At 40.0% G+C, this 66858-nt stretch overlaps 1 protein-coding gene across 5 annotated transcripts; it reads left to right on the plus strand.

The window, feature by feature from the left end:
• The first annotated feature begins 31777 nt into the window (after window positions 1-31777).
• Window positions 31778-60656, plus strand: GCC2 (GRIP and coiled-coil domain containing 2). Of its 5 annotated transcripts, none has more exons than XM_065677808.1 (23): window positions 31778-31882; window positions 34971-35033; window positions 35663-35747; window positions 36813-36880; window positions 37903-38007; window positions 38780-41269; window positions 41955-42024; window positions 42694-42794; window positions 42875-42973; window positions 44399-44518; window positions 45582-45746; window positions 46130-46234; window positions 46857-47019; window positions 47571-47671; window positions 47789-47866; window positions 48559-48696; window positions 48860-48981; window positions 50688-50864; window positions 52329-52546; window positions 53898-54092; window positions 54882-55021; window positions 55989-56190; window positions 56752-60656. In XM_065677808.1, the coding sequence occupies exons 1-23, from the start codon at window positions 31778-31780 to the stop codon at window positions 56817-56819; spliced, it is 5178 nt and encodes a 1725-aa protein (XP_065533880.1). In that variant the 3' UTR covers window positions 56820-60656. The 5 variants fall into 5 exon arrangements, with proteins under 5 accessions (XP_065533880.1, XP_065533883.1, XP_065533885.1 ...); XM_065677811.1 differs by having other exon boundaries at window positions 31803-31882; window positions 53982-54092; XM_065677810.1 differs by lacking the exon at window positions 31778-31882 and adding an exon at window positions 31988-32005.
• The last annotated feature ends 6202 nt before the right edge of the window (window positions 60657-66858 follow it).

Consider the following 66858-nt stretch of genomic DNA (forward strand, 5'->3'; position numbering starts at 1 on the left):
GCATACACTCAGGTTTCCTTTTCAAATGAACATGACCAATGACTTCTGTGGGAAAGGCTTCACTGCAAAAAAACTCCCTTTTGGCTGCAAAAAAACCCTTCTTTTTGGCATCATTAGTACGAGTTATTTTTCTATATGTACTGTACAAACAACAAATATTGGCCTTGTACAGTTTTGCCATAAAGGACTAAAAACATGCAACAGTGAGAAAAAACAGCTTGTCTCTACCAAACTGAAAGGTGAAGGATGGATCTCTGATCTAAGGATGCAGCTAAACACCAAAGAAAAACGTCTTAAGCAGTCCATCCTGCTTGTGTTTCAAGGCTCACTAATGGCGTAATTGCATTTAGATTATTGCTGTCCTGTGTATGCAATAAATCCATACCTTTGCAATTACATCTGACATACTTACTCAGTTGTATAGGCAAAGACTAAAGAAGACAGACACAAGATGTGCTTATGATGTATCTGCACAACAGTAACAGCATCAAAGGGTAAGAAGACAGGAAAGGCAGGAAGACTTTGATCCTTCGTTGTTCCTGTGTGCACGTCCTATATGCAAGTCCCAATCTACTGATTAAAAACTATGAGAAGAATTGACATTTAAGGATGAAAAATTATTCTATGCAAATTTTTATATTCACCACTCAGGATGTATCTAGGACAAAAATAAATTGTGCCTAATTACTACCTGCAGAGCCATGGCTGTGCCTCTTATCTAAGTTAATAGCAGCCACAGATGGATGGACAATCAAGAATAAAACCTGGCCAGCAGTCAGGATGAGAACCTGTGAGGAAGTTATGTTTACCACATCACAGCAACCTTCATCAATAATTTAACCACCAGGCAGATTTGATTCTGCATCAGAAAGCTCCAGCAGGAAAAATCAAATTTGTACCCATTATTCTGGCATTCAGCTATGTTTACTGCTTTATTACAAATGGCAATGAGAAAGTGTATTCCCTCTTTCATCTCACACTCATGAATATGTCTTTCATAAGGAATAAAGTGGAACAGCCATCAGCTAATGACAAATTTCTGGTCATTAGGCTGACTAGGGCTGAATTTCAAACCACAAATTTCCTTAGGTCCTTCAGTTCCAACATCATTTTGCAACAATCCCTGCACTGTATCCAAGAAGCTGGGAGTATGTATCTCTCTGGAGTTTAATGTTCAGGTTTTTCATTCATTTTCTAGAGCTGCTCTTCTATTGGCACCATGAATAGTCTGCTTCAGCAGGCTCTGCTAACGAAGTTGTGAAGTGCTGTGGTCTCTTGAGAAAAACCAAACTCCCTTGCCAGCACTTTTTAGAGTACCTCAGCCAAGTAAAGGAAACAACAGTCATATAGCCAGCAGCTGTTGGTGGATGGTCCAGCATGGGGATGCGCAGGGCTGGACATGATAGAATTTATGAAGGCCCTGTGAGCCTTGTTTTGGAGCACTATAGTCAGACAGGCACCATGCTGTAGTGCTGCCTCAAGTTGCCATGAGTCTGGATATGTTACAGAGTACAGAATAGAGATGCAAAGTTAGCTCACTGCAGTAACATTTCATTCATGTTCCAGCTCTTGCAATTGACCTTTTTTCCTTTCCTTTTATGCTGTTACATCTTGTGGCCTCTTGAGTAGTAAACCAGGAGCTACGGTTTTGTAGGGGATTCCAGTAAGGAGAAGCCAGTGAAGTAGTTAGACATCATTGGCATAATTTTTTGTTTAGAAGAAAGCTCAAACAGAGAGAAAAAGTTCATCTAGGTTTCTAGTTTCATCTTTCCTCCCTTACATGAGTAACATGGAGCTAACTATACTACACTCTACTCTTCCTCATAAAAATACAGCTATTTGCATCCTGTCCAGCTCACTCACTTTAACTTTCCCATTTCCAGATCCAAAGCAGATGGCACACAATGTCTCTGCTTTGGTGGCTGCAAGAACAAGGAAAATAGTAACTAATTCAGCTTCTTCCTTCTTCTGAGAATTGCATGCCAGCAGTATATGATTCAAGGGCTTTACCCTTGCAGGGACACAAAGTCAGGGGAAAAACTTCCCTTGTACTTATCAGCGTCCCTCTTGGGCTACTGAAAATTATTAACCAAATAGCTCCACAGTGAATAATATGTGACAGTCCGGCTGCTTATCAGCAGCTTCAGCGGAGCAGGCCATCACCAAGCAGCTTCTCCAATGCTGATCAGCCCTGATTAGGCAACTCCCTAAGCTTCAGCAGTTCATGGGTTCAGCCCCAGGATGGGATCTTCCTTTCTCCATCCCTGCACTTCAAGTTGCTGTTGCCAGGGAAACTTCTATTGAGGTTTTAGATTCAAATTCCAACATTTTCCTATTCAGTGTTCGTAAATCCTTGTTACAGAATCATAGAATCATAGAATAGTTAGGGTTGGAAAGGACCTCAAGATCATCTAGTTCCACCCCCCCTGCCATGGGCAGGGACACCTCACACTAAACCATCCCACACAAGGCCTCATACAACCTGGCCTTGAACGCCGCCAGGGATGGAGCACTCACAACCTCCCTGGGCAACCCATTCCAATGTCTCACCACCCTAACAGGAAAGAATTTCCTCCTTATATCCAATCTAAACTTCCTCTGTTTAAGTTTTAACCCGTTACCCCTTGTCCTGTCACTACAGTCCCTGACGAAGAGTCCCTCCCCAGCATCCCTATAGGCCCCCTTCAGGTACTGGAAGGCTGCTATGAGGTCTCTACGCTGCCTTCTCTTCTCCAGGCTGAACAGCCCCAACTTCCCCAGCCTGTCTTCATACAGGAGGTGCTCCAGTCCCCTGATCATCCTCGTGGCCCTCCTCTGGACTTGTTCCAGCAGTTCCATGTCCTTTTTATGTTGAGGACACCAGAACTGCACACAACACTCCAGGTGAGGTCTCACGAGAGCAGAGTAGAGGGGCAGGATCACCTCCTTCGACCTGCTGGTCATGCTCCTTTTGATGCAGCCCAGGATACGGTTGGCTTTCTGGGCTGTGAGCACACACTAAAGCCGGCTCATGTCAATTTTCTCATTGACCAGCACCCCCAAGTCCTTCTCTGCAGGGCCGCTCTGAATCTCTTCTTTGCCCAGTCTGTAGCTGTGCCTGGGATTGCTCCGACCCAGGTGTAGGACCTTGCACTTGTCGTGGTTGAACTTCATAAGGTTGGCATCAGCCCACCTCACAAGCGTGTCGAGGTCCCTCGGGAACTTCACCTGACTGCCATGATTTTTCAAATACGATGGCCAGTGGCTTAGCAACTTCATTCGCCAGCTCCTTCAGGACCCACGGATGGATTCCATCAGGTCCCATGGACTTGTGCGTGTTCAGATTTTGAAGATGGTCTCGAACCAGATCCTCTCCTACAGTGGGCCCAAGGTTTTCATTCTCACAGTCCCTGCGTCTACCTTCTAAGACCTGGGTGGTGCAGTCAGAGCCTTTGCCAGTGAAGACCGAGGCGAAGAAGTCATGCAGAACCTCAGCCTTCTCCAAATCCAGGGTAGCCAGTTCTCCCGAAAGCTTCCTCAGGGGGCCTATGTTGTCCCTAGTCTGTTGTTTGTTTGCTACGTACCTGTAGAATCCCTTCCTGTTATCCTTAACATCCCTGGCTAGGTTTAATTCTAACTGGGCTTTACCCTTCCTAACCTGGTCCCTAGCTTCCCAGACAACATCCCTGTACTCTACCCAGGCCGCCTGTCCTTGCTTCCATTTTTTATAAGCCTCTTTTTTCCTTTGAATTTTCCTCAGCAGCTCCTTATCCATCCAAGGAGGTCTCCTGGCCCTCCTGCTGCACTTCCTTCTAGTTGGGATGCAGCACTCCTGAGCTTGTAGCAGGTGATCCTTGAATATCAACCAACAGCCTTGGCCCCCCTGCCCTCCAGGGCGATATCCCATGGAACCTTACTAAGCAGGCTCCTGAAGAGGCCAAAGTCTGCTCTTCTGAAGTCCAGGGCAGTGAGCTTGCTACACGCTCTTCTCACTGTCCTGGGGATCTCAAATTCGACCATCTCGTGATCGCTGCATCCAAGGCTGCCCTGGAGTACCACATTCTCAACAAGCCCTTCCCTGTTGGTGAGCACGAGGTCAAGCATGGCACCTCTCCTTGTTGGCTCCTCTATTACTTGCAGAAGGAAGTTGTCTTCCACACAATTGAAGAACCTCCTGGATTGCTTGTGCCGTGCAGTGCCATCGTTCCAACAGATGTCAGGGTGGTTGAAGTCCCCCATGAGAACAAGGGCCTGCGAGCGTGAGGCTTTTCCTATCTGTCTGTAGAGTGCTTCATCCGCAGGTTCTCCTTGATCAGGCGGCCTGTAACAGATCCCCACAGTAATGTCTCCCACGGCTGTTTTCCCTTTAACCCTGACCCACAAACTCTCTGTAAACTGCTCACCTGTCCCCAGACAGAGTTCCATACTCTCCAGCCTATCCCTAACATAAAGGGCAACTCCCCCTCCCCGCCTGCCAGGCCTGTCCTTTCTAAAGAGCCTGTAACCTTCCATTCCAACACTCCAGTCATAGGAGCCATCCCACCATGTTTCTGTGATGCCTATTATATCATACCCCCGTAGTTGTGCACACATCTCTAATTCCTCTTGTTTGTTTCCCATGCTACGGGCGTTTGTATAGAGGCATCTGAGACGAGCTCCAATTGAAGCCGGCTCATTGGCTGCCTCCCCTCATTCCCCTTTCAGTAGGCTTCTCTTAGGAAACCCATGTGGTAGATATCTACTAAGCACTCAGGTGAAAGTGACATGACCATGGGTAAAAGACTGTTTTTCTAAAGCAGGGGAGAGCTGCAGAAAATCAGTCAGCCAGAAAGCTTCAGCCTGTTTATCTTGTGTCTGGTGCTCTGAACACTTGAACTCATTCACACCCTTAGAGCTGGTCCCAACTACACTAGCTTATTTTGTGCTTTTTGTGGCACCAGGGCAGCTTGGACACATGCTGGATACCAACACAAACCCAGACATTAGATGCATGTAAATCTGAACTACAAAAAGTATATAGGTTATGAAAAGGCACTTAAGCCCTGGAAAAAAAAAAAGACCAAGGCCAGAAGTATCTGTTGAACAGATGTAATGTTTACTTCACTTCAGTGACTGAGTCAGGGAACTTTGGGGCAATTTTGTCATTTTTTATGTTCAAAGTGATATACAACATCTTACTTTCCTGAAAGTCACATGGATGGAGCACCAAAGTGCTCCCACTCTTTCAATATGATACTGCAGCACTGTACACTCTTGTCATGACCACACACTGATGCTATGCAATATGTATTGTGATTTTTTTCCTTTATCATTTAGTGTTATTTTCTCATACCCATAACCTGTCTTGTCAAATTAGATTCAGATCATCCACACGTATCACTTACATTTCCAGGCTGCCATGCACTGCCTCTGCCTGGGGCAGAAATGTATGCCCCAGTATTTCATAAAGCTATCTTAAGTGAAGCATCTACTCATTTCAATGAAATTTAATCCAACCCATAATGAGATATCCTACTCTCTCAAGCAATTAACACATTTAAATGATCAAACTGCATCTGAAACCTGCTTATTCTAAAGGAGACTGGTTCCTGACCTTAACTAAATAATTCACACCTGCTAACACAACTATAATTGCAGCCTAGTAGCTCTGAAAGTGCTCATTCCAGAATGGATACTTGAGGCTTATTCTCAAACCCAGAGGCAATCACATTTCTTATGTTTTGCAACTGGCAATCACAGAAGCAAGAATTAAAATCTGCTTTGAAGAAAAACCTTTTCCAGCTTCACCTGTTTGTCTGGGAGATCAAATTTTTAAAGGAGAAGGAAGAGGAATGACAAAAGAAAGACGTCTGCACTGGATATGTTTCAGACTCAGGAGCCACAGTGAAGGAGCAGTTCAAAATGTGCCGTGCCGTTCAATTAAGGAGTGGAAGAAAAGAAAGTGCCCATAGGTTTTAAAATGTCATGACATTCCTGTACAGAAAAAAAAGGAAAACCAGGATGTCTAGAAAGATCTCTCTCTTTTCACTTTCAGGCAAAATTACAGCAGACCTTACAAATTTGGACAACTAAGTATTTAATTAAGTTGCTAAGCAAACTTTTTACTAAAAGCTGAGAAGGATGGGAAGGTTTTTTTTTTGTCTTATTCCTTTATGATGCATAAATTTCAGCCCTGAATTAAATTCATTTTTAAAAGAGCATTACATTGTGGACCTAGTCAAGGGAGGCTGTGTCGTGATTGGTAGAGTACTCTATTCCCCAGTGGCACTGGCTGCCTTTTTCATTGAATTTCTAAGACATCTTTTATTGCAGCATATATCTGTGAAAGCACTCAGTGATGCAGACAATAACAAAGCACAAAGGGTGTTTGTATTTTAAGCCATACATTGTAAATACAGAAAAGATGACCTTAAACAACTTACCACAGCAGGAAATGGCAATGAACAATATTCAGGTTCACTTGTCTGAAATATCGTGTTTAGGGAGTTGTTTGCCTGGAGAAAAACATGGGGGAGAATCCAGTGTTTCCTGGTCTCTGACTGGCCTTAGTTTGGGTCTTTTAAAGCACGACACAGCACAGTGAGGCAGCCACTCTATGCATTCGGCAAACACCAACACAAATTCCCACTGGAATCTGTAAAAATAGAACCATTGCAGGTGCTAAGACTGCTCAGTAAAGGCCATTTTCCTTGAACCTTTTGAAAGCTCTAACAAAACAAGTGCCTAAGTTATCATTTTCCTCTGCTAAAGTCCATGCTTTACCCAATTTAGGCCATGTAGTTGCCCTGGGAACAGCTGGTGAAGTCAATCCGCCACCCTCATCCATATCTGGCCAGCACCACCAAGATGGAGCACAATTCACAAATATCTAAGTGGGGTTGTATCAGAGAAATAACAGACATGATTACCAGGTTTCTCCTGTTATGGATATCATCCCCAGGACCTCACAGTCAGGGGATGAGTACTTCTAAGTGTATTTTTCCTTTAGGTTTTCATAAGAGAGGAACAATTTAATTTCATTTTGGTTTCCTTAAGCACCTAAACTGACCAGGTGAAGAAATGCTGTTTCCTTCCAGAGCCTGCCCACTTCCACAGCAGATTGCTGGCAATCTGTGCCTGGGGTTTGCTGACAGAAGAGGACAAAAGGTGAAAAACTGGGGAAACTGGGATTTCTGAAGACAGATGATCTCTCCTGACCTTCCACCTAAGAAGAGAAACAAAACTGAAAAGAAAGGAGAGGAGAGGGAGAGGGAGAAGGAGGGGGGAGGGGGAGAAAGAGGAGAGGGAGAGGAGACAGGCTGAGAGAGTTTGTTCAGCCTGGAGAAGAGAAGGCTCCAGGAGACCTTACAGCAGCATCAAGTGCCTAAAGGGGCTACAAGAAACCTGGAGAGGGACTTTTTACAAGGGCCTGTAGGGACAGGACAAGGGGGGATGGCTTTAAACTAGAAGAGGGTAGATTTAGATTAGACGTGGGGAAGAAATTCTTTACTGTGAGTGTGCTGAGGCACTGGCACAGGCTGCCCAGAGAAGCTGTGGCTGCCCCATCCCTGTCACTGTTCAAAGCCAGGTTGGACGAGGCTTGGAACAACCTGGTCTAGTGAAAGGTGTCCCTGCCCATGGCAGGGAGGCTTGGAACTAAATGAGCTTTAAGGTCCCTTCCAACCCAAACCATTCTGTTATTCTATGATTCTATAAACTACGAAAACCTGCATGCTAAGCAGGAAGCTGCCTGAACTGCACAACAGGGGCTCAAAGAAAGGTAGGGCTGAAGTCTACTCTGCTGCTTGTTTCTCAGCTGAGGAGGACTGGGTCCAAAGGGAGGGACTCACCCCAGATGATTGTGGCAATTTGAAGAAAAGTTGCAGGTTCTTCCAAGCATCAGAATATAGGAACTCTGTGGTTTACTATACACAGTGGAACAAGAAGGAAAGGATCTATTTTCAGAGTTCCCATCTGCTTGATAACAAGCATAAACTAAAAGACAGGTTCCCCAAATCCCAGAATCTTAGGAAAGAAGCCACGTACTCTCTTCAGTACTTCACATCAAAGCTGCTCCCCATGCTCATGTTTACTTTCCCTTCAGCTCAGAGGTAAGGAGGGCACTCACATATCTCCTCCCAGGAATCAAAGTAGGGCCAGATCAATACCTACAACCAAAAAGTGCTCCCAGTTTCAAAAAAATATCCCTGTCACCAGGAGAGTGGCATGATTTAAGCACCAAACTTCAGAGGAGAAGTCATAAATAAAAACAGCAAATAAAAACCAAAGAGGAGCTTTGTCTGCCCCAAATATGAACACAAAGTCCAGTTTGACACCAAACTCCTCCCATTCATGAAAGCTTGAGCTTCTAACTTAGGACAGAGAATTTTACAAGGCAATAGAGTACCTGAAAGTTAATTTTTCCAGCCCCCAAGTTCTTTTGTAAAAAGAGCATTTAGGTCTGTGCTTCCCTCCATGGAAGCAAATCAGCAGACACATACACATACAGGGTGAATTCACCCCTCAGCAGAGACACAGCCCCTCCGGAGCACCTCACTAGGTATCAAGAAAGGATATTTCTTCTTGCTGACACCTACAGTATATTCTTATAACTTGCAACTTCATAAAATAAACCCCGAATTTGCTGAAAACCAGAATGGGGAGGGAAGAGTTGTTATGAAGTGAAGAGGGGAGGCCAAGTTACTATGAAGTGAAGCAAGTACAAGCAGCAGAAAGAAAATCACAGCTCCAGCACCGGGGTACTGATTATTTTTCCTCTCTAGCAACAAACTCTTGATGACTTTAACAAAACACAATGAAAATGTTGAGACTAACTCATTTCTAACTTGGGAAGAATCTAAACACCTCCTCCCGCCGGCATGAGAGCGCATGAAGACTGGTACGATGCCGGTACCGTCCGTACCGCGGACCGGGGCCGGAGCATCCCTCGGACACGGCTGGCTCTGGCTCAAATGATTCAGAACACTGCCATCTGCCGGGGCCAGGGGCGGCAGGGAGCCTCCCCCAAAGGTCTACGGCCTGGAGGTTCGCTCCCTAAAACGTCGGTGTTTTGATAGACGAGGCAACCACTGATGAACGCTAAAGATTGTAGAAGTACCTTTTGCATTTCATTAAAATACCTGAGAAAATGTTTTCTAAAGGTCAAACTGCTCCGTATGCTCCTCACTTTATTTTTCTTTTTAATCATGAGGGAGACAAAGGGATTTTTTTGGTTGTTTTAATTGATACTCTCCAGTGCCATAAAAGCTCAATCAGTAAAGCACTTAAGCAAATGCTCACCTTTGAGTATCTAAGTGGCTTCTCAGATGATGGTGGATATAATTGCATTTCCTCGAAGTCCTGTAGAGTGAGATGTGAAATTAGGGTAAAAAGGAAAAATATCCTATTTATAAAAGTAACTGTCCCCTATCCACCAAGGAATCATGCAGACATATTCTAAATTCAGAATCATGCATGAAAAAAATAAAGCAATGAGGAGACTATGTGAAGCAAAAATTCAGTTTTAATGTGAAGAAAATATGTATTGTAAAATCACTGCTTGAATTTGAACTAATAGACAATGGACCACTTAAAGTCATTAGCAAGTTAATACTCAGCAGCTCAAAAATTCTTACATTATCTCTTTTAATCATTTATAGACTTTGCAGAAATGATGCTTATAACCTCAAACACTTCCTAGACTTTTTAATAAACTAAAAATCTCTCTGCTTGTGTGTCTAAGAGCATCAAGAGCAATAATAATGCTAATTTTGCAACCACTATACCAGTTCTAGTTTTACAGTTGAGAAACTTGGACACAGAGAGAGTCAAAAGCTAGAATTTAAGCTGTGCTTATTGATTTTGGGTGACCAACCTGAATTACCTATGGAGTCTGTCTCAGATATAAAAGCTGTTTGCCATATCACTTCATGGACTGTACAAAGAAGCTGAAAAGGGAATAAATTTCACAAGAAAAATAAAGGACTTTCATGAAATTATCTTGCTGAGGGGGTTTTGTTTTGTTTGAAGAAATATATTTTTAGAACAACCTGTAATTAAATTGTGGACTTCAGTGCTATATTTTATTAGGGATATCAAAAGTATAAAAATATGTTCCAAAAGGATTATCTAAATTCATAGATACCCCATCAAAGAGGTACAATACTATATCCTTGTTTTTCAGAACTGCCTTTTATAGTCTTATGTATATCCAAAGTACATTTTCAGTCAGCTCCTGCCTCAGTTGTGTGTGCTCAGCACCACCACAAATCTATCCCTAGGTCTTGCATCCTGTTCTCCAGGCAATGTGATACACATCATTAGTGGCCAACTGTGATCATTTTGTCTCAGCGCTCACTGCCACAGCTACAGAAAGGTTTTGGGCACCCATGTGCAGTATGATTGCTTCTGTAGGTAGCTGGGGAGTCTCGAAAGACCAAGTCAGCTCCTTCAGAGCAGTGGAAGTTGCTTAAATCCCTGGTATCCAATTTTTACCAGCACATTTGACTAAACCCCAATAGGACAGGATTTCCTTAAATGCTGGTGATCCCTCAAACATCTAGTCCAAAGGAGAGCATCAGAGCATGCTCCCAGGAGAAGCTTTTTGCTTCAGAAGGAACCTATTACTTTGGAATGAAAAAGACTTTCTAAAATTAGGTTGTTTGAGTTAGGATGCGATGAGTGGCTAGAGCTGTTACGGAAAGCTGTATAAAATGAGAAAGATAAGGAGGCTTTAATATCTGCCTTGACTGCTAGCAGGCCCCCAAACACCTATTTCCAACCACATAACAAGAGTCACCCAACAGCACTTGCCATCTGTACCAGATCCAGCAGGTTCCTACATCAGTTTTTTCAGCATACTATGTCAGTGATTTAAGATCTTGTTAAAGAGGAAAGCAGTGAGGGTGTAAACACAAAAGGCTAAGTTTAATAAAGAAATAATACACCACAAAAAGCAGTTGCATGGTTATGAAGGTATCTGTACTGACCTAAGAGCAGAGCAGGAGTGCAAGCACAAGCAAACTGTCAGGAATGCAGATAGAGACAGAGAAGCTTTGGAGAGCAGCCAGCCTTTCTTACTGGGGAAAAAAAAAATAAACCTCATTTTACCCTTGGAAGGTTCGAATCATTTAGTTGCTGAAGCACAGCGTCTTTTTCCCCAGGAGGGGAAAACCCAGTCCATCTGGGAAAATAGCAAAAAATCAGTTGAATTTAGAGTAAAAAGGGAGACTATGATTAATATTATTTTATTTTGTATTTTACAGGTTAAGTACATGATATTACTCTTTATCTCATTCTGAATTATATCACAGAACTGATAGGAACACCTTTTTCTGGGAAGTAAGCATGATGGAGAGTCCTGAGGCATGCATCAGTCTTAGACAACATACACATATACATGTACATATACATGTACATACACATACACATGTACACATATACATGTACATATACATGCCTATACACATACATGTATATGCCTATATTTTAAGCCCAATAAGTACATCTGACAGTACCTCTTAGCACCAATAGATGCATCAAGGGACAAGATTTTAATTTGTTTGTGGGATTACTTCTTGCAATGTGCAACACAGCTGCAACTGACCTTTTAACATGAAGAAAATCACACCACCGTACAGTTATACTCACCCTGCTAAATTTAATCCCATGTATTTTTATGCCTGTCACAAATAGATAGGATTATTACTGGGAGTCTCCCACACGTGGGAATCAAATGTATTATGTCTTTAAAGATGAGTGGATCTGTCATTGATGGCCTAAAGCTTTTTACAGAATGCAGTGCCTGGTTATCTCCCTACTAGCTCTCAGCTGCTCCACTCCCAAGGCAGAGGACTGTGTTGCTGATCATTTTTAGATTGCTGACTATGCCCCCAGCCGATGTTAAAGGATAGTCAGGCTGAACAAATCTTAGGGACCCTAGCCAAGGAGCAAGCATAAGCCTGATGTACTCCCCAGCTCGGCTTTGCTTTTCCACCTCTGGAATGGAGGCAGTATGCATGATGGCAGCAAGGGCATAGGGAGGTTCCCAGGATACTGCTGAGCTGGCTTTCCCCATGAGTGTAACCCGTGCCCTGAGTGCGGGCTTGTATTTGCAGAGTGAGGAATCGCTCTCTGGTTCTCTTTTACTTACAAATACATCACTCCTATATACCCTCTGCCTACAATCAAAATACAATATAAACATAGCAACAAAATCTGCTTTTACACATTTAGCATCACATATCCACTGTGATATATTACAGAGTCCTGGTCCTTTCAGCAGCCTACAGCTAAGTTTACTTCTTGCAGACACCAGGGTCAGAAGAAGGCAGCTGGTGGGTGCCCAGGTCACTGAGATGGGATCAGGTAAGACCTGCAGCCCTTCAGTTTGATGTAGCCAGAATGCTTCCTCCTAGAACAGCCCTCCTGATAGTGCTCCAACCCACTGCTACTTGTTTACTGATGTGTGGTAGAGACACACTGGCAATCTTCACAAGGCAGTGCAGGATGCTTTTACATGCTGGAGAAGGAAACAAGTAGTATACAGTACACAACCCTCCTGTATAGCAATTAATTCCAAGTATTCGTCCCTGTAAAAAAGCTGGTGGAAGCCCTGCCAACACCAGTCACTGAAATAGAGGAGATCATTTGCTTTGAATGTTGAGTGAGCTTTAACATAGAAAAAAAAAAATCTTCATTTCTGACCCACTTCTGCACTTACATCACGAAGTGCTCACACTTCTGACAAGTGTGAGAAGGCTCCTTATATGAGTGTTCTTACCTTACTTTCTGAATTAGATTTGCTAAGTGTTGGCTGCCAGCTGGTGAATGTGAAGTGAAATCAGCCATCAGTTCCTGCATACACTGTTCTGGGACAGCAGCTTTGGGTGCTAAGTCTTGAGATCAGTTCCCTGTAGTTCTGGAAGATGATGGAGGGATTTTAATATATATTTATACCTGTAACTGTCACATATAATTGCATCAAGATGTCAGAGCTATTTCCTGCATGCATTGGGATGTATCCACTGTCTTTGCACACTAAAGAGATGTCTGAGTTACACACATAGGGTCCTTCAAGCAAGTCACACGCTAATTTAGCGTATTTCCAGGATGTTTGCCCATGGCTGACAGATATGACCCACCAGGACATTTTTTGCCCATCTGGAGGGAAGCCAGATTGGGGTGTCCAAGATAATCAAGACTCCTACGTTCAGGCAACTAAATTCACATAACCCTTATGCTGTGCTGGCCCCAGATTAGCCCATCCCGACACCCCAGGAATAGCTGGGTGTTGTACAGCCCTTCCACAGCTTCACCACCAACCACAAACTCCGCGGAGCCAGCAGAATCTGTTGCCTTCAAACAGCCATGCCACTCCTAGTGAGTCACTGGAAATCTGTGTAAATTAGTCCCAGGATTTTCCAGTTTGTTATGAGGTTTACAGCAGAGCCAGGTCTAGCAGAGCACAATGAGCATGGCAAAAAATCATTCCAGTGATAACAAAGAAGTCACAGGATTACCTTGCAGTTATGTAGAGATATGTCTTTGTGGTTTAAAAATATGAATACTTTTTAATAGAAAGCTGTGTTTATTGTTCATGTTTATGGGCTACCCACAATGAAAGTGTAATTAAAACTCACAGGCTATGCAAGAAAGGGAAAAAATTAATAGCTTATTTTGAGAAAAAAAAAAAAAGATTAGTTTTATCCTCCAGATTTGGGCCCCCCAATAAAACACTACACAAATGCATGACTTCAATCATATACTGAAGTTTTAAAAATCAGGTAAATAAAATCACTAAATTTAATCCCATGTATTTTTATGCTTATCACAAATAGATAGGCTTATTACTGTGACTCTCCCACCAGTGGGAATCAAACATATTATTTTCCTTCAATTAACTTAGAAAATCTATGCAGTTAACTGTACAGAAATGATCATAGGTACATGCAAATACCAAGCAGATTGTATCGCTATTTTAATTTGCCAAATTTTAAAGCTGGCACATACACCAGTACTCACCTTGTAAGTACTAGGTGGTATTACAGCAGAAAGAATAAAATTAATGTTGAGCCTGAAGAAAATCACATCCAGCTTGTGGCCATTCAGCCATCAAAACCTGAGAATGGTCATGGCTCATTGGTTGAATGGCATGTCATTAAAGTACAACTCAAAAACGTTTAGAGGCATTCTTACATGTGAAAACACCAGGCCTGAAGAAACAGTACTGTCAGGTACGTCATCCAGCAGTTAAATGCTCAGAACCTGGAGATGTGGGCAAGAACTCCTATCTCAGAGCTCCACTATCACATTATAAAAATGACTGATACTCCATAGGTTGCACTCTGAACATCATGTGCAAGACAGACTGAAGAATTCAAAGCTTAGACAAGAGTCATTGCATGCTGATTGATGGCCCTGTGTCACTCTGGTTTATGGGTTATGACCACTGGAGACTTCAAAATGAACTAAGTCAAATATAACAGCATCCTTTGCTCAGTGAAGCAAGGATGCAGGACTCAGAAACCAAACTGTTCTGTCAAAAAATTGAATATTTAGCTCAAAAAATCTGTCAGACTTTCAACACTTTGACAGCTTCCATATTCCATGCATGCAAAAGTGAGTCTACTGAATGCAGACAAAGCATCCAGAATGTTTCTTTGACATTAAAAAACACTAATCTGGTATATTACCCTTAAATAATTCACATGTCTCTTTTATGTAGGTCTCCCTCTCTCGGATGTTCTATAGAAGAAATATCTTCATTAAAGCAAACAAAAATAAACTACTAAACTGTCCTTACATACAGTTTCAAAGTATGCCAATACTTTAATAACACTGATGAATGGCATATATTAACTGAAAAATAGCTATCTTTTATGCATACAAATATCTAGTGTGTTCATCCTATATGAGGACTCTCATTTATTGTGAAAGGAGGAATTTTTCTCAGCATGTAAAATGAAACATATTACATTAATGGTCATAACTACCCAATCCTTCAAATTCAGCCATACTTGCCATAAGGACATCACTTCATAAGATATTTACTTCTAATTTGCAATCTTCTGTTCTTTAATTTCATCAGGAATCCTTACATCTTACATTATTCTTGCTGAAAAAGTACAAAAATTTGGATTATTAAGATTCTGCTGAACATTTTGTCATTTGAACAGTGCAAACAGCATCATGTTTATCAACTCCTACCAAATTCAACAAAAGAGTTTTAGATCAGTTACAATCTGAGTAAGCAATCTAAGGAAAGACACCTATCCAAAATTATAAAAGAATAAGTGACCATAATTTTCTTAGTTTTGTGCTGAAGGGACATAGAAAAGATTTCAACTGAGGCCAGCAGTGGCCTCAGTGTGGAAAGCAGTGGCTTTCCAAGAGGCTTTTTTTCATGACAATTAAGGGAGTAAATAATGAACATTATTAAGAGGTAAAAAAATTCTAACAACTCACAAAACATGCTGTCACACTTTTGTCATTCATACGTTTTAGGTCAAGGCACAAACACCTGACTGGTCATTTTTTATTTCTATAGCTTTCTTGCTTTGCATCTGTTTTGACTTTAAACTCTACTTTTCTTGTTGGGAAAAACTGACAGTAAGATCCTGCCCTTCTGTCTTGCAGATGACATGTACAATTGCATACTTCAGCATCCCAAGGAACAAGGCTGGAGCTACGGGAACAGAAAGTATGACACAAAGTACACAGAGAACCAGAACCTCATGTGCCTCCTTTACAATCTGTGGACAAAAGGATTGTCCTTTATGAAATATGATATAGAGTGGGAAAAAGTATCTGCTTAGTGCAGAATTTTTAGATGCTTGTAAGATTTTTTACAGCTTTACACATTACAATAGTTTTGAATACTCCACCATCACAACCTAGCTCTTCTCCCATTAAATTAACAGATACATTATCCTACATTTTTAAGGAAGCAGGATTAGCCATGCACTTTAGAAATGAGCCTATTTATGCAGGGTTTTTTTTCAGACCTTTTATGCAAGATTTGGTTGGACAACAGAGATTTAGACTAAGGAATTTTCTTTGTTTCTACATTTACATACATTTCTTTACATACAGAGATTACTTAAAATGTACAGTTCTGAAACAATTTTATTGGTAGGCACACTACCATACTAGTCTGGATCTAGCTTGCCTAACTTCAGGAACTTGAAAAGCGTCTATGTTAGGAGTCTAGTTGCTTTAGCTACCCCAGTTGTTACTAGAGGTAGACATCCACCAAGGTAATTCACCTGCATCTAAGCCTACTGATACCATGCATGTGCAGTTTTACACATGCAGAGCGAGAATAATTGCTACTAAAATACGGAGGACGTCCTGCCAAACATGTCTCATTTACTACAAACTTAAACTGTGTGATAATCCTACTAGCTCCTGATAGATGTCTCACATCTGTAATACCCTGGTGTGAGAAGACAGCTTGTCAGACCTGACCAATACAAACTGGCTGTTCAGAAAAGGCTTTTTTAATAATTTTTCCACTACAGAAGAGTTGCACAAGAACAAGAAGAAGAAAAATGTACCCACTGGCTTTATAAATACAGCCTTTGACACCTCAATGTTTGTTTTTGCCTCTGTATCTTAACGGAAAGGTAACAGACGTTTTAAGCCTAAAAGTTATGTCTTAAAGCATGAGAGCTTCTTCCCCTTTAAAGCTGCCACAAGGAGTAGCATAGTCTCTGGCCTGCCATGTAACACTGAAACACTGGTCATTTATTTCAGAACAGTGTTAATTCTTCAGCAAATGGTAACACTCCTATTTGGTTTTATGCCAGTGGCCTGGAGGAAATAGGTTAACTGATTCATTGACTCATGGGAATTAAGAGACATGGCAACACCAACAGGCTTTATGAATCTTCGATCAACTCCTCTCCTCCTAGCTAAACACAGGTGCAATTCTGTTGATGTGAATAGCATAGTCCCCAGAAGAATTACCAAATGAGAGGGGAAACAAATCCACTAAAGTGTGAGTAGACTTTTATCAATAAGATGAAAAAAATCTAAATGAATATTTAAAAAGGGAGAAGGCAGGCAGATTTCCTACTTAACTACTGCCGCCTGCATCAGCTCCAGTAACATCACAAGGAAGCTCAGTAGGACAGTGAGGCATCTGGACACCAGCTGTTGCTAACACCAGGCAACCTCATCCTGGTACTCGTCCAGCTGTTAAACCTTTCTTTTGTTACAGGGCTAGGAAGGGGTGCAGATGTCAACCTGTTTCAACCGAAGATCATTTCAACCACTTAAAATGTCTTTTTGATTGAAAACGTGAACAACTTCTCAAAATAAATACACTATCTTAAAAATGTATACCATTAAGGCTCCATCATTGTAAATTAAAGTTGGCTTCCTGTATCAGAACACATATGCAAGTGAAACACGTATTTCTTTGCTTCTGAAGAGCATCAGATTTTACACTGTTAATGAATGTTCTTGATAAAATGTTGGTGGTAATAATTCAATTTTTATATTCACAAGAAGACCAACTAATAATTTTTAAAGCTTTGCTTTCTCTCACTGCACTGTGTTTATCTGAATAAGGTCTTTTTACAACCATGCATAAAGACAGTCACTGCCAAGAGAGAATTTTTTATAAGCCTTATTAGGAGGGGTTTCTTATTGCTCAGGTATGTCACTAAAATGTTCTTTCTGCTACCTAATAAGAATTGTGACACATGAACCTATTGTACTGAAGAAAAATGATAGCATACATGTTCAAATTTTGCTTTTTTGTAGCATCTGGTTTCCTTTCTTTAATTTGTGACACAGTCATACAAGGAGTTCCTAGAACCAAGCAGCACTTGACTCAGGAAGTAATATTGTTGGGCTTACAGAATTTCAGAGAGGAATTTGGCTAAAATGATCACAAGTTCAACACTGCATGAAAATTTCTGAAGCTTCACATCCAGAGAGATTTTCCTGCCTCCAAACAGATGTTTGTAAAAAGGAAACTGGAGTTATAATTTGGTTGGATAAGCAAATGTCTTCTGAACTGAGAATGGCAGTCTTCATGCAAGCAAGTCCCAGCTTGAATAGCAGATGTGCCACTTAAGCAAAACTCCATTTAATTGTTCCAGATGAAAGGTCAAGATGTTTTAGTGCCTGAAGTTGCACAGGGTAGCACTTGAGCATCCAGAAGTACAGCCAAGAATTCAATTTTCAAGGTGTAAAGAAGAAGTGCACGTTTCATTCCAGAAAATAATTGTAAAAATAATTGTGCAAGTCTGATTGCATTTTGCCCTGACCTAGCAAGTGGCCTGTTGAATAACTTCACTTAATGGAACTTTTGGAGCAAGTCCAGAGGAGGACCACGAAGATGATCAGGGGACTGGAGCACCTCCCGTATGAAGACAGGCTGAGGAAGTTGGGGCTGTTCAGCCTGGAGAAGAGAAGGCTGCGTGGGGACCTCGTAGCAGCCTTCCAGTACCTGAAGGGGGCCTATAGGGATGCTGGGGAGGGACTCTTCGTCAGGGACTGTAGTGACAGGACAAGGGGTAATGGGTTAAAACTTCAACAGGGGAAGTTTGGATTGGATATAAGGAGGAAATTCTTTCCTGTCAGGGTGGTGAGGCACTGGAATGGGTTGCCCAGGGAGGTTGTGAGTGCTCCATCCCTGGCGGTGTTCAAGGCCAGGCTGGATGAAACCTTGTGTGGGATGGTTTAGTGTGAGGTGTCCCTGCCCATGGCAGGGGGGTTGGAATTAGATGATCTTGAGGTCCTTTCCAACCCTAACTATTCTATGATTCTATGATTAATGCAAGTAGAGGTGCTCACAAATGCTGTGCTACAAAGCAGATGTTGTCTTCAAAAGAAATCTTTTCACATCAGTTTAAGACAGCTGCTAAAAAGAACCCCCCTATTACTGTGCCATGAAGCTTGTATTTGGATAAATATAAATGCAATACATTAACAACTTATTCTGTTTAGAAGAACTAGAATCCTGGATCCAGCTTTAAGAACAAGATTCATCTGTCGATACAAAGGAATGAACAGAAACCCATGGTCAACTTTTCTTTTTTTTTTTTTTTTTTTTTGAGTTCTTATTTAGAAAAGCATTTCTGTCCTACTTTAATTTCACAGCTGCAGGGCAGGTTGGCACGAAAGGATGGTGAAAACAAATTACTTTTCCACTTAGCACCACTCTGAGGAAAACAACCATAAATGTTCATTTAGCACTTGCTCATCAAGCCATGCATGCCTGCTGTCTGGAAGCTTGGACACATACCCGTCGCCTGTGATCCATAAGCTAGCTCTTTGGTTACATCTGCTCCTGGGTTGCATCTGTTTTCACTGCTGGTTGCTCATCACAGCACAAACTGGGGTCTTGGCACACCAGTCTCCTACAGCATCTGTCACAAATTCTGGGGCTTCCTTTGGGAAGAAACAAGGATACAGCTGTGCCAGGCACCTTAAACTAACCAGTGCTCCCAGGTTCTCTAATGTAGACTTCTGCTACACCCATGTGTAATTTTAGGCCTGCAAACATGAAGAGCTGCTATCCTGTCTGTATCAAGGAATGCTGCCTGCATTAACATTGTCTACACTGAGCTTGCTAGCAAAGTGGAGTCTGCAGCCAGCTGTGTATCATGTATTAACATCATAAGTAATGTATGTAAGTGAATTCCATCACTTGACATATATATATATATATATACACATATATATAAAGCACACCAAGCTCTGTAACTGTTTATAACAAGTTTCTGTTTTCCCCCTGTGGCTCTAAACCAAATCTCATTTACAAGTGGGAACGTGTTATTCTGCATAGTGAATACTTGACCTTTTATTTCTATAAAGTAATTTCCAGAAACAATGCCAAAAGCATTAGTGCCACTGACAGGGTGACACTGCAGCATTTCATATGCATATTTTCTTGGGAAAAGTGTCTGGGAAAAGCTGCAGGATTCCAATTAAACTTTATCACCTGACTATGCATGCACACAATAACAAGATTGTATATTAATATGACTGTGACCCCAACACATGCAGAGCTGGTCAGAGTTATGCACGCTGTGGGCTCCAACACTCCCTCTAGCAGAAAACTCTGCTGGAGAGAGGCTACTTAAAGCAAAGAAATATCTCTAGTGTGATGGTAATGGAATATTAAGTGATTTACTGATAGGGACCGCACTCAGGTATTGTGCTTAAATGTGTTGTTGGATTAAAGCTTTAGGACTTTTCATTCCATGTTTACACCTAACATTTCCCTTAGCATTTATTCTGCTATTACATAAATATATCTGTGATGATTATCTCAATTGTAGCTGGCTGCAACCCAAATATTCATTAAAAATTCATTAACTAACCATCATAGGATTGATAGTATTGTTCCTGTTTTACAGATACCTGCAGGATTGCTCCTGACAACATATGGGCTGTGACAGCCAGGAGTCTATGACAGGACATACTTGTGATTATCTCTAGATGCATCCCACAATACCAAAAGCTTACTTTGCCTAAGGCTGCTCACCAACTGATAGGTCAGTTTAATTCAGCCACCAAGAGATGAATCCAGACAACCAGCTTTAAAATTCAACAAGCCTGAAAGTGAAACCTTGGCCTGTCCAGACTGTTCTTTCGTTTCTCCAGAGTATATGTATTTTTCTAAACGAGGAATACAGGCTAGTATCTAAGGATTTGAACGGCTTTCGAGTGTATTTAACAGCTTTTGCAAGAAGGACTGTTTTGTCCAGCAGAGGGAGATGGGAGTTTTAGAGAAATGTCATACAAACACTAAGCATAAAAAGGAAGAAATTCTTTCACTGAAATGTATAGCTACAGATTTCAATATAGATTTTAATTTATAAGACATAACACCCTAGACAATATAGGCAGCTAAATATAGGCAAAACCAGATTTAAAATCATAATATAGTGCTTGACACTGATGTAGGATCTGTAGCCTTCATCCACTTCAAGTCTGATCCTGCACAAATAACAAACACACTTTTTCTAACGTGATTTGAAAGTCCTACTGTGATTCTTGATTAAATTTTAAATGCAACAATATTCAAATCCAACATAAAAAATAGAACAAAACAGCCTTCCCTGCCTTTAAATTATTTGTTAGTCATGTCCACTAGCCTGAGAGATTTCTTGTCCAAGACAAATTTCTGTCAGGTATTTTAAAAATCTGCTGCAATTCACTCAGTGAGTTTTGGAGTTACCCACTTCTTTCAAATGTTCTTTCGCTATATACAAATGACCCCTGGAACACTCATTGCTGGGAGAAAAAAAAAGAGATAATACACAAATATTAAGGCTTTCCATTAATATCCAAAACGATAGAAAATAGAACTTTTTGCTAGAAAACTCAACAAAGAATTATCTTCAATAAGGAATATTCTACTAATGATTTTTTTAAAGTGAAAGTGTCAAACAGTGAGCAGAAACATTTTATTTCTTAGATAATCCCTTTGCATTTTTTTTCAAGCTAGAAAACCTAAATGTGATTTAGTAAGAATGAAAGAAGCTATTTTAAAGGTGATCTCACTTGAAGAACAGCAAAAAAAAAACAACACAGACCCAGCTCCAGAGTCTGGAAGGCTAACAGAAGAAAACTGTGTCGTTATTTGTCTGCTTTCCTCAAGTTTTGACTCCACTGTAGTGCTGTTTATCTTTGCTTAACTCCTTTCAGATGTTCTAGTCAGTAACATTCGAGTATCTATGCTCATTCATACAAGTAGCCATATTAATGTCAAGACCAGCATGGTGTGGCCATGGATGGCCATGAAACATAGCAGCAAGATGCATTAATAAACAAAATACAATATAATACAATAAACACAGTGTGTTTTACATGAGAAAACACTTGCCAGCAGTTTGCACTCAGGAAAAGGTTAACGGAAACTTGGAGGAAGCTCTCTGCAGAGAATGCCGGTTCTTTTTTTGAGTGGCCCAGTAAACCATGATCTCAGACCAGAAACCCAGTCCCTGGGACAGCCAGTTCAACTCTCACCTCCCTGTTTCACAACAGGACAAATGCATCATCCCATTGCATACTTCAAAAGCAGTTTTAAAGCTACTGGCAATGGGTTTCAACCTCACTCCAGCTTATCTGGCACAGTGCACTCTTCATAAGCTACTCAGATTCACAACTACAACAAAAGAGAGCCAGTTGATAAGCAGCTCTTTGTTTTTCCTTTGTTCAGACACACCAGCTGATGTGCTCTGGGGATTACTGCATTATCAGGATGGTTGCATAATTGAAAGGGGAATGAATACCATTTCAAACTAGCAAATGAAATTCCAGGTGCAGGTATGAGAAGGGCAAACAGAATTGGCACAGGCTTAACACAAAGAGGAAAACAGCAAATCCTCCCATGACAGAACTTGGAAGCAATGGTCACATAAAAAAAACAAACCAACAAAAAAAAAAAAAACAAAAAACAATAACACAAGCAGAAGAAGAAATAATTATACCTTAACCATATATTTTCTGCTTATTCTGTGCTATTTGTTAGTTCTGTCATTGCCAGCCTTCGGAATTAAAACCTGATGTCAAAGCCAGAAAAAGATCAAATGACTGGCTTAAAGCCAGTCAAGCAGTCTTCTTGGTTTCTTTCCTGATTCTTTGGAAACCTTTCCTGAAATCATAAAGGGAATGCTGAACCAATTCACTGACTTGCTGAAACCAGAACAATCACCCAGCCCCTCGGCTGGGATCCCCTGTGTCTCTGATGCTAGTTGTGTCAGGAAAGTCATCGCTTGTATGTGGACCAAAGGGTGGAATTATGTGGCAATTTATTCAATGAAATTGAGATAAAGAAGTCTTTGTACCTAAATTCACCTGTGTAAAAATCAGGCATCTGAACAAAGCCAGTTATAGACCTAAAGGTTGGCAACCCCAAAAGCCAATTCTTCCCTTCTTAAAAGAGATGCACATATCCAAGAAAGAAAACCTGCTCAGGCAGATGGCAGTTTGCAATTTGGGTCAGGAAAGCTTCCATAGGTCTTTAATATTTTTTGCTACCATGTAGTCCTAGAAACTCCACTGTCTGGACCAGCACAAGATGGTCTAAATGATCTCATGTCTAAAGACCTTGTGTCTTCTGTTTGATCAGCTCATCTTGAGAGCCATCTCTCTGAGTGCAGACGTCTAGAACATAGCTACCTCTGCCCAAGCTAGTCATCTAGCTTGGAGAGAAGGAGCACTTCTGATTGTATACCAAATATTTAAACTAGTTAGAATCACTGCATAATGCAAGTTGGAAGGGATCTTTGGTTTCCATTCTGGTCCAAAACCCCAGCTCAAAGCAGGGCAAATTAAGACTGGTCTTGTCCAGCTGACCAGATGAACCACTCTGGAAATGTCTGTTTTTCCCAATCAGCTGTAAAGGTAGCCTGGATTTTTCATTCAGGGGTAAGCATCTGCATTTGCTTCCTTCTAAATTTACACACTAATCCTGCTCTGAGCATCCATACACCTGAGGGATTAATATATGAGTGCTCTGATAAGCACAGAGCACAGCAGTCACGGCCACAGCGATTCAGAACCAGCTGAGAGATTCCCAGGCACTGGTTATGAGGGAAACATGAGTGCCATAGACACCTAAAGTCACTTTGGGCATTTATACCTCTTGCTGTTCCTCATTTTCAGTGCTCTGAGATTCCTGGTATAACCATGTAAAAGGATGGTGGGAGGCAAAAGATAAGCATCATATTCTCTATCTTTTCCATGAAGACACAAAGGAGGTAAAAGGCTGAAGGTATGTTTAGAGCTCTGAAATCTGGAATTCCAGTAGATTCCACCTACAACCGACAGTTTTCTGTTATAATGCCAGCCGCATCAGTAATCTTCCAATAACCTGATCTTCTCACCCTGACAATTGCAAATTTAATGCTATGTTTGATGTCTTTGTTTTTCCTGTCTCTATATCTTAATCCCCCTTCATTCTCTCTGCAGAATCCAAAGAAAGAAATTCAGGAGATTCTGAAGTTCCTGGAGAAGAATGTGAATCAGGAAGTTCTAAACAAGATAGTCCGTAACACCTCATTTCCAATAATGAAAGAAAATCCTATGCCAAACTATACTACAGAGTTTCAAGGAATAATGGATCTCTTTGTTTCACTGTTGATGAGACAAGGTACTGAGGCTTGTTACTGTCATTGACTTGGTCTTCCTGGTTGTCATTCTGTTTTGAAATAAGTCTTGAAGCTTCAAGAAATACTGGTAAACTAGTATTTTCTCCTTTTTCGCTTTGCTGTTTCTAGGGGCTTCTAGGGGTTGTCAGATTATGTGTAAGAATTATTTCACGGTGCCATAGAATAAGAAATTTGATGAAGATTATAAGAAGAAAATGGCTGATAACTTTCTTAGTTTTCACATGTAATTGTGATTATTAGCATGGGAATTACCCGCTGCAATCTTCAGCCTGTTCCATTTCCTATGTTTTCTTTTCCTTCACAAAATTCCTGTGTCCCTAAGAATTTAACATCCCTCTTTCACACGCCACTGAATTTTCATGATCATGAAGTGCACAAATTATGAGGAAGTTTAGGTTTCCCTGAAGAAAATAATTCTCCTGGATATTTCTCATTCATCCCCCCCACAGTACCTTTCAGCGTGGACAAAAATATTTCAGACGTGCTTTGAGATTTTGTCTTCCTAAAACTGTAGATGATATTGCTGGCATTTTCAAATCAACTTCTAAGAGAAATTAGGATCCAATGGGAAAGAAGGTGTCAAAACCAGCGCAACAGGTGAGGTATTATTATTCGTGTCTTGTACGAATGTTGATCAATAAGTGACAATACACATTTAAAAGTGGTCAAGTATAAACAGGAGCACGTAAAGTAAACTCTTTTCTTCTTCTCTCATTTTAGGCCAGACATCATAAACTCCATTGAGATGAAAGCAACATTTCCAAAACCACCGAATGCCCATCACTTCCTTTGAGCTTGTGGGAAATTAACTGAAGTGATTTGTAGCCCATTTAATTACTCTGAATGTCAGAGGGAAAGTAACATAGACTACAGCAGCTGGAGGAAAATACTGTCCTAGTCTCATTTAGTCTAGTTCAGTCTAGTTTAACACAGAAAATGTTTGCTGGGAGTACTTTCTCTTTGGCCTGCGGCAAGTTCCAAGGATTTAGTAAGAGGAGCAGCTGTCAACATGCACAGTCCATTTCAGGCTACCTATTTAATAATGTCTAAAATTAACGCAGTTCTCTAAAGGCCAGCAGTATCTTGCATCAAGTTTGAAAACAAATGGAAGGCTTCCTATTAAACATAGAATCTACACTGTCAGTCCCTGGCCCACCAAGTTTCCCCCAAAATGCAGGAAACACTGAGGCCAGAAACACACATTTGTTACACTAGTGCAAAAGTAGGCATTCAAAGGGCTTTAGGTCAACAGAAACTCCCGCACACAAAAAAAAGGATGTCTCAGTAAATTGACTGTCTGAGAAAAAAAATTATCTGGCAGAAGCACTGCTATTCATCACAGGAAGGCTAAATATCAGCCTGGGGAGCTTTCTGCTGCTTGTTTGCTTTTTGTTTATGATTAACTTGATATGCTGTCTTACTATTGCCAGTATGAGGAAAAGGCGTTGCCTGCTCTTGGATTGCTCCATGAAACCATGAGTCACATCAGTGTGTCAATCCAACCCTCTTCACCCAGTGTCATAAAAGACATCAGTAAATGGAAAACATGCTTAACCCGCTAGCTTGGTGACATTTTATGAGTGGTGCTGTACAAAAGGTCGCACAGATAACCTATTTGCTCCTCCTTTGAAATTGCTGAATCTATCAGAACTGCAAAATGCTGATGGTGGCTGAAGCCTAGTCTGAAAGGGAGCTGCACAGCCACTGCAAGGCTAGAGGGGTCATACAGTAAGGGAATCACATTGGGGAAGTCACCTTTGCTCTCACTTCCTTAAGTAATGCTTCATACAGCTGCAGTTCAGCTGCTCTGAAAAAGATAAAAAGAGTAGCATAGGTCAGAGTGCAGTCCTATTAAAAATGGGGGGCAAAACCCACTGGATGTGTGACTACATAAAAAAAAAAAAAAAAGGTTTTTCTTATCCTGTTGAAATCCCAATATATATTCAAAGGTGGAAATGTTAACCTCTATGACAAAATATAGCTGGCAGGAGGATAGAAATGTAGGATGTTTCCACTTTTTATGCCTTCTCAAGCCACTGTATCTGAGAGAGATCAACCTGTGGATTCAGTCATAATTTGCAAGATTTTATTGATTTTACCAGAGTAAAAGAGGGAACACTGAATTGTTACCAGTGAAAACGATTGGATCTGTAGTTAGCAAGAAAGTCATCCTCTGATGGTTGTAGTTTATTATTGACAGCATGCTTCTGGGTACGACAGGAGCCTACATCTAGAGCACCCTCAACTTATATATTCTTTACATTTGCCAGCCATGTACAGAAGAGCTTTAGATGATGTGTTTGTATACAGAGATTGTTTACTAATACCAACGTACATTGGTAAGAGGTTTAGTTTATTTTACATAAGATACTGCAAACCGATGAGCATCTGCAGAAGGAGAGTATACTTGTTCAGGCAGATTCTAAACTACATTTTAAACTACTGACAAGCTTCTGGTGCAAATGACTCTCTTTATGGCAATAGAGCTCTGTATAGAACTGTAGTTGACATATATCCTGAATATACACCTATGTTTTATTTTCATCCAGTTACCTAGGTGCATGATTTTACTAACTTTCTTACACAGACGCAACTTCTATGTCTGATAAAAAAGGACTTGTGTCAGTTCAATGCAATCCCACAGCAACTTCTTTGGTGCTGCTTGTTTCTTCCACAAAAGTGTACCCACAGAGTTCTGATAGCACAGAAACTTTGTTACTCATCTCTAATAAATGTTTGAAAACCAGCCTTGCTTAACACATGTTAACCGTCCACATGGTTCTGTTTTGTAGCTGGGCATTAACAACTACCAAAACAAATCCTCCCAAGGAACAACTGAAGATTCCTGCCTCAACGTAGATTTAACAGGAACTGCTGCATCATTTCTAGGGTAGTCATGACCACTCTTTAGCTTGACTGTCAATAGCAACTAGGGGAGCCATTTTACTTCCATGTGGAATGCAAACATTTAAGCAACAGAATGGAAGAAGCATCAAGCTTCAAAAAATTAAAGAAGGAGACAAAGAAGGGAACTGTTCCATCTTCTTAGCTAGCATTCAAAGACAGAGAGACACTGCTTTCCTTTTCACTACTTTAACATAGACAATCTGTTTCTCTAGTTAGGAAACAGACTGTGGACAGGAAATAGTTTTTATTTAATTTGTCCTAAACATATATATCTATAGTTTTTAAGATTTATGTCAACTTGTTCACAAAGAGCCTTATCTTCACAAGGTTAATAATTCTGGCACTTTCCTGAGGTGCATTAACACTGTATCTTAAGCCTGGACTGAAGCTTTCATTTCCATCACATCCTCAATGAGTAATGGAAGCCCTGTCAGCATAGGCTGTAGGTGAGCCTAGAGGCACATTGAGCAAGTTAAGCCCTTCATACTCATAGGATGCAACCAAACTGTGCTACCAGACCTAAAGCCATGGGCTTAGACTGGATAACAAGGCTCTGCTGCCCTCCAGACCAAGCACAGTCTTAGGCACTGCGCAGGTGGATCAGGAATGCTGTCATGCAGCAGTGTCCCTGAAGAGGCAAATTACTCACAGACTATTTTGCAGAAGGGCTTTGGCACAGCCTGCTGCAAGGGCAGTTGGTACTTATCAGCACTGTGAGCTCAGACTGCCTTTAGGACTGTGTGAAGGCTCCCAGTTGAATTATAACCGTCTACCATTACCATGGAGACAGAGGGATCATGTTAACACTGGGTCCTGCTTTGCAAAAACAATATAAGTATAGGTAGAATCTTAGGCTACCCACCCAAAAATGAAGGTACCTAATTTTGTTTGTTTGTTAAAATTACGCCTCTTGATTCACAGTATCTTGTTATTGTACCATAACCTTCATTCATCTCTATTTGCTACTATCTCTGTCTGTGGTTAAAAGGGCTTTTATGTTCTGTTAACAATGGAACAGTCTTTTATAGCCAGACCCAACCTGAAGTGCTCAAACAAAACGTTAAGTTTCCTTGTTTTAGTTTTACACAATCTTTCAACAGGCTTGGTGGGCTTTGTAGATGAGTAATAGAACACCAAACCTCTTACCGGTGTTTCTTCTAGCATTTGAAGACCAGAATTAAGGACTAAATATACAATTTCTTTTTTTAATACCTAACCAAATCCTTAACACACAAAGTAGCATCAAGAAAAATACAAAGGACAGTATTGCCCTTGCATCCTATTTACTCGTATAAACCTTTGGATTAGCCTCCCCTTTTACACTTTCTTAACCTTTTCATTGTTCCTGTAGGCTCTACCATTCCACTCCAGTGGGAACCTACTGAACCGGAACCCAACCCAACAAAATGGGCACACTCAGCCAAATAATTTATGGTTCATTTGCATAAGGCATGGGGAACCCTTTAAGTTTACAAACTTAGAAGAATAGTTAATACTGTAAATTCATATCCTGTTTTTCTTTATACTAATTTGGCATGCAGAAAAGCCATAAAAGTAGCTCAAAGCAAGAATGCTGACTGGCCCAGCATGGCTCACAAGCAAGAGAGGTTGTGATCTTCAGAACCTGTTGTAAAGGCAGATTCTACAGTGGCAAGTATTTAAAACATCAGTACTTGTATGCTGGAAACACATTCCTCAGTTGCAAAATTACAGTAATTTTCTCATTCTGTGCTCTTCAGAATATTCTTGCAGGTCTAATAATTCCAATGACAGTGAACAAGCATTTGCACCCTGCCTTGATGTAAGGGCTAATTACAGTGCTGTAGGACTTGGCTTCTCAATGAAAGCAGGATTTAACGTTTGCTATGCTCTGCCTCAACTGATCTCATAAACATCTTGGCAATCTTGTTTTACATAAAAAATTATACTTAAAAAGATTAACTAATTATCTTTACAAAGATAATAAAATAATGGAGTATATGGAGCATATAAATTATTCTTGTTTTTCTCCCTCATCTTGTCTCAAATTAGCTGCATGGAGTACTTATATTAATTTACTGGCTGCTTCTGAATAGGTGAGACGTACAATTCTTGAACTGTTTAAGAGAATCATGCAAGACTATTGCTGGTATGAACTGGTATTTTTCCCCACAAAATATGGAGAAACTTGCACTATACAATGTAAAGAACTGAAACAATCAACTATCAAAATTCTCAATCTTTTTTCTTCTATTTATTCTAGAAACATTTTAATTCTTCTACCATTCCCTAGCCAGGATAATTTGCAATTGCTGTTGCAATTCAGGAGCAGAATGAAAGACTATCAAAACAACTTTTTACAACAATTGTAATTCTATTGCACAAAATGGAGGGGATGTGAAGGGAGAATTGGCCTGTCTCTGTCAAATACCTGTCTCACAGAAGTAGGGAGCTCTGGGGGCCGGGGCTTATTGCTCCCTAGCCAGGATCAGTTTTAGAAAGCCTGCAATGAGTGAGACAGTAGTTGATTGTCTCCAGTACAAACACATCTGAAGCCCCTTTATGTGTCTGCCTTGGACAATCTCCAAAATCAATTTCCTTGTAGGCTAAGTCAGGAGATGACTCAAGAGTTGGATCATAATACATTTTCTGAGGACTGACAGACGAGCAAGCTTACATGAAACCTTTTTTCTCTGGAGTTTTCCAAAAGAGAAGGTAAGCTTTCCTGCAGTGCTCTCCCCAGCACCCAGCTTCAACTGGGGCTGACCTGGAAGGACAGAGCTGTGCAGTATGGCAGAGTTCAGTGTCAAAAGCTTTTGCTACAGGGTGGTTTTGGAAGGTCTGTATCTAGAAAGGCTCTTGTGTAAAACCCCCATGGTTAGACCACAGCAGTGCAGGCGTAGGTACCCAGTTCAGTCTCCCAAAGCAGATGGGGAAAGAAAGAACAGTTTAGTGCCCTGTGGGGCTTCTAAAATGTACAATAATAGATAGAAGTAATGGGAAAACAGCTTCTTGTGGTTCATTTAGGGAGATCTGTTTCTTGTCAGCAACCTCTGTGACAGCATGGAACCATATGCTCCTGCTGCAGTTGTGTACCTGCGTAGATTACAGTATAAAAAACCACATATATAATATACACTGAATGCATCGGAAGAAAGAAAAAAAAAGACAAGGAAAAAATTTCTGAGGTGTGTGTGAAGAACTTTTCTGCCTTTTGTCACTATTTGTCATTTAAATTAAAAAAAAAACGAATGACAATAAGCGGACTTGGGAAAATGCAAATTATTTTTCCCCAAGAGCAGCATTTTGACTAACATGACTCTCCTTTTTTATTAAAATAATACTGTCTCATGACACCACACTTCGTTTCGTGTTATTCAGTATTTATCCAGTGAACTGTAAATAGAATAATAGACCTATATTGTTTTTCCCAGGCAACTTCTCATTAAAAGGCAATTACTTATCATGACATGTCAAAAACAACTCAGGCACTACCAAAGTGCATGCGTGACTACAATAAAAGATGTATGCCCTCTAAAATAGGTAATGAACACCTACCCAAATGGTCATAAAAGCGTCTTTTACAAAAAAATGAACTACAAGCCATTATACTTGGCTTATGCTGTTTACTCTGGTAGTCTTTCACAGCCAATGTCTGATAAATAGAATCACAGAATAGTTTGGTTTGGAAGGGAAATTGAAGTTCACGTAGTTCCAACCCCCTGCCATGAGCTGGGCCACCTTCCACTAGACCAGGTTGCTCAAAGCCCTGTTCAGCCTGGACCTGAACACTATCAGGGATGGAGCATTTACAACTTTAGGCAACCTGTTCCAGTGCCTCACCACCCTCACAGTAAAGAACTTCTTCCTTATACTTAAACTAAATCTCCCCTATTTAAGTTCGAGCCCACTGTCCCTTCTCCTATTGCTACAGTCCCTGATGAAAAGTCCCTCTCTGGCATCCTTGTAGGCCCCCTTCAGATACTAAATCATAGAATCATAGAACAGTTAGGGTTGGAAAGGACCTTAAGATCATCTAGTTCCACCCCCCCTGCTATGGGCAGGGACACCTCACACTAAACATGACTCAAGGCTCTGTCCAACCTGGCCTTGAACACCGCCAGGGATGGAGCATTCACAACCTCCCTGGGCAACCCATTCCAGTGCCTCACCACCCTCCCAGTAAAGAACTTCTTCCTTATACCTAACCTAAACTTCCCCTGTTTAAGTTTTAATCCTTTACCCCTTGTTCTACCACAATAATTTTATAAACTCAATAACTTAAATCACTCTGTGCTTCCATGAAGAAATTAAAAACAGGGTCTTCCATCCACCAGTGCCTGCCTGAGCACATAGCTGTTCACCTCCCCATCTCCTCACGGTGACAGTGAGACGCGTTCGCCTCCTAACACGCTCCCCGCACTCTCAGGTGCCCTCGCACCAGCTCGTACCCCCGGAGCCCATCAGCACGAGAAACGGCGGGGCACGCCCACGCTGCGGCCGTACCCCTTCCTTTGTGCCGCTATCACTAGACGGAGAGCGTGCGGCTACCAGCGCCGCCTGCAGCCCCTGGCTCGGGCCGGTCGGGTTAGCCCCCGAGGCAGCCCGCCTGCAGTACAACCCGCGCCAGGCAGTCTCGGCCCGATATGGCTGCCCCACATGACAGCCCCCTTCCACCCCTCCCCGTTAGACCGCCGCGCAGCACTGGGCGGGCCGCGGTGGGTAGGGGCGGGACTCAGGTGACGGACGTTGCTTGGCGGCCCGCCGGCTCGGCGCTGCGTTACGGGCGTGCGGGGATGACGGAGGCGGAAGTGGGTCGTGGAGGATGTAGCGGTGCTGACAGCGGCTGCTGTGCCGCCGCGCTCTCCCCGCCCCTGCAGCCAGCCGGCCCCGCCATGGAGGTAAAAGGGCGGCAGGCGAGGATGAGGAAGGAAGGGGGGGAGGCTCGCGCAGCCGCCGGGGAGGGGGAGTCGGCAGCTGAGGAAGGGGGCCGGGGGACGCACGACCTTGGGCTGCCGTACGCGGTAGGTGCGCGCCAGGCCTTCCGTTCTCCGCGCACCCCCTTTTGTGCGCAGCCCCCCAGCGGCTGCCGGTGGCGCGGGGCCAGCGCCTCCTCCGCGCCTGCCCGCGGCGCGGTGCGGTGCGGTGCGGTGCGGTGCGGTGCGGTGCGGTGCGGTGCGGTGCAGCCCCGTGGGGCGGCTGCGCTGAGGGAAGGCCGCCTGCGCGGGGGGTGTGGGTGGGAATGGGCCCTCTGGTCCCGGCCTGCGGCAGTGTAGGTGCTGGTGCGGGCTCCAGGGCTTGCTTAGTGCCTCTGGAGAGGAGGTGGGGATGTCGCTGTTGGCACGGCTGGGGGAGATCAGCCGGTGCCTAGTCACAGGAAGGAACACTCGGATGACAGTGTGTTGCGTGGTTGTTCTTTAAGGGTACCCACGGGTGAATAAGCGTTCCGTTTCTGCTGAGATGATCTCATGTGTTCACAGTATGTCAACTATGAAATGCCTCCCAACACAAGCAAGTAAAATTACCGAAGTATCTAGTAAACACCAGGGCAAATCCAAAGGCAGCTTTTAAGACGTTAAAACTCCTACATGAAAGTAACTCATCTGGGTGGTGAGGCACTGGCACAGGTTGCCCAGAGAAGCTGTGGATGCTCCATCTCTAGTAGCGTTCAAGGCCAGACTGGACGGGCCTTTGAGCAATCTGGTTTAGTGGAAGGTGTCCTTGCCCATGGCAGGGGGGTTGGAACTGGATGAGCTTTAAGGTCCCTTCCAACCCAAACCATTCTGTGATTCTATAATTCTATGGTAGTTTCTGAGCTGCATGCATTCTAATAGAGGTTTAATGCCTCCGCTGGCTGAAGTAATAACTCAAAAGGTGTTTTAATGTTACTTGGTATGAGTAGAGTTGGTGGTGTCTAAAAGTTGCATGCTGCTCAGAAAGTCACTGTTTGTAATGGTCATTACTGCCACAGTTTGCATCAAAGTCTAATATATTGCATTTCTGTATCTGTTAGGCTTTTCAGGAGTATGTTAAGCTATTGCAAAAGTAAAGGGTGGATAGCAATTAAAATACACAGAACATGATAAACTGGCTTAGAAACACCTTAGTGTAGATAAAGTAGGTTTTAAATTAAATATGTGTATGTATGTGTGTATATATATGTATGTATATATGCATTTGTAAAGCATGGGAGCATGCCTTCATTTCAAAATGGTTGAATGAAAACTTGCAGGATTCAGTGCTTAGAAGTGTGCCTACTATCTGCTGACTCACATCTCAGATGCACCTAATCAATGAAGGTATTAGGATTTTTGTATTAGCTCATCTTCCTCGTTGTTACTCAATTCAGATTGGTGAAATCCTCTACATTCTACAAGCTTCTTATGGTTTATGTTACCAGAACAGCAAAACTGGATGTGTTGTGTTACATGATACATAGTTCTGCCCTTCTGTGTATTAGCTTAAAGGAGAGTAAAAGTAATGTGTAGATCCATCTGACTGAACTGTAGCATGAGGAGACATATGCTATCATTTTCTAAACAGTACGTACAATTTGTTATACTTAATTACACTGTGGAAGTGTACGGGTTGTAGGGACTGTTTTACTAACTGCGGTGCTGAAATATTACGGATGTAAATGTTGACACAGCTTTGTATACCAAGGAAATCTGAAACTTATATAGTTTCTTTTTTTAATGCAGTATTTATGTTTAACAGGCACCTTATTTTCTAATAAGTTTATTTCTGCCATCTCAAAAAAAAAAGACCTCAAGCCAATGTGATACAGAGAGAAAACTGTAACTGCCTGGGTCTGTACCTGAACTCATATTTCTAATGACCTTTCTTATTATCTGTATCAGCTGTTCTCTCGAAGTTGTTAGTGATTCTCCATTCTATCAGTGTTTAGATCCAGCTTCTGTTATAAGGTGGGTTTTTGTCAGAATAAAGAGAATAGCCAAACAAATTGAAGGTATGTATGTATACATACCTAGCTATATAAATGCAAACACCTAGCTATATAAATCCCCAAATAATTATATGTACACCCTTTCACTTTTATTCAGACTTGCACACAAAGGCTAGTACAAAGGAAAAAGCAGTGTAAAGGTCAGAGCTTGGAAATGCTACACTTAATATATTGGAAGTGTCCCATTTTCCTTTGCCCAGTCTCTGTTACATGTCTTTCTTCATGATCCTGAATATAGGTAAGCATATCTTGTATAAACCACTGTAAAGTAACATAGTCTCCCAGATTAGATCTGTGGAAGTTTACAGTAGAATGCATTATGCATGTATGTTAGGAATAGGGAGCCCAGAATTTACAAAGCCTTTTCAAATATGTGTCAGGCCAGGACTTCTAGTGCTAACCAGTGTGGTTTTCTAAGGAAAAATAGTGCATGTGGGAGAATTGTTATATTTTGTTCAAAAGAGCCTGGACTTTGCAGAGTCTTTTCAATTCTGTTCTTTAGGCTAACTATTTTAGTGATAACTAGTGTAAGGTGTGTTTAAGAAAGAAAGAAAACAAAGTTTAGGGGTATATGTGGATGAAAGGTTCCCAAAGTTTGACTTAACTGCTGCTCCTCTACATGTTTTTTCTATTCATGCCTTTTTTTAATGAGTCTTTTAAGAACAAGATAGTGAGTCATGCCTTTGTAACCTCTTGTAAATAGAATGCTTTTTGAGTAGTGTATCAACTCTAGATCTCAGTTTGGTAATGGAATCTTAAGCTCAGATCATACTGGTTTGGAAATCAGTAGTTTTCTATTCTGCTGTTGTATTGTACTAATCACAATATATGTCTATCAGAGTTTTGTTTATTTTTTTTTTTTTTTTTACATTATCCTTCTGACTAGTCCTGCAAATATGTTTGGGTTTTTTTTCAAGTTCTTGTTATATTCAGTTATTCTTGGTGTTTGCAGCTTTCGGTTCTTTCAGTAATCTTACATTCAAAAGTTCAGTTATCCACCATAGTGCTTTACTTTGTTATAGGTTCAGGATGCTGGGCAGGAGATGGTGGCGTCTTCTGTCACACCAGGATCAGGCAAATCAAAGGTAATCAGCCCTCACAAATGTCATTTATTTGGATAGCAGTAATTGAATGGGTTCCAGCTTAGCCTGCAAGCTGTCACTAAGAGGAAGACATAAAGGTATTTTTAAACAGTTCCCTGTTTTCTGGACTTCTTGAAAAAAAAAACAATTTATAAACACTAGGCAAAGGTGTTTTGAAAAATATATAGGGGGAAGAAAATTCTCTTATTGATATGTTCACTTCCTGTTATAATATTTTATAAAGTATCAGTAGCATGCAGTTTTGGCAACAGTCTGTTTCATAATGTGCACGTTAATGTTACAGCATGCTAGTTTCAAAACACTGTTTAAAGTATATTACTGAATTGTAGCCCTTCCCAAGTGAGTTTTCCTCTCTAACTGGTGCTGCCCATTTCTGTGTTCTAGAATGATTTTTGAAAAGTACAGTATTGGAGGTAGTTTCTGTTACTGCTCTTGAAATAACAAAATCTGATAACAGCACAGCAGTAACTTGGGCTGTTCTTTCAAATGTGTGCTAAGACAGTTTCTTGTCCTAAAATTTAGCTTCTTGGAGTTGAATGCTAAAATGCCCTGCTTTCTGTTTATCTCTAGATTAGAGGAAGCTGGTTTCTCTAATACTTCCTTTTTTACAGCTGGACACATTACCCAAAGAAGATCTCATCAAGTTTGCAAAAAAGCAAGTGATGCTTATACAGAAAGTGAAGTCAAGATGTACAGGTACCTTAATGGGAAGAAAACAGTTTCTGCCTTAATGCTTGATAATATTGGACCTTTTCAAATATCAGTGCATATTTTTGCTAGGTAGATTTAAATGCTAGTTTCATTATTTTTTTGTGGGAAGGTAAGGACTGAAGTCCTTTAAGCAAGGAAGGGAAGAAAGAGAAGCATTGCTTGTCAAGTTTTAAATTAATTCTTATCTGGCAGTGTGGCATGATGGAACAACGTAGTTTGTGCAGGAGTTGAAATGGGACTTGTCATTGTCTCTTCCACGTATCAGTTGCAGGAATACCTGTTGCTTTTCAGGAAGCAGATGGGAGGCGGAATGTCTCTGCCAGATTTTTGCATAATTAGTACTGTTGTAAAGTAAAATGGCTTCTTTAAAAGGGTTAACTACATTATATTTGATCATTTACTGCTTTAACAAGAAATTGTAAAAGTATCAAACAAAATTTTGTGTTAACCAACTAAAACTGTCCTGTGTAGGTCTGTGCTCTTGTGTGCTGTTCTTCTCTCTGCCATGCCTTTTTGTATAGTGGTCCACTATTTGGACTTTCACTGTGTCACTTCCCCTTGTTGGGAGTTACAGTTATGCTGACTGTTAGTAGGTTCCCAGTGAAACAGTAAGGATAGGTTGGGCTATATTAGGCCTTTCCTCAGTGGGGTTATTCATAAGGTCTTATTCTTCTGCCTGCTGCCTACTTATAGAGAGCCAGTAGGAACTGAATATCTTTTCTCTGGCTTAAATTGATCATGAAATAGAAGGTAAGATCATCATCAGACTGAGTTCTATCCATTGTCCCTCTACCCAAACAAGGAAGTTCTGCTTCCTTAGGAAACTATGCTAAATGTCAGGACCTGAGAAGCAGTAGTCTCTTTCCATTAGCCCCTTCTATCACTCAGTAAAAAAAAAAAAAAACAACAACCAAAAATAGATTAAATAAAAGGTGTTTCTGATTTAAATAGGAGCATCGTTACACACTGGATTTACATTTAATTTGCTACTGTGAAGGAGCATTGATTCATGCTGTGAAATTTCTGTACTTTTTTTTGTTTTTTTTAAAGAACTAGAGAAAGAAATTGAAGAGCTTAGATCTAAAGCAGCTACTGGAGGAGCTGATGATATTATTCAGGTAGGAATACATGGTGGATTTTTAATGCATTACACAATGTTATCTGAAGTAAATATACAGAAATAATTTGGTAAACAGTAAATAGCTTTAAAACTGTTATTCCAGTTGGATGTAATAAATTTTTGGAAATTCAGGACTCTTCCTAAACCCTCTTTTTTCCTCCTTCCTCCACTTTTCAGAAAACACTCAATTTTGTGAGGAATAGTATGGAATTGTACAACTTTCTCAGCAAGACTTTTTCCTTGTGTAGCTGGTTTGACAGGCTTTTGGTTTAGAATGTCCACTGTGGAAGGACTTTAGCCATTTAGAAAACTCCTGAGATAGTCATTCAGTGAGATCAGAAACCCATAATTAAAATTGCATGTCACAAGAAATACTTTGAGAAGAGTTAACAGGAATTTTTAAGTAGCAAGAACATCTGTCTTTCTCAAAGTCAGGGTCATAGACAGCATATGAAAGTAAAAATTGGTAGTGAGGAGGAATTTATCAACTGGGAAATTGTTTTTAATAATTTGGATGGAGATATCTTTTCTACAGAAGGTGAGCTTCCACTACCACCTGCTGATAAAATATGTGCTGATCAGAAATACAATTTTGAACAGAAACTATTATTCAACATCATTGTTTTAGTCTTGCTATTCTAGGTCTGTTAAGGTTAGATATAAGGAGGAAGTTCTTTACTGTGAGGGTGGTGAGGCACTGGAATGGGATGCCCAAGGAGGCTGCGAATGCTCCATCCCTGGGGGTGTTCAAGGCCAGGTTGGACAGGGGCTTAGGTGACATGGTTTAGTGTGAGGTGCCCCTGCCCATGGCAGGGGGTTTGGAACTAGATGATCTTAAGGTCCTTTCCAACCCTAACTATTCTATGATTCTATGATACTTGGGCTGAAAGTAATTTTTAAAATCATTCTTTTAATTGATAAAGTCATTTAAGCATATGTGAGTTCCTGCAGTTTGCAAAAATTTATCAAGCTTCCAATGTTAAGAATTCTTTTTTAAGTGATCTTTCTCCCTTAAATCAGGCTCTCACAGAAAGACTGGATGTTGTACTTCTGGAAAAAGCTGAAACTGAGCAACAGTGCATAGCTCTGAAAAAGGAAAATGTTCAGAGAAAGCAAGAAGCAGAGGTACTGAAATGAGCAGTAGAACATTAATAAAATATTTCAGAATTATGTTTATTTTTACTGTTTAGTTTTACTTGTTCTGTATTTCACTTTCATTTTAATCTTTTCCTTCACTTGTCTTTTTTACCTAACCCCCTCCCCCCCAGAAAAACTCCTAAAGGCTTCATATGTTAATGCCCATTTTCTAAATTTCTTAATTTATAGTTTTTAAAGCAATGGGTATAAATACTAAAAATTTTGTATGCACCAGCTAGATCCACAGCTGTTCAAAAAGAATTCAGTCTGTACATTAGTTTTCTGCATACATGACAGCTTCAATCAGTCAGATCTGTCTTTCCGTGGAAAACACAAGGTTTACATTCAGGTATTCACAGGAAGCAGCCTGTCAGCCAAGGCATCTATATTATGTCAGTAATCTCACTTGATAATGAAGTCAAGAGGGAGTTGCTTGCAACTGAGGAATATTGTTATATTCCAGATGCTTGAATCTGGTGCACTAAAAGCAATTTGGTCTTTAATACATTATCAGAATAGTTGCTAAAGCTGAATTCTGTCATGACCATTTTGTGAAGTTATGCTGGTAAACATGATTTAAGACTTAGTTTTCCTTTCTCGTTCTACATTCTCATTCATTTTTGTCCTCTCTGCAAGTGTCTTCTGAATTGAGTTGTCCTAATGTAGTTAGATATTTGAAAACTGTAGCAATCTTTAAAACTAAGGACTTCTATTCTGTGTACAGAATTACCAGTATTTAATAATTCGTCTGTTTGTTTAGGCTGCGGTGGCTAAGACAGCAGAATTGCAGCAGCAACTGGAGCAATCAAGTACTGACTCTCTGGAAGAAATAAAAGCTCTGAAGAGGGAATTAGCAAATGCACAATGTAAACACAATGAAGATTTAGCAAAGCTGAAAATGGATTTAGAAGAACAAGTGAAGAAACAAATGGGGCTGATGGAACATATTGAATGTCTTAGTGATAGTCAAAAAGAAGTTAAAAGATTACAAGATGATGTCCAAAGAATTAAATCTACTTATGAGGAGCAAATTTTGTGTCTGAGCAAGCAGTTGGAAACTGTGAATGAAGACAAAACCAAAGAAGTGACAAATCTGCAAGAAACTGTGAAAAGCAACTCTGAGTGTTACCATAATGAAATAAAAATTCTGAATGAAGAACTTAAACAATTAAAAATTGCCCATCAGGAAGAGGTGTCAACATTGATGCATCAGATTGAAATAGCCTCTAGAGAAAATGAAGAAAAGCAAAGTCAGATAAATCAGCTACAGCACAGTTTGGCAGAGGAGGGCTTAATAAAAGAGAAAAATGTGAAGGATGAAATATGTGCTAGTACTGACCAGCGTGAATATGACTTGGAGCAGCTGAGAGAAGTCTTAAATAAAAATGTAGAAAACAAGGTAGGCGTTGTAGATACACAAGAAGAATCTTGTGCAGAAGCGACAATGGAAGAAAAGGTTAGGCAGCTGGAGCATAGTTTGGAAGAGCTCCAGTCCCAACATAGTATATTAAAAGATGAGTTAACTTACATGAGTAATGTTAAACTAAAACTGGAAGAGGAAATCCATCACATAAAGGATGAGTACTTTCGTGAGAGGGAAGACTTGGATTTTAAGATAAATGAATTGCAGCTTACTAAAGAAGACTACTGTTGTGCAATTGAAAAACTAAAATTGGAGCTTCAGGCAGCAAGACAGCACTGTGAAACTGCTGTAAAAGAGCATAAGTTAGAGACTCAGACTCTGAAAGAACAACATAAGAAAGAAATTGCTGAACTAAGTGAAACTTTATTATCTGGTTCTGAAAAAGAAAAGATGGCATTAGTTTTTGAAATGCAGGAACTTAGAGACCAACTTGAAAAGCTAACTCAGGAGAAGGAAGAAGCAGTGTCCAGTTACAACAGCCTGAGAGAAACAATGGAAACTCTACAGACTGAGCTAGGGGAATCTGCTGGAAAGATCAGCCAGGAGTTTGAATCAATGAGACAACAGCAAGCTTCTGATGTGAGTGAACTGCAACAGAAACTCCGGGCTGCTTTCAATGAAAAGGATGTTCTTCTTGAAACTGTGAATCGCCTCCGGGAAGAAGTAGAAAAATTGTCATCTAATCAGCCAGATGTAGAAGAACTTAAATATAAAATTCTTAGTCTACAGGAGGAGAATAACACAATAACAAGCTCCGTCAACCAAAAAGAGACTGCTATAAAAGAACTGGAGAAAAGGATTATTTCTCTTACTGATCAAAACAAGGATATTTTAAATGAAGTGAAATGCTTGGGTGAAGAGAGAAAAACCCTTCATGAAAGGTGCAAGCAAGACCAAGGAAAAATTCAGGAATTTCAGCAAGAAATAGATGTTGCTAACCAGGACAATACTGACCTGAAGAAAAAGGTGGAAGAATTAATGGAGAGACTGAATGAAGCTTTAACTAGGAAGAATGAAAATGCTCAAATGCTAGAGCAACTGGAAAACCAGATTGAATCTCTGATGCGTGAAAGAGAGAGCCTTTCATCTGAAGCATATACTCTTCGTGAGGAAAATAAGAAAATAACTCATGAAAAAGGCAAATTAAATGAAGAGCTGGAAAAGATTACCTCTGAAAAAGATGGTTGGTTGGTGTTGAAAGAGCATTCTGAAAACTTAGAAAAGAAACTACAAATGATGACTGCAGAAAAAGACCACATATCAACATTACTTGAAAGTGAACAAGAGCACAGATCTCTTGTGAGAACTCAGCTGTACCACTTACTTGAGCAAGTGGAGTCCAGTGTTTCGGGTTACAGTGAAGAGTGTGATTCTCTTAACTTGTTAGAAATTGCAAATGAATACATGTCCAAACTAAAACAGCAGCAGTGCCTTGCTCTGCAGAAGGAGGAGGAAGTTCTTCAGTTGCAGCGGGAAGTTGAGAGGATAGAGGAAGAAAATGCAGCTCAATATACAGAACATAGATCCCTGATTCAGGATTTGGAAAAAGAAAAGGAACTCTTGAAAGAAGAATTGGAAGAACTGTTGTCTGAAAAAGAAGCACTTCAGTGTGATCTCCAGGAGCTGAAGAATGCCAGTGAAAAAACAAGGATTGAAAATCAAGATCTTTTAGCTAATACTGAAGAGCTTACTCAAAAACTTGCTTTTTATGAAAGTCAAATACAGGAACATCAAAAAAGATCAGAGAAACAAGACAACTTAAATTTCATTCTGGAACAAAAGGAAACTGAACTTAGAAATGTGAAAGAAGAACTGAATTCTCTAAAGGTTATATTTTGTTATTGAAGTATACAGACTAAACCTCTAAAGTCTTCAGAATTAAGGTTCAAAAAATACTTTCAATTCTCTTTTTCTTCTTTTTCTTTTTTCTTCCCTTGGCCTGAAAGTGAGTTTCTCTTCTATAAATATAACATGTTTCTGAGTTTCCTAGCACCTCAAAATCTCCTCCTTTCCCCCAGGAATAAACAACAAAACCAAAGCAATCGTAATGATCTGTTGACAAAAGTTGCTTGTATTTCAACCTCTCTTCCTATCAATACCCCTCAGTAATCATTTAACTAGATGGACTAACCAACCTTATAATCTTTCACCTCTATATTTCTATGGTTCCATCTCAAACAAAACTCCCGCTTGATCTGCGTTATCTACTCCTAACTTCAGGTCCTGGGAACTGATGAGTAGGTAAAACTGACAGCTGCAGAATTAGCGATCTCCCTTTTTTTTTTTTGTCCTCGAACAGGATGGAAAGCAGCTGTTAAAAGGTTGGAATGTTTTCCTTTCATCATAATTATGCTTTTCAGTTACAAAGCTGATAGGAAATTGCAAATAAAGAGTTTCTTGATAGTCAGAATGTAGACATAGTCCAGCTGTAGCTGAAACTTCTGGTGGCTTGTTCGGGTCAAAACATCACAGACATTTTTGTAATACTTCTTATCTTTTGTTTATAATACAGAATTCAGTGGAGACAATGGCTGAGAAAACTGATCAAAAGTCTTCAGTAGCAGACCTTCAGGAAAAAATTGGTATCTTTCTCACTGTTCTCTTTCATGTAAACAGTTTGGAGTTTTGGATTGTTAGCTTTTGTTTTTCTGCATAATTGTCCTGTATTTCCTACAGCCAAGGAAGGTGAGAAGTAGATAATCAATGCAACTTCCTACAACATTCCTTCCATTAAGGATTTAAAATGTTGTTAGCTATCTTAGATTTTATATTTCTTAAGGTCTTTTCTTCCTGTGTGCATATGGCTGTAAATGGTGTAGTGGATTTAATTTTAATTTGTAAATATGGGAAATAATTTTGTCAATAAGAATCCCTAAGGCTGCCAAGAAGAGAGGAAAGCAATGCTATGGCAAAATTGCTGTTGCCTCATTGCAGTTATCTCAACACATTAGAAAGGAAATGGTTCTGAGTTGTTACAATTTTATGTAGAGTAGACAGGAATATGGCTCTTAACATTAAGTGTGATGGAAGCCTCTGAAACAGGGAAAGATTGTCCCCAAGCTGTCTATGCGGCTGGACGTTTTGGCTTAAATTTAAATGCTTAACTGAATGAAACATCTAAACATCTCCTCCTGCTTTATATTTTAGTTTCAAGTCATGCTCTTATTTATGTTCTAATGGAATTTAATTTCAATTCTTGGGGGAGAGGAGAGGTGAGGCATATTTTTCACTTTCTCATTTATATATTTTAGGAAGGCTTGAAAAAGAATCTGCAGAAAAAGGAGAGAAGCTAAATAAAATCAAGGTTGTTGCTGTGAAAGCGAAGAAAGAATTAGATGCCAGCCGAAAAGAGGTACCCTGACTGCTTCTTCATGTGAAGAACATTCTGCATGTGGGGTTCTGTTTTAATGACACGCGTTTCTTTTTAAAAAGATGCAAACTCTGAGGGAAGAATTGGAGTTGGCTCGCTCAGAAAAAGATCAGTTGTCTGCTTCAATGAAAGATGTCATTCAAGGAGCTGAAAGCTATAAGGTAAGAATAGTACTATATTTACAAAAGACAGTTAACAGTCAGAAAAAGCTTTCCTTTTGAAGCCTAGCCTGTATGTGTGTGTGTGTGTGTGTATATATATATATATTGCTATTTGTTTGCACAAAAATGTTTAGCAAAAGAAATTGTGTCAGTGCAGTTGAGTACCCAAGTCTAGAAATGCAAGGTTCTAGCAGCAAAACTGTGTGGCTGCTGGCAGAAGGGAATAAGGCACTTCCTTTCTATTGGATGGTATTTTAAACCTTTCAAATCCAGCATCATACATAGCAAATAATATTGCTGAGGCAAAACATAAATCCTTATAAGTTCTTAAGAGTATGTTGAATTTGTGATCAGTTAGAAAGTCCTTAAGTGAAAAAGACATAAACTAGCAATTCCCCAGGAGCAAGTCTTGGAGCATGTCTTTGGGCACATGAAGCAGAAGCAGGTGACTAGGGACAGTCAGCATCGATTCACCAAGAGTAAATTGTGTCTGATTAATCTGATTGCCTGCCATGATAAAACAGTTGGAATTGTGGATGCGAGAAGAACAGGGCCTGTCACTTACCTTGACTTCAGGAAGGCCTTTGATCCTCTCTCACAGTACTCTGGTATCTACACTAGGACTTTATGATCTAAATGGGAAAACAACTGAATGGGTGCTTAAAAAACAGTTGCATGGTTTGTCTTAGAGTGTAGCAATTAATGGCCTGTAGTAGATGCCAGTAGCAAATAGGGTACCAAAGGGGTCTATGCTGGGACCTGTCCTGTTTAACTTCAGAAGTGACCTGGAGAAAGTGATGGAGTACACATACATCAGGATTAAGGGACTGGAATAAGTGATGTACAAGGCTGAGAAGTTACTCAGTCTGGAGAAGACTTGAGAGGGACCTAATAGGAGCCTTCCAGTACCTACAAAGACATTACCAAAGGAACAGAATCATGTTATTAATGGTGGTGCAAGATGAGAGACAGTAGTCCTAAATTGAAATGAGAGATTCCAACTGGATGCATTGCCCTATTTTTGCCCTGTGAGGATCGTCAAGCTTTGGAAGGTGTTGCCCAGATAGGCAGTGCCATCTCCATCCTTGGAGGCAGGTCGTTTCCAGGCAGGGAAGACCGGACTGGAGAAAGCTCTGAGCAAGCTGTTTTGATCTCACTGCTGACCCTGCTTTAAGCAGGAGGTTGAATGTAGACTTCCCGAGGTCTTTTCTGACCTGAATCACTTTAGAATTTCATGAACTGAAAAGGGTTTCTCCAGAGCCTATGATGGAATAATAGCTTTAATTTCATTCTGATATGCCAGTGTTGCAGTAAGACAACTCATATGCTGAAATATTAGGAAGATAAGTAAGCATCTGAGGTATACAATATGCTTATGCAATGTATATTGTAAAAAATTATGGGTTTGTGTTTGTATGTGTTAAGAATCTTTTGATAGAATATGATAAGCAAGGAGAACAGCTGGATTCTGAAAAAGGCAGAGCAAATAATCTTGAACATCAGATAGAAGACCTCACAAGACAGCTACAGGTGTCATCCCAGCAGGTCAGTTCTGTATGTGATTGCTACTATGTATAGTTTCATAATCTTAAGTGTGTTTTGAATAGTGACTAGAAAATCAGGGTTGTTTGGTTTGTTTTTAGTTTTTCAGCTTCTGGTATTCTGTCTCTGGGCTGTGACAAAGGTAAATATATCTAGAATGTCTGGCTTTTTCAGTAGGAAGATTTAATTTACCCCAGGTCAACTTACAGAAAAGAGCAAGTGATCACTTCTGGCTTGGTTCAGCCATACAACTCTGCTGCATCTACCAGATATATATAAACAAAAAAAGTATCAAACTTACATTCTGTCACTGGTTTCACATCTATATACGCTTCTCTTGAAGTACAGCACCTTCACCTGTTTCACTGGTTTTGTGGGGTTTTTTTTCTTCTGCTTCTTAGACAAAATGTGGTTTTGTTGTTTAATAGACAGTTGTGTTTAAACATACTAAATTAATTATGGGGTTCTGCATCTTTCACAAGGATGAGACATCAGGATGCATTGTAGAGTACTATAGTGGCGTTTGCAAGAGTGTAAGATAGTAATTAAGCAGCTGTGAGATGCATTTTTTTGTAAAGCTAACTGCAGCAAGTATGGGATTTAGGATTTAAACTCCCAGGCCCCATAAGTAATTACACTGAAGATCCACCTAGACCACAGTTTCCTTATAAATGGAAGCTAGTAGTGAATAGCATAGCAAGAAATGGCAAATAGTAGTATGAATTTTGCTGATTATGCAGGCCTTGAATTTTTCAAGTTCGTTACGAAGTATGTTGTAAATAAAAACACTGGTTAGGTAATTAGCAGCTTCTTTCACTTCATTCTTAATCTGCATTATAGAGACTCTGAACAAAGTAATCAAATTGTGCTGGTGACTTTAATTTAGCCTATTTCTTAGTATGGTTTAAAACAGTTAGATGGAGAAGACTTACTTGCAGGAGTGCTGTTGTAAGGGAGCTGCATAGAAATCAGAGTTTGTGTTTTAACTATAGACAATATCTTGGCTGAATTTGCATGCAACTTTGACAGATTACGTTTTTTTATCTTTTCACTATTGTTATTTCAGCATGATCAGTTACGCTCTGCTAATGAAGACCTCCTCGCTCGTGTTGAAACACTGCAACATAATGCTAAGCTGCTGGAAACTCAGATACTGGAGATACAAAAAGCCAAGGCAAAGGCTGACAAAGAACTAGAAGCTGAAAAGCTTCTAAAAGAACAGAAAACAAAGGTAGTATTCTGTAGAGATGGTACATGAGCTAAAGCATTGCTTTCAGGGGATGTGGCTTCTGTTAGACCATTGTAAACTGTAGTTTTTATAGAACAAGTACTATACTTTCTCTTCTTGTTACTTGACTCAGTCTTTTTTTGAGGGCTTGATCTGTTCACTGAATGAATTTTGCAAGGCTGTCACTTAGAGTAGGCTGGGGATGACAGAATGTGAAAAAACACTTCATAATTCGGGGTTTTCTTTGGTTCCTGGTGGTTTCCTAAAGCAAACAAAAAAGTAATCAATTATCTCTGTACAACCTAAGTGTGTGTATGTAAGCATAAATAGATGCTGACATCTATTTTGAAATTGGCCAGCATAATTGAGAAGGATTTGAATTTCAGGAACATAGTGGTGCTCTCCGAGAAATGGAGGAGCTTCAGATGCAACTTCAGAAGGAAAAGAAACATCTGCAGAAAACTATGCAAGAATTAGAGCTGGCCAGAAAGGTAGAGTTACTGTTTGTGTTAATGCTTAATGGACTACCAAAGATTTTGGCCCATCTTGCTGTGTTGAATGTCTCCCTTTCTGTTCTGAGGATTCAAAAGGCAAGGTTTGCAAAAGGGAAAACGTAAGGCTTTTACCCTTGGTTTTATGTTTGGAGACGTGATGTGTACTTTCGGATTTGTTGGGAGGTTTTGGGGGGTGTTGGGTTAGGGGATTTTTGGTTGGTTGGTTGAGTTTTAAGTTTTTGTTTGCTTTAGCTTGGGTTATGTGGGCTGTCATCAGTCAAAATAGGGATAGCACTCAGATGTCTGGAGTACTTGTATGAAGCACTATTCAGAAACTGCCCTTGTAAGGACTGAAGATCATAGAAACTAAAATCTGCAAAATGCCTACTAGTAAAATTCTTAAAATCAGCAACAACTTATTCAAAGCTTCTGGTTTTTGTTTATAAACAGATTATTTGCTGAGGATATGGAAACCTGATGGATGGGTGTTGCTTGTGGATGTGGATAGCTATAAAGGTTTTTTTTTTTTAGATGGGTAATACAGTTTTTTAATATAACTAAAAAAAATAAATGTTATAGGCAGATAGTAAGCTGTAACTTCATTGTGTGTAATTTGCAGGATGCTCAAAAAAGTACACTGATGGATATGGAAATAGCTGATTATGAAAGGCTAGTAAAAGAACTTAATCAGAAGATCACTGATAAAGACAGCAAAATAGAAGATCTTGAGCAGGAGACAGGGATTCAGAAACAAAAGCAAGAGACCCTACAGGAAGAAATAAGTGAGTAATGTATAAACAGCAAGAATCACTATGGTATAGTTAGTAATGATAAAATGTAGCATCCAGAAAAAACTTCTCTCACTCATTGACTTGAGGAAGTTTTGCAGGGATACTAGACTGTTGCATAGTCAAAATTACTTTTCCATAAAGGAACCTTTACTAAGTTGATGCAGTAGTCAGTAAATAAAAGCCAGATTGCCTGCCTGATTAACTTAATAATAGAATCGGGTACAAACACAGTTCATCATAAGTTCTGAAAGTTGGTGACTGACAAGGGTTTTCATTCTGACATACCACACTCATAAAAGTTCACTAGTTAGTGTGTGGTTGAAAAATTCATTTCTTACTATCCTTAACTGTAAGTCTCAAAACAATTTCATTTCTTTGAAGATTTTAGTGGTACTTGGGAATAGGATACTAAACTTACTATAAGCTACTTATTTGCAGCTCTTAAGAAATATGTCAGATTTTGGTTAAATAGTTTCTAATATTTTTAAGGAAATACAGGAGGGAAAGTTTCTTTTGCATATAACTGGTGTTTTCTGCATTAGAGTCACTTCAGTCAACTATGCAACAGGATGAGGAAAGAAATGCCAAGATAAAACAACTCCTGGTGAAAACCAAAAAAGAACTGGCTGATTCAAAACAAGCTGTAAGTCCATTTGTTAATGACTGTGTAGTCCATTTTTAAACTAGCTTTTAAAAAATGGGCTGAATTAACTTGTTGAGATTTGGGGGTTTTTAATAACCAGATAATTTTATCATGCAGGAAAATGACCATCTAATGTTGGAGGCATCATTAAAAGGGGAACTGGAAGCCAGTCAACAACAAGTGGAAGCCTTTAAGGCAAGAAACTTCACTTCTTTATTATTATAAGGTTTCTTATTTAAGTAATAAGGGTGTTATTTGTACTCGGTGGATGGAATATAGGCTGAAAAATAAAAAGGTTACTGGCTGTACTAGGTTATTTACTCTTTATTAAATGAGTTTTGACTGTTTGCTGCTTTCCACAAATGTTTCACCTGTGACGTTCTTTAAATAGGTTTACCCTTTCTTTTTCTTCTTTCCCTTTCCACCAAAATAAGAGGACTGTGTAGTTTGAAAATTGTAGTTGGGATGTGGTTTAAAATAATTACTTTAAAAAAAGAAGTTGCTCAGTTTAAAACAGAAGAACCCAATGTTGTCAGCAAAAATCTTAAGTGTTGTCTATCTGGATTTTGTTGGCTGGGCAGAATAGGAATTGAATGTAATAAAAAGTTGCAGGGAAGTGAAGGTGAGGGCTTGGCTTTCTTAAATGCTGCCACCCCACCACTGTAATTTTATCTTCAATTATCTCTGTAGACAACATGACATTTTTAATTAAGTACATGGTAACCCATGTGTATTTTTTTTAATTCTATTTTTATTGGATTTTAATTTTATATTCACCAGTTCTGCATGGGAATTACTGTAGCAGAATCTTGTGTTCTCTGTGGCACTTTCCTTTGAGAAGGAAGAAGAAATTTTGTCATAGTGAAGTTTTCAACTGACTTTTTCAGATTCAAGTGGCTGAGCTAACATCAGAAAAGCATAAAGTTCAGGAACTCCTGCGAACTTCTTCAGAGCAACACCAGCGTACATTGAATGCCTACCAGCAAAAAATGGCAACCTTGCAAGAAGAGTGCAAAGCAGCCCAGGTACTCTAGTGGGGGTAATTGTCCATTTAAAATAAGAAAATGCAACAGGAGGTTCTTAATTTGGGTGGGGTGGGTTTCAGTGTAAGATGCATTTCATTTTAGATAAATAAGGGAGCAGTAGTTAATAGCATAACTTATGAAGGGTTTGTTTTCTATGTGATAGGCTGAACAAGCATCTGTTACATCTGAATTCGAGAGCTACAAAGTCCGTGTTCATAATGTTCTAAAACAGCAAAAGAATAAATCTGCTTCTCAGACAGAATCTGAGGGAGCCAAAAAAGAAAGGTAAACTCAAAATTTTTATATGCATACAGAAAAATACTGATGCTTCATTTGTTGAGCTTGCCTTTGCTAATTGCTGACCATCAGGGCAATTCCATACTTCAATAAGGACAATATCAGAAGGGAGGCAGCTTGCTTCCCCCAGTTTTTTGATTTGTTTTTGTTGTGCCTTTTTTTTAAAGCTCTTTCTGTACTTTTATCTGGTCTGTACTCTGTTACTCTGCCTATCTGAACAGAAGATCAATTTATACTATGGTGGTACTGCTAGTTTCTAATTCCTTGATTTGTCTTTATTTTTGGCAGTCATTTTTATGTAGATTACCTGTTGTTACAGTCAGAGGGAGAAGTAAGGTGTTAGGAAGGTTCTTAAGAATTTTCTGGCGGAAATTGGCCAGCATATTCTGTGCATGCTTCACATGTCGTTTTCTCTGACATAAAGTATTGTTGCAAAGCACCACTTCCAGCTAGGAAGAAAAGAGCGGAACTGTTCAGTGTAGGTAGAGCTCTGGTCATCAGTTCCAGCAGATTTATGAAATACTGTTGTCTTATCAGCTGTTGTATGAGGAAAGACTCGGGGTGAGGGCAAGGAGAGTTACACTGCCTAATGTCCCCTGAAAGTCATTTAAGTATTGTCGTAAGCCAGGTAAGTTCAGATTCACTTCAGAAAATGTCTGAACCCACTTCAGAAGGGTAAGGCTTTGTTTTATAGTTATTGATCACTATCTCTGGTGCCAGACTTGGCATTTATGTGTGAGTTGTCAAAATTAATTTCTGACACGGGTCTGAAAACAGTACATGCAATTGCGGCTGAGAATCCACCAGAGGGAGACCTGTGCTTTCTTAGAGGACTGGGCTTATGATTGGTTTGGGGTTTTTTAGCTACATTTACCTCTTCCTTTCTTTTGAAGCAAGCAAGCTGGAAGAGTTGCATTTCTTTGTATCTCCTTTTTGCAGAATTTCAGAAAGTGCTGGTAGTGTCAGGTTTTTGTGAGAGGGTCACCCTGGGGAAAAAGTGGGCAAGAAATCCAGTAATAAACAGATTACATAGTTTTCAAAGGAATTATTTACAAGTATCAGCTGTAAGCATTAATGAGATACACCGTTAAGATAATGGAGATGTCTGCGTATATGAATACAGAAAGCATAAAAGGAGAATGTGTGTGATTTAAGACTTTCCTCCTGGTATAGCTGATTTTGATTAATTTTTGACCAATATAGCTTATCTGTTTTTATATATTGATGTTGCTTTCCAGTACTTTGCAGAAAATTTACTTAAGACATTTGTCTGCTGTAATCAGTGTCATTGAACTGATGTGCACTTACTAAACAAAAAAAACTCCACCACTTTAAAGAAGAAATTGTTTCTGTCATCTGCATCCCGCATGTTATTCTCCTTATGTCTTGTTCCTTCAAACCAGCTTAAAGTAGAAAGTGGTGTCAGTCTCACTTTCTAACCCTATAGTTACATTCCCAGCAGTTCAGATGGGATGTGATAACCCTATTTGTAACTATATTGAAACAGGATCAGAACTTTCCTAATTGTTTCTGCAGCAGTCACATTCTAAGATTATTTGGTTACAGTGCTGTATTGATTTAATGAATAAATAAGCAGTTTGGATTAACTATCCAAAATGTGGCAGATATAGGTTCTGAATTAATGTAATTCTTTTTAAATGTATGTTGCTTATTTCTTTTTCTTCCCCTTGTAGAGAGCAATTGGAAATGGTGATAGAGCAACTTAAAGTTAAGCTGCAAGATGCTCAGCATAATTCACAGCTAAATGCGTCTGAACTCGAGGTGTTGCAGTCTGAACATGACACCCTGCTGGAAAGACACAATAAGATGCTGCAAGAGACTGTTGCAAAAGAGGCAGAACTCCGTGAAAAGTACGGTCTGATGATGAATAGATACAGATATTTTATTCTGTGTGAACTTTAAGGACTGGGCATGTAGTGGCCTTTAACTGTACTTCCAAAGGAAAGAGCATGATTATTAAGAGAGTTAAAGGAGTTTTTAAAAGCCTTCAAAAGTTTCAGCAGTGAAAATGAAGTAGTAGCTTATCGGAGAATTTGAGATTTCTGCCAGCTTTCTACATGTTAACTATTAGATTTAAAAAAATAGCTTTATTGATTGATCCTAAGTTCAGTGCTCAGCACTGCATGTGTGTTGGACTACTCAACTAAATTTGGATGTTTCCTATTACAAAAATAAGGTAGTTAAATGCAGAGCAAATAATTTCACTGACAAAATACTCAGTCCTGTGTCCACGCAGTGCCTTTCTTACAGAAGGTACTGTGGTTTGAGTCTGTGCTTGTTACAGTCTTAATTTGCAAATTTTTCAAAAGTAAATGAATTTTTTTAATCTGTATCACTTCTTGAAAAATCACGAGTACCTAATACTTGAGTTCTTCAAAAGGGGTCTTTCATTGTCTTGTCAACTTCTTTGTACCCTAAATAGAGAAGACATGAAATATTCATTAAAAATTGCAGCTTAGTATTAGGAACTGTTGGCTTTTCATCACTATCTTTGTACTGGTTTATCTGTTCCTGATAGCCACACGATGATTCATCAACTAAATTATGTCCTTCTGTGTTCAGCTGATTTAGTAACCAACTGAATTACATCCTCCTGCACTTTTCTGGAAACAACCTATATCATAGTAGGTTCCCTTTGTACCCAGAGAGACAAGCTCTTTGCTACTCCGGCTATATTTAGGTTTGTGTGCTTATAAGGGCAAGGCCTATGCTTAGTCTTTCCATACATGCACGTGTTTAATTGCTTGTGACAATTTTGTCTTGCTTCTGGAGGATCTCCAAACCATGTACAATTTATGTGTTACTGATGTTTTTCTTGCTGACAACTACATTCTTCTACCCTCTTTTGTGCTGAAAGGTGAACCTTAAAAAAAGATTTAACTTAGCTTCTTACTTTAATTTTCAGAAGTCCTGCGTAAGTCTTTAGTAAATAAATGTTAAAGGAAGAGGAGTATAAAATAAAGGACATGCCCTGTATGACACTATAAACAGTCATGTTGCAGTTCTAGAATTTAAGAATATTTAGACTACAATGCCTGATGCTTTAATTTTTTTCCCAAAGATGTCTGAATTTTGTATTTTGAAATAGAAATAAGGAGTTTATATAGTATAGTGCATTCATGTGATAAATAATAAGTGTAACCTTTTCAGTCTTAAATTTTCCCTGAAAAAGAGGAATTTAAATGTGAAAAAGCTGCACAGTCATTCTAAAATAATCATACATATGAAAATTGAAAACTATAACATTTTTGAGATGTAAGAATGACAATGTTTTGCTGTCAGTTTCTCACGGATTTTGCACACACTGCTTTCAGGCTCTGCACAATACAATCTGAGAACATGGTCATGAAAACAGAGCATGCCCAGGCTTTGAGTCAGCTGACAGCCCAGAATGAAGCTCTCCGGAACAATTTCAGAGATCAAGTCAGGAACCTGCAAGAAGAGCACAGGAAGACAGTAGAGACACTTCAGCAGCAGCTGTCCAGAGTAGAAACTCAGCTCTTCCAACTCAAGAGTGAACCAAGCACTAGAGGTAACTTTCAAGTCATAATCTTGGGTTAGACACAAATTTGTGTACCTGAGTCTGAATCTAAAACATGCTCATAACGTGTGGCTCTGTAATACACTAGAAACTTTTGCTGGAGAATCTGCAGCATGCTGTATCAATTCACTGATACTAGATAAGGAATTGAGTCTTAGTTATTACCATCCCTTCAGAATCTTAAAATACTTGACTGCATGTAGAAGAAGGCATTATGCTGAAAGGGCTGGAAGGAATGTGCTATGAGGAGCAGCTGGGCATTCTGGGTTTGTCTAGTTTGAAAAAAGGGAGGCTGAGGGGTTACCTCCCTGTTTTCCCTAGCTTCCTGAGGAGGGGGAGTGCAGAGGGAGGTGCTGAGGTCTTCTCACTGGTACACAGTGGTAGGATGCATGGGAATGGTTCCAAGCTGCGACAGGCGAGGTTCAGACTGGACGGTCTTTACCGAGAGGGTGGTCAAATCCTGGAACAGGCTTCCTAGAGGGGCGGTCAGAGTCCCGAGCCTGTTAGTGTTTAAGAGGCATTTAGACAATGCCCTTAACAACGTGCTCTGACTTCTGGTCAGGCAGTTAGACTAGATGATCATAGTAGGTCCCTTCTAACTGGAACTGTTCTATTCTGTTCTAGAATCTGCATCACTGTTATCTCTTCTGCAGTATTTGCATTGTCATACAGATGGAGGGAAATTACTTTGTAAATATTCAGTGCCCTTCCTATCAGTTTGCCTCAACTATGAGGGACAAAGCTAAAGAAGAGTGTATTGAAAGCTGTTTTAACGTTTGTTATTGGTATACTTGTTACTTGATCCATCTTCTAATACAAGATTTTACTGTGTTCAAGCTCAAGTGCTATTTTTGTATCTGTATAGTTACCAATTAGGATGTAGTTGGACATTTGCCAAACAGCAGGAACAGTTTAAGAAGTTACTCTTTCCCTATGTTACTGAAGTAGCAGGGCAGTGCACACAGTATTAGAACAATTTACACCTCCCACAAGGCTGGTTAAAAAATAGCTAATTCTGTTTTGCATTAAAAACATTTGACACTCCTAGCTACAGCACATCTTCAGGGAGAGTTCCATGAAGGTTTCATAGTCACTGAAATAAAAATTGCCAGTCGAGTTCGGATTTAGAAACAGACTTTAATTGGAATGGTCATTTGGAGGTGAAAGGCTATATTTCCTGTTATAAATGTTATGTGTGTATTTGGCTTTCTCTCCTTTCTTCACTTTTCCTCCCCTTGCATTTTGAAGACTATTATATATACTGCTCTCCAGTGTGAGACAGTCACACTTATGAAATAGCCCTGCCACTTTCATTCTGATGACAAACATCAGTATTTTTCAGCTCCAGCTGTTTCAAATCCAGCTACGAAGAACTTGAGAGAAGGGCGAAACACTGACCTTCCTGTTCTTGATGTATACACTGTAGCTAGGGAAGAGGGAGAAGGTATGGAAACAACGGACACAGAGTCCGTCTCTTCAACCAGCACTTATATACCATCCTTGGAACAACTTTTGAACTCCCCAGAAGAAAAACCTGGTAGGTAGAATATGCGGCTGTTTTAAGCACTTGCCTAAGAGAAGTTGCAGGAGTTTCTGTCCTCAAAATATCTGAGGAAGTTGTGTTTTCATGCTTTTGGGTGCAAGGCACAAGCCTACTTAAGTGCCACTGAGTTTACAGTATCCTGAATTTCTGTAGTTTTGTCCTGGAGTAAGGACTAACAGTAAAACATTGCTATAGGTTTTAGTGACTTAAAGATGTCATATTTGTGACTTTATAATGGGAAAAGACTGGATGAGCAAGTCAATGACTAGTTACAGAACCTTTTATATTCTGGACTAGTCTACTAGCGATGACAAGTGCTGATTTAACTCTTATTAATGAAAAGATAAAATGTCTGTTTATCTTAATGTGGCTTATTAGAACAGGATTTTTTTTTTTTGTAGTTTTTTTCTAGCCAGCATGAAGACAATGTTCTAAGAGTCCACAAAAAATAGAAAAATATATGGTAGCATCTAATTGTGTGGTAAAAGTCTGCTGAACATCTTGTAGAGAGCTGTTGAGAATCTCCACCTATGGGTAGGAAACAAGGAGTAAATTAAAACCATGTATCTTGACATACTTAAAGAACTGATTTGCCAATCCCCTTCTAATATATATACAAAAATAGATCACAAAACAAGCATGCAGCAGCAATGATGCCTGTTAATTTTTCAGTTTGACTTTGCATGGATTTTGTTCCTAAGGAACTACATTAATCAAGTCCTAATGGTAAGTAGATGCAAATGCTTTCTGCTTCTCTCAGTTTTCTTTTCCAATTAATTGCAGAGCAACCTCAGTGGCAAACAGAACTCACCAAGGATGAACTGATTCAAAAACTAAACACAACAGCAAAGAGTGCTGATCACTTGAATGAATTACTTCGTGACTCAGAAGCAACCAATGCAATCCTGATGGAACAAATAAAGGTTAGCAGGCATGCAGGAAATGTGCGGACAGTTCTAATTTCTGTGGTCTGTTTCTTAGCCCAAATGTTTAACACCAGGAATGTTTAGAAAATCCCAGTCTACAAAAAATTTGGTGATGCAAAACTTAATTTTGGAAGGGCTTTATTCCACAGAACTGGGGCTTCAAGAGTTGACTTCAACTTCTTGGGTTTTGTTATACTCTCCCCTCTTTCTTCCCACCTCCCCCCCCAGTTTCTGGGCAGTGAGGGATGCAGGTGGATTGTGCGGAAGGGGGGTGAGGAGTAAAAGCTGCTATGAAGAAAACCCCTCAAGAGTTTGGAAGTTTAATGTTTAGTAAAGTGCCCTTACTGTTTTCACTTTTATATGGGCAGTAAATCCCAAGGGAAGTATTGTCTGGTTCTTCTTCCTGTAACCCCTTTTAGCTGTCTTAAATTAAAAGAAGATACATGTTTAGAGATACATGTACTAATAGAGTTTGGTTTGATTGTACCTCTTCAGGTTTTCTGGAAACATTTTTGACGTAAAAATATCCTTTAAACATGCTAAGATTTTTTATAAAGTGTTTTTTGATGAATGATAATATTGTTAACTCTTTGATCCGCACTGCTAACTTGAATGTTCAACTATTACTCTTTATCACTGAAATAGAATAATTAGTACTATTATGTTAATAATATAATATCATGTTACAATATCTTAGATATTTAATATTTTATATAATAGTGTTACAACTGCTGCATAAATTTTATTAAAATAGATTATTTTTGAGCGATAAAAATATATTTCTGGACAACATAATCATGTGTTCACTTCTGACTGGATTTTTGTCCAGAATGTGTTCCTATGCACGCATTGTTCATTTAGAAGCAAGCTGCATAATTTGCTTTTTAGCTTTTCAAAAGATCTTTGTTCAGTTGCTCATTATATGAAAAAACCCAATATTGCATATTTTTTCCCTCATCTGCAGCTTCTTAAGAATGAAATAAGAAGATTGGAAAGAAATCAAGAGAGAGAAAAGTCTGTGGCTAATCTAGAATACTTGAAGAATGTTCTACTGCAGTTCATATTTCTAAAATCAGGAAGTGAGAAGGAAAGGCTGCTCCCAGTAATAGACACCATGTTGCAGCTCAGCCCTGAAGAGAAGGGGAAGCTAGTTGCAATTGCTCAAGGTATGCGGTGGTCAAAACATGGTCGCAAAAAAAAGAAGTGGAAATAAAGGCAGCTGAAGTTCTACACTTTCTTTTATAGACTTTGGGAGGAAAACAAAACTTAGCAATGTAATGCCAGTGAGCTAGCAATAAAACCACTTTGCTTTGTTGGGAAGTTACTGTTCAGTTTTCAGAAAATAGAACAAAATCACATTAGTAAGGGAAGTGGCAAAGTACTGCATTCCATGATAGGCTTGCATCTGGGAGATGAGGTGTAAATTAAGACCATAGCATTTAGAGCTTGTTTTGGCACTCTAATGAACACTCGCTGGATATTTCTGGAGAAAGGTGATAAATGGCCTCTTAAACATTGTTAAGTACCCAAAGTGAAGTGGACTTGGTGGTAAAATCCATGAATATATTTATGGCAGCCTAAGAGTGAGTATTGAATGTTACCTCTTCAACAAGAGGACAGCATTTAAAAAAGGACAGAAGCAGTGGGGGAAACAAGGTCATGTAACCAAATTATGTAATGTCTAACATAATAAATATACTAAAAGTATGTTTTTCCTCTTCCTTCAGGTGAGGAGGAGAGTAGCTCACGGTCCTCTGGGTGGGCTTCGTACCTCCACAGCTGGTCGGGACTTTGATAAGAGTGAAAACGCTGAATCTTTAAACACATTCCACAGCTGCAAAAAGAGAAGTCTTTATATAGAAGAACAACCTGTTGGTGTTGTAGCATTGAATTACAAGTTTTAACTTCTGTGTGTTACTTTTGGCTTTTTAGACTCTTCTAAGAAAGAAGCCGTTAGTAGCTGTGAAAGACTATCCTATATTGCACTCTGATACAGCAGTGAACTGGTCCTGTTGTAAATGTTAAAGCTGATGATCAGTAGTATAATGAGACGTGACAAATTAATTGCAAATTGCTTGGAAACAGAGTTTGACAAACCTATGATGGCTCTTTTGAAACCAATTTAAAAACTTGGTCTAATGTAGTAACTGGAATAACCAGACCTAGACTTAAGGCATTTTAAAGTGTTTACAGTTTCACATATCTTTTTCAGCTTGCTAATCTATATGGTTAGTGTTATTCTCTGCACGATGAAGCAATTAAAATTGTTGTTTCCTCTCTGGTGATCCTTACAAAATGTAAGTCCATTAAGGAACAGAAGTGGCATTTTCTGCTTTAACATGACTGAATTTTTAGTCCTGTGAGGGGATTTTTTGTGTTTGTTTGTGACGGGGTTTTTGTTTTGGGGTTGGGGTTTTTTGTTTGCTGGGTTTTTTTTGTTTGTGTGTTATTGGGGTTTTTTTGCAGAAGCTGGATTGAAAATATCAAGGCAGCGGTCCACAAAATATAGAGGGTGCCTAAAACTATATGAAATACAATGCTTGGCACATCTGGAGGATGGCAGTGTAGCAGAGATTAATGGCACCAGTGGAAGTCTTGGGATAGTAATCCAAGAATCAGAGGTCATAAGTGAGCTGAAGCTTTGGGAGAAATGGCTTAAGCTATGGCTTTTTAACTAGGGGTTGGAAGTTTGTGTTCAAGAACAGGAAGTTCCATTACTGTAGTGACCTCTGTACTTAAGTGAAAAGGCTAAACTCATTCTGACTTATATACTGAAGACACTAAAGGAAGAATCTGAGTCTGTAGGTCAGACTCCTAATAATAACTTCTGAGAGAAAAGGAGAGAGCTTTTGTCAGTAGATGCATCTTTTCAATTTTCTAATGATTGAAGATGTTATACCCTTCTCTCACTTCTCTGTGTTTGCACACATCACTTGCACAAATCTTCTGCACAGATGAGATGATCTCTGTTCCCGGTTATTCAACAGAATGTTTTGGTTTTCTTCAAGAAAAATAAATCTCTGCCGTAGAATTGCTACTTCTGTTACCAACACAGCAGCTTTTTTGTTGTTTTTTAGCTGCAGTCTTCTTTTCCCCCTTTTATAGTCCATGCTGCCTTTCATCAGCTTAATTTATTTGTAATTTATTAAAATGCAGACAATTTTTTTTTTAACTCTGTTTCAACCAGAGTCTTTCTGTCTTTTTCACTCAGATTTTTACACTCTCTGTGCTGTTTTACAGAGAAATCACTCCCTGGTATACATACCAATACTAAATAGTATTCTTCCTTTCTTATTTATCTTAGTTGAGGCCCTGAGGAAAGGATGCTCCTTCCTTTAATATTGCCTTATTTGGGGCTGAGATTAATCTAGACATAAGAACAGAAAGGCAGCACATGTTGCAAATAAACTGCAGTAACTGTGCTTTTGGTGTAAGTTTTTGCTTATATATTTTTCAACACACAGTCATCAAAGCCAACAGGCTTTATATAGATATTTTAATTCTTTTCCACAGTCTTAAGCAATATTTTTTTGTTTTGTTTGTTGTTTTTTTTGGGGGGGGGGAGGAGGGGAATGGGCGAGGTGTTGTATGTTTCTTTGTTTTTCCTTCCCCACTCCAGTGTGTGTTTTAACCAGAGTTGTTATGGTTTGTGCTACTGGTGAAAACATTCTCTGCGGACAGATCACAAAACTGATAAATAGTAGAGAGGGGATGAGTCTCTTGGGTGTCTGTAGCGTGGAAATGTAGATAGCAAACAAAAGGCTAAGTTTAGGCTTTTGAAACAATTAAAACCATATCTTCAACATTCACAATTTGCTCTGGGTCTGGGATGTTGAATTCTAACTACTTATTCACAGCTGAATTTAGTTAACATCACTCAAAAGAATGCCAAAACAGAGGGACGGATGGGAGAGATTTGAAACATGCATACAAATAAGTGCAAGTCATTCTCCTGCTGTCATTTTAACAATGGAAGAACATGAGTGGAATGGTACAACTTTGTCTTAGTTCAAATGCAGTTTGCAGCTGACCTGATTTAGTCTCTTCTGCATGATGTCTGCTTGGCTATCACTGAAGAGCTGTGACAAGTTCCTTTTAAAATGCACATATTTCAGAACTGTAGATTATTTAATGTTTTTAAGCTGTGAATAAATTGTATGCAAGTGACATATATATCTGGCTGTATTAAATACCAGTTCCTTATTGACTTCTTTCAAGTCTGAGTTGCATGCTCACTGGATTTTAGTAAAACTCAACTATCGTACTTCTGAATGTAGTAGACAACTTGCATCACTTTTTTTTTCTTTTTTTTTCCCTTATAATGAAAGATTAAGATCTTAATTACTGTAAAAGTATTTTAATAACTGTTACTAAGCTCTGTTCTGTTGCTAATATTACTAGAATTTACCTTTGTGGCAATAAACTGTAAGCAAATGTATCAAAGTTTAATATACACTTGCAGTAAATGGCATAGAAAAATGTGGACTGGAAGCAGGATTATTTTGCGTAGAAAACTTTTTATATGTCATATATTTGCATTTGTAATGTACAGCATTGTAGCTGTGATCTGCTTTCAAAAAGCAATTTGAAGATTTAACCAGTAATGCTGCTTCTTGATACACTGTGGTGCTCTTCTTTGCAAGAGCGCTGTGCTGAATTTGCTTTCTGCTTCTTTTGATTGCTTGTTTTCTTTACAGTGCCGTAGTTGTTGGGATGTTTCCCAGAAAACATAACCCTTGGCCAGAGTTCACAAGCTTAGGACCAATTCTTACTCCTCTATGAGCCTGCCTTCAGCCCAAGCCTAAAGAGGATATAGTTAGAAAAATAAAACACCAAAAGAGACTCTACTGATACTATGCAGACTATCTATTAATTGAAACCCAAAAATGGGAGTGATTCAGAGTTCCCAGGCACGCGTGTGCTACGTGGCTGATTTGTTTTAAGTACCTGTGCTGACTTAAAGATGGGTTGTACACCTTTCCTGTTCCTTTACCTGGTAGGAGACTCATCTGTGCAAGCATAATTGCTCCATTTGAAAGACTGGAAGACCAAAGCTTGTCAGGCTTTAGAGCAGATGCAGCTAGTTGGATTTAGGGATCAGGATGGCCAAAGGGAACCAATATTAGAAGTAATACCTGGAAGAGCCGAGTTTCTTTTTTGTGACCTTCCTTTGCCAAACTATAGTTGAGAGAATATGTGGTTAATTTTCTAAATTTAAATCTTCCTTTGGCTCTTGCCCTCCATCCTTTTGCTTTGATAACAGATTATATATTCTGAAATTGTGGAGGAATAGTTAAAAACTCTCCTTAGTTTGTACTAAGTGGCTTTGAAGGCAGCTTAACTGGCTGTGTTTCATTTGGCTTATACCCTGGCTTCATCCAGTGTACCAGTACTTCTTCAGCTACCTGCTAGTTCTGTCGGTACTGTGAAAATATCTTTCTTAGGAGCCCTGCACGTAGCACTTACCATCCACAAGGTGAGAAACCAAATGTATGAAGGGGTAAAAATTTATTTGTTACAGTAATTTTGTAATTGCTAGTCTGAATAGACAAGTGTTTGGTTGGAAATGTGTCTTTTCATGGCCTTTTCATGTGGCTGTCACTGCAATAAAATTCACCTTTACCCAGCAGAATGCTGTTCTCTTTTCCCTGAATGCCTGTTCCTACCTGAGACAATACTTCTCAGGTGGAAGACAGAAAACAACAGGATGGTAACTGAAGTATTAAAGAGAAGATTTTATGGATCTGGTGTAGTAGCTGCAGTCTTTACTTTGGAACACAGTAACAGTGATGGATACTTCTAGATCAATGGAAGAGGAAAAGAAATCGGTTTGTTACAGGGGTTTGGGGTTTTTGGTGGGTTTTGTTGTTTGGGTTTTTTTGTTTATTTTTGGTGTTTCTTTTTTTAGGAAAAATCAAGTTTTAAGAAAAAAAAGGGCTCATTTAAATTTCAAATGTGTTACTAGATTATCACCAACAATCTGACAATGTCTGACACGAAGGAGAGGAGGGATGCAGAAGGTATTAATGTGCTTGTCAGAAGGAGTACACTCAGTATTTTTTATTTTAAGCCACCTTATGAATCAGCACTTCCTAACAGCAGTCAGCTTCAAAGGGCACAAAACAACCTCCTCCCTAATTCGCTGTGATAATTTTTCAGTATCTGCACAAAGATTAGATGCTCTGTGGATGAAGAGGCAGTTGGTTTGTTTGTTGATTCAAGTGAGAGCTTGGTGTGTTTATCTTCTTGCTATCCATGTTTGTGTTAGGCCATGCTTACACAAACACATGGTCAGAGAAGGGAGCATAAGGTAGAAAAAGAAGTTGATGTAACAAATAGATACAAAGTAGTCAAAAAAGAAAGCTTGATATTTAAAGTCAACTTTAACAGCTTTCACATAAATGTATATATGCTATGGGAAAGGTAAATAATAATCTGACTGCCTTTCAGATTGAACTTGATCTAAAATTTATCATTGTCTTGCAAAGATGAGGATGCATCTTGGTTTCAAGAGCTTCCCGCCTGTCCTTGTTCCTCGGGCTCATCCTCAGGATCAAGGCTGGGCTGAGTAATGGAGATTGAGGATAGTAAATCAAAGTGGAAAAATGCAAGTCAATTATTGCTCCAACAATTCAATCCACTTCAGTATTAGCGAAACATTTACTCTATTTGTTGTCAGTGAATCCCTGCAGGCTTCTTAAGAATCCAAGGTAAAGATAATCAGTGTAGAAGCCAATGTGCTGTTTTGGGCATGGGCATACTCCCAGTCTTCTGATAATGGCCTTTGAAAGTGTTTTAAATTGATAGGCAGCTGCAGACGAGTATAGGATTTAAGGGGGGTTTATTGCTTCATTGCTTGAAAATTGAAGCTTGTTCTGAGAACACTCGGACTGTTTCCAGCGTGGAGGTACATATTAGTTCCTGGATCTCTTGCCCCTTGCTGCATGCAGAACATCCCAAAAGTAAAAACCACAGAACCTATTACAGTACTCTAGAAGAAGGCTTTTACCTAAGTACTGGTTTACTGTCGTCATTCCCCTTGCGGAGTTAAGTTGCTGATGCTCAGCATTACTTCTGCCAAGGCAAAAGGCCGATTGTACCATTTTTGGCTTTTAGCATCCAAATATTTATACAGACTAGTTCATGTTCCTCTTGTGAGTGGTCTGCAGCAACCCAGGCAAAGCCGCCAGCCTTTGCAGGGGACAGATGTGTGTTACTGAGGAAGCCCCTGCAAGAGCAGAGAGAGAAGCAGATGGAGGCAATACAAACTGCAACAGCAACTCCTGTTGCCGATACGGTGGCTCTCTGCCCCTGCCCTGAGGTTCCCCACCAGCCTTCCTCTGGGAAACTGGTTAAGCCAGTTGTTTGCAGAGCAGTGGGGGATAGCGGATGGATCAAGCTGCTCTTGCAGTAGGAGGATTGTCAGAAAATGCAATTAAGTGAACCATAGGGTTTGTAACATTCTGTGAAGGATGAAAGTTGCAGTGACAAAAAGCTTAACACTGAAAAATGACAGACTTAGATTACTTCCCATTGGAACCTGTCCCCTCTCCTCTAGTTCTCCCGAAGTATTTGACTGACTTTTGTGCTGCTCAACTTTTGAGCTGCATTTCCTCTCTTTGGAGGACCTGTGAATACTGGCATTAGCAAAAACATCCAAATAACTAAACAAAATATGGTTAATTATAACTAATTGCATCAAATCGGCCTCAAGCAATGACTTAGGTTTTAACCTATGATAATACCACTGATCTTGCAATAGCTAAGGGTTCTTGTGCTAACACATGCGGTAGAGAAGGATGGGTTTGTCAGCAGGATTTGCCATCAGGTTTGTCCCTACCTTCTGTAGCTGAACAGCCAAGACTTTGAAAAACTCTTTCTGATGGGTGGGTTAGGAATTCGGGGTGGCTCAGGGAGTGGTTTATTTTTTATGATAGGTGGAGCATAATCAGAATAGCCTGGTAAACAGAAAAGGTGACTGTGGATTAAATTAACTCTTTTTATAGCTTTACCTACCAATGTAGACTATAAGCTTTCAGTTAGTTAGGAATGGACACCCTGAACTTTTTTTTTAAAGCATCACTAGCAGTGAATGCTGCTGAGGACATTTCTGTTATATGCAAGTGGCATACAAGCTTAAATAAAACTGTGAGAATACTACCATGGTTGCCAAAAGTCATTAAGTTACCTTTCAAACTACCTGTTCCGTTGTGCTGCCATCAGCTGTTTCTTTAGCTGTTATTGTGTCCATCCAATTCCCGACCTTGTCATGAAGCAGAAATTTATGCTGCTAAATATGGAATTTTTTTATTTAATCAATGTTGCATGGTTTCAAGATTGATCTATAAAAGTTATATTCCTGCTCCTGAACAATCTCCTTCCATCTTCCAAAAACAGGTGAAGCCAAATATGCTAGGTGTGTCTGAAATGCGCAAAGCAGAAATTCAGCTTTGCTTTTATAAGGATGTCAGAATGATGACTACAATAAAACTCTTAGTATTCTGAATAACCTATATACAAGGTTTTTTTAATAGCAAAGATTTTTATGGAGATCAAACACAGTGGTCAAGACCTATGTCTACACTTGAGTTGGGAAGTTATTAATGCTGAGCAAGAACATGAAACCTAAATTATTTGTTACTTGTGAATTCATTGACAGTTTTGCTATGAATGTTTACCAGTACCCCCTGTGTTAAAAAATTATTCATACTTAAATTGTCAAAGTTTCCTTTGCTGTTGCTTTAACTTCAAACTTTGGAAGCACAACGTGAAGAACACTGACACAGTTTATAATTGAAATCCACCTTGTATGTTAAGGTAAACATGCACAAGGCTGCTGTGTTAACAGGCACCTGGAGTCAGGGTAGGTTTAGATTAGCTATTAGGGAGAAGTTCTTTACTGTGAGGCGGTGAGGCACTGGCACAGGTTGCCCAGAGAAGCTGTGGTTGCCCCATCCCTGGCAGTGTTCAAGGCCAGGCTGGAGCAACCTGGTCTCGTGGATGGTGTTCCTGTCCATGGCAGGGGGGTTGGAACCAGATGAGCTTTGAGATCCCTTCTGACACAAACCATTCTCTGATCCTGTAAATATGCCATCTGCGGCTACATGAAGTTCTGGGAGAAAGCAAAAGGTAGAGCAAATACCACAGTTGCAAGCTACTTACTCAAGTCTGTTCGTATTACTATGGCAAAATTGTGAAATACTTTTTCTGGAAATGAGTCAGAAATGGGTGTAAAAATGCTGGTATTTGTGGTCGGAGACAGGCAGTCAAATTCTTTCACCAAGCCTTCCTATCTGTCTCCCCAATATCCCTTCTTTCTCCAGGCCTACAGTAATGGTCTTGTTTGGTGTCAGCAAACCTGACAGTAGTGTGTATAACTGAGTAGAAAAAGGTTCTGTGCAGTCACTTCTACCACTACCAGCCAGGTACTGTATGTTGCCATTTCAACAGTGATGGAAGACTTAAAGTGCTCTGGAAACAGAACATCAAAAGAATGTGTCTCCTTAAAACTGCTTTTTGCTCTCATCTAGCAGGGAGAGATGGGAGAGAAAAGCCAAACCCAAACCAACATTAATTTTGTGATTAATATGCTGGTCTGGAGACACGGAGTCCAAGTCCCTGCTTTGCCAATGCTTCCCTTATGAGTTTAATCGCGATTTCTCTGTTTCTGTTTCCTCACTTGTCTGCTGGGGATAATGGCACTTCTCCTCCTGATGCCAAGCACATTAGCAGTAGAATGTTTAACTTTGTGCTGGCTTTGTAAGCAGGAATAAGCAGGCAGAAGTACCGTGTTTTTTAAAAGCTGCATAGGGAGAAAATAGTTGTAGCTTCTCATTACACTGGGCTGGAAGGAGTTCCTTTTTTTCTTTTGAGCTCATGACATGTGTTTGTGAATCCTATTAAATGATTTGCCTAAGTATTCTGGACTGAATTTTACAAGTTAATTAGAATGCTAGCATGCTCTAAGATTATGTAATGGGGAATTAATAACAATTAAGAACTGCTGTTTCTGTTGTACAGCAAGTCACAACTAAAGTTAAAATCAGACCCTAAAGCCAAGGTGCAAACTTGCTGCAAAGCACACAACAGAGCCTAGGGAGGCAGCCCATGAAACTACATTCCTGGCTCTTCTTACTACATTTCCAGAAGCTGCTAGTTCTCAGTGTCTGGCACACGTACATGTTTGGAGGAGGCTCTCCCGCTCCCTCTGAATGCCGTTGCTACTTTGAGATTATATTGCCAGCGGACAAGGCTCTGGGGATGTCATCTCTAAAAGCACTGGAAAGCTGCACACGGTGCAATTCAGTTGCCATTGAATCTGTTAACGTGCTCTCTAAAGGCAGGACCGTAACGGTTGCACTCATTTGCTGGTGCTGCCTGTTAATTATTTCCAGAACTCACTGTTTTGGAGCTCGCTGCCCTGGCAGCTGCACGTCTGCCCAGCCACCTCCCCTCTGTTCAGGCTGTTCTGGCCAGAGGTGCTGCTCCTCAGCTGGGCTCAGCAGCCAGGGGAACCCACCTCGTACAGCTCCCCAAGGAGGACCTGCAAGGGAGAGGCCCTGAAGTCCTTACAGACAAACTGGGGTTAATTAAAGCCATTTGTGAAGCTGCCTAGAGGTGATGGCAGACTGCCCAAAGCTGATGAGAGAAAAACAGAAGGGTAGTATTACCTGCAACTGGCACAGAACGAGTGCTTATTTAGATGATGCAAGGAAGCTCTGCTGCCAGGCTCATTAAAATGAGTGTGTGTTTTGATTTGGGTTGGTTTTGTTTGTTTGGGGGGTTTATTGGGGGGGGCGGGCAGAGGAGTGTGCTTGTTTCATTTTTTTAACAGAATCACAGGCTGGTTGAGGTTGGCATGCACCGCTGGAGTTCACTTCGTCCGAACCCTGCTCAAGCAGGGCCAGATACAGCCAGTTATCCAGGACCATGTCCAGACAGCTGTGGAATATCTCCAAGGATGCAGACTCCACAATCTCCCTGAGCACCCTGTGCCAGTGCTTGGTCACCTTCGCAGTGCAAAAGCATTTCACGATGTTCAGAGGGAACCTCCTGTGTTTCAGGTTGTGCCCATTTCCCCAGAGGTCCTGTCACTGGGTACCACTGAGAAGAACCTGTCTCCAGCATCTTTGGACCCTCCCATCATGTATGTATACACGTGGATGAGATCCCCTGGAGCCTTCTCTTCTCCAGGCTGCACAGACCCAGCTCTCAGCCTCCCCTCATAGCAGAGATGTTCCAGTTCCTTAGTTGTCTGAGTGGCTGTTCATTGGACTCTCACCTGTATGGCCACGTGTCTTGTATTGTGGAGCCCAGACCTGGACCCAGCTCTTCAGATGTGGCCTCACCAGTGCCGAGCAGAGCGGAAGGATCACCCCTCCCCCTTCTGGCATACCACCCCTTCCCTTTTCCAGCCATATACTTTAGTTCCCTCTTTGCGCAGAAATGTATTCCCCGTGATGCTCAAATTTTGCTGTTTGGGTTCACAAACTTGGCAAGCAAAACTGAACCCTGTGGAGGAGCAAACAAACAAATAAACAGACAAAAACCCAACAGACAGGCTGAAGTTTGTGTGTTTACAGTGATAGCTCCGTCCAGAACCATGTTTGCAGCACTGCCACCAAATATCTTTTGTGAATTATAGACCCCAAAATTCACATTCTTTTCCTAGTCCTAATAGATACTGAAGCAGATGCACTCCATGGGCATGCAGTTCAGATAACCCTTCCTGACGTGTGTTCACTTGTACCTGCCCATGCGGATTTTCTCTGGCTTAATGTATTCCCCGCACGTGTTGTCTTCTTGGAGCCACAGGGACTTCCTCAATCTTGGCA

Source organism: Lathamus discolor, chromosome 4 (assembly GCF_037157495.1).
Source record: "Lathamus discolor isolate bLatDis1 chromosome 4, bLatDis1.hap1, whole genome shotgun sequence".
NCBI classification, from domain to species: Eukaryota; Metazoa; Chordata; class Aves; order Psittaciformes; family Psittacidae; genus Lathamus; species Lathamus discolor.

Excerpts from the sequence above, each read along its gene's own strand:
- GCC2 (XM_065677808.1), top strand. The coding sequence starts at position 31,778 with ATGACGGAGGCGGAAGTGGGTCGTGGAGGATGTAGCGGTGCTGACAGC. Across the intron at positions 42,025-42,693 it reads AGACCTTCAGGAAAAAATTG|GAAGGCTTGAAAAAGAATCT; the intron begins GTATCTTTCTCA and ends TATATATTTTAG. Across the intron at positions 56,191-56,751 it reads GCTAGTTGCAATTGCTCAAG|GTGAGGAGGAGAGTAGCTCA; the intron begins GTATGCGGTGGT and ends CTCTTCCTTCAG.